This window comes from Rutidosis leptorrhynchoides, chromosome 11 (assembly GCF_046630445.1).
Source record: "Rutidosis leptorrhynchoides isolate AG116_Rl617_1_P2 chromosome 11, CSIRO_AGI_Rlap_v1, whole genome shotgun sequence".
NCBI lineage: Eukaryota > Viridiplantae > Streptophyta > Magnoliopsida > Asterales > Asteraceae > Rutidosis > Rutidosis leptorrhynchoides.
In genome coordinates, this window is record NC_092343.1 from 129,901,291 (window position 1) to 129,973,379 (window position 72,089).

Below are 72,089 nucleotides of genomic sequence, written 5' to 3' on the forward strand. Positions count from 1 at the left end.
GAAAATATTTTAACGGGTAGGTAATACCCGAGGAATATTTAAATTTCACATTAATAAGTTACATTGTACATTCTTCGAATCTGATTCAATAATCATTTACTATCCTATTTACATCTACCGATATACGAATCCGTTCACTACAGAATAACCATTTTCATTCAAATTCAATTTCATATTTGGATTTTGACTTACCATAATCCAACAAGTGGCATAATGAAGAAATAATGAACACAATAAAAATTGATTAGAAACAGACTAATTTAACAATATGAAATTTTGTTAAGAAACCACGCTAACAAGATCCTAGCTAACTGTTCCTAGCTAACTGTTACTATATGACTATTTCCTTAAAATATACTAGTTTAGGTGGAGCTATTGAACTATTGGACTATTAGACTACTTTTATGGACAATTAAAAATTGTTAAAAGAATAGAAAATATTAAATACAACACATTTCGACTTAAAAGATTGTAAATAAATTTCATCTTCTACAATTAAATAATTCCTCAAGTTGCCACTTGATTTCATCTTAAACCTCATTTGTATCTTGACGATTTCAATCTGCGTTCAAACCTTTCATGATTCTTGAAAACACCTCAATCGATAGAATGAATCAACCGCACTTTATCTACGGAAGGAAAGATTTATGCATATAGTTATGCACCTGAGAAACTCTCGACAATTGAGTACAAGTTTAACACGTAGCCGCATCAGATCCTTTGGCATTTATTAGCAAAAATAACTTTGCGATCCCTTTTCAAAGTAGCCAATTTTGTCACAGCTCCAGCAAGTCAGCTTCGACCTTTCATTCGAAGTAGCCTTACTATAATCCTGATATATACGATTACCCTTTTGATACCGGAGAATTCTTTTATATTCCACTATATTACCAGCAAATGTACCAGCAACCTCGTTGCTCCTTGGCTCAAATCTCTATGACAAATCATTATATTTATTCATTGAAACCCTATCATATACTCATCCGCATCTTGTAACGAGAACTGCCATAACAATTACCGGGAATCAGCAATCAGTACTTTGAAAACTCACAGCATATCTACATCAATAGTTATATGTATGACATTTATCTCTTAGAATTATGATCTCTCATTCTAAAATTCTGAAAAGCACTCAGTCACAAATCAATACTCTGAATGTTGAAAAAGCTAAATGAAGCAGCAGAAACCATAGACAACCATAAATGACCTTAATCATCGGAAGTTTGATGATAAAGAATAATATGTTGGAAAAGCTCAGAAATGTTGGAACTGGAAAATGGATAGAGTTAACCATGAAGGAGACCAAGGACAAATGCAAGGACCATACCCTATATTCAAAGAATCCAGATAATTTTGGATCCGTTGAAATCTTTAACGAATATCTTGCTCCGAAGTCATGTTAAAATCTTGCGGAAAAATTTTTCTCCATCAACCATCGAACTTAGAAATTTCAAAATATCATCATCAATATCTTCGATATTTCTGAGGATATTTTTTTTCTCGTCCGAAATTATATACCTCTTCGTGCTTCCTGTGTATCGTTATATTGGAAACATTCAATAGAAAATTTAGTACCGAAAAGCAGATTATGCGAAACTATGAAGAAAGCTGTGGACAAATCACAAAGAATAAGTTTGACTTCAAAGAATCCAAATAATTCCATGTCTGCTAAAGTCTTTAGTGAATACCTTGCTCCTTACTCTAAACCTTTGCAGACAATAGTTTCTAGCATCCTCTGATCTTAGATATCACGAGATATTATCGTATCTTTCATTATAAATATCCTCCATATTTCTGGAGATATTTTTATAACTATTCTTAAAAAAAATCATTAATCTCTTCGTGCTATCAGTATTACATCATATAGAAACTGTTAGTTTCTATATTCTGTAAAATTTCGAGCTTAAAATATGAAAGTTATTGAAGTAATGTTGGGAACTGATGCATGAATTAGTATAATATAATGACACTTGATCAACGTGATTATATTACAGTAAGTCATGCTGAGTTCTAATGGGACATAATGATTCACAGATCATAACGTCATCATGTGCCATGTTACATAACTCTTTCATTCTGCTTAACTTCTGAACATACCAAGAAAGTATATTCTTGATAGTTCTATTCTCAGTGAATCTGGTAATTTGACAAATCAAATCGTGCTATTACATTTCTTCTTATTTAGACATTAATAATGTTCATTCTGAAACTTATAGCTGCGAATTCTGGACCATTACAAGAGATGCCAAATCGCCAGAAGAAGAAACGAAGGGACAAAGCTCTGAAATAGAAATTGGAGTATAAATCGCAGCAAATGGGAGGGAGTATTAACTGCGGATGACAATGATTATAGAAAATAGAAAGGGGGACACTGAAATATAAGGAGAGATATAAAGCCCGCTAACAACGCATAAATTACAAACCGTGTATATCGATGTTTATCGCAACATAAAGACACGGGAAAATTAAAATCACTATAACCCCAAGAACAAAGAAGAAGTAAGCAGATTCCTCGGGTGGAAGTTGGAAAAGGAGAATGATTGTTACGATATTAAGGATAAGGACAAGGATTAGAACTGGATTAAGCATTTTCATAATCTTTTGGATGTATGAACTAAGAAAGAAAGTATAGAAATGGTGAGAATAATGGAACGGAAGAGTTTAATTTATAATGGAAATATCAGACAGAGTAATCGAAGCAGATCACCGTATTTAATTAGAGAGATCTTAATTTCCTTATTCGCCGAAGAATCAGATCTTATAGATTTCCAAGATTTTCTTTTAAATCCCTTGAATTCTGGAATTTAACCAAGGCAACGTCAAAAGTTAAAACGAAACCTCATTTATTCATTTAACTCTTTTGTGATAGCTTCATTCGTGCTCTTCGAATAATCGAATTATTTTATCTGTATTATTCAATAATGATAAAACTCTATTTATCAGCTCATATTCGTCAGAAAAACATATTTATTGTTAGCCATGACGACCTCACTCAAATTTCGGGACGAAATTTCTTTAACGGGTAGGTACTGTGATGACCCGGGAATTTCCGACCAAATTTAAACTTGATCTTTATATGTTTTCGACACGATAAGCAAAGTCTGTAATGTTGAGTCTTCAAAAATCTTGAACTGTTTACGTACATTCATTTGACCTTTGATTATGCTCGACGATTCACGAACCTTTTAATGGTAAACAGTGAAACATATATATATATATATATATATATATATATATATATATATATATATATATATATATATATATATATATATATATATATATATATAATTATACAAAATAAACTATATATATTAATGAACTATAATGTGATTTAGTTATTTTAAAAATAATTGAAACTCATTATTTGGAATATATAGGGTATATTGAATATAAAGGATTTCAAAAACAATTGGTGAACGATAACAAAATAATAAATGAATAATGTTATACTTTGAGTTTAATTGTTTCAATTATTCAAATAATAAAATTTATTAGTTAAAACATAATTATATATAATAGTTGAATATATATATACATAAACATGAGTTCTATACATAATTCTTATTATATGGATATTGTTAAAAAGTACAAAGGTTAAAATATATATAGAATATATATATATATATATATACATTTAACATTAGATAATTAATAATATATAGTATTAGTATATGTAATTACAAATTAAAATATAATTATATTAATATTGTTATTCCTAATATTATCATTATTATAATTATGAGTCTTAAATTATTAACATTATTATTATTATTATTAATATCATTTTGATATTTTTATTTTTAATATCCTTATTATTAATACTATTAATATTATTGTTATTAACTTATTTACAATAAGATAATTAATAAATATTTAGTAACTACTAATATCAAGTTTAATATATGCAAAATTAGAATACAGAATTGGAAATTAGTTTAACATCCCCTCCAACTTTATTAAAGTTTGTTTTATGTCTCCATGTTGTTAAAAAAAAATATCAGTACTTGTTTATATATATACTTGTACCCGATTGAATTCCTTGCCCAAATTTTGTTACATGTTCCTATCAACTTTACTCAATTCTTGGTTGCATCTCAAAATTTTTACTTGTCAATTGCTTTCGACATCTCAATCTTTAATCGATTCAATTATGTTTTGGGAGTATATAAAACTGTTACATATCACCATCATCTACACCAATTATTTTTTTTTAAATGGATCTTTTACTCAAGATATCCCTGTCGACAATTAAATCACTTTCTGCTTTTTTTTTTTTTGTCTTCTTCTCTTTGTCTGGGTGAAAACGCTGTCAAACACACAACTAGTACACAAATTGATTAGTTTCAATGTTAATTCACTTATTCAACTTTCCATCACAATTATCAATTGTGACAATCATTATCGTGGGATTTAAACAGAAATTGAGAGAAACCCACACACCTTCCTCTATTCACGACATAAATCATCGAAAGCTCAAAACCCCACCTGTAGCCACCATCTTTAATCATCAATCCGTTAAACCGATAATTTTTCTGCTGTACCTGCAGTCTACACACACACATGCATGTACAAAGAAGAAGGATTATTGCTCATTCCTATTCTTTTTGTTGTATCGGATATCCGACACCCAAAAACCCCACCATAACTATCACCAACACATAATAACATACAACCCATACACGATTGTTCCGTACATCGATCACCACTTTGTGTTTATGTCCCTTTATTTCCTACTACCGTCCGAGACCCACCCAAGAAAATCACAAAACCCATTTAGATGTGGTTGATATTCGAAAAACCACCAACATTACTAAGTTTTCTGTTTCTTTCTCCTTGATTGAAGATCCATACCATAAACCACACGCGAACACTACAAGCACCACTTCAAACACCATATTTAAAAATGGTTACGGCTGCTGCTGCATACAAACCATCTTCCTGATTCTTGTTTCAATCGACAACCATCAACCACCACTTCACACTCTTATTAAACCTGCTAGTACATCTGTTGCAACCACTTTTGCTATATATATATATATATATATATATATATATATATATATATATATATATATATATATATATATATATATATATTCACAGATGGAGAACAACTAATACAGCCTTTATCGAAAGCCCCATTTGATATGAGAATTGAGAAGGTGGGACACTTATATATAAAGATATCCAGCCTTGAATAAAAACACACACACACACACGTAAGTTATATGTTTTTAAAAATCACTCTGGCCAACAAACTTCAATCGGGAAAACCCATTTGATATATTAGTTTTATCCGTGGTGGGAGCATCGCATGGCCTACCATTCGTTTACTTTTAATCACCAATGAAGTGCTTGTCAAATTATTGGGTTTTATATCATAAAAATATTATGATCTGTGTTTTCAAAACATATAATGGAGAGGTGGAGGAGTCACAATAAAGACTTTATCTTTGGATCCTAAATCCCATTGACATGATAAGTGGAGTAATTAAAGGAAAAGAAAATAAAAAGAAATCGATGGATACAGATGTCGAGCACCAATCCTATTTTTTTTTTTCTTCTTTTATTTTCTTTTGAGACGTGGAGTTACATATTTTTGGCCGAGATTTTCTTTTACTTCTTGGACTACCATGGTTTGCGGATTTGGAACGTGGGCCAAGTATTGTTGATTGGGCCGTGGAATTTGAATTAGATATTGGGCCAGATTAATCATATAGTGGACGGGTTAAATATGGTTGGATTTGAAGATATAACAGAGAATCTAAGATGGAGGAATGGTGTTGGGAGTTTGTGTGTGAGAGCGGGAGGTCGAGGGTTCGAGTCCTAGCGGTGGCATTCTTTTTATTGAGCCTTTCTTCAAAGGTTGTAACTTTTATTTTTATTTTTATTATTATTATTATTATTATTATTATTATTATTATTATTATTATTATTATTATTATCGTTATTATTATTATCATTGAGTGACAGATGTATTATTATTATCAATTATTTTTATCATAAGTATTAGTATTATTATAGATAGGGTTATTATTATCATTATAGTTATTAATATAAATATTAGTATCATTGTTATTAGTAAAATCATTTTGTTTTTTTTTTTAATTATTATTATTAGTATCCATTATTATTAAAAGTATCATTTTCATAAAAATTATCATTTTTATTATTATAACTATTATTAATATTATAGGATGAAACAACTTTTTATGATCAATATTATTTTATCAAATAACTATTAATTATATAAAACCACATTTACTATATATAACATAACTATATTAATATTTTTGTAATAAATATTAATAAATGTAATTAATTAAGTTATTAATGAGGTACATAATTAATATAACAATTAATTCACTAATAATACATAAATTTATTCGATTACGATTATGTGTGTTAATATATATACAAATGATATAGGTTCGTGAATCCGAGGCCAACCCTATTTTTGTTCAATGCCGTCGTATGTATTTTTACTACAAAATACAATAGGTGAGTTTCATTTGCCCTTTTACTCTTTACGTTTTTGGGCTGAGAATACATGCAAATACTTTATTAACTGTTTTACAATATTTATATGCGTGAGTTTCATTAATCCCTTTTTAAATGCTTTTGCAATATATATTTTTGGGACTGAGAATACATGCGCTGCTTTTATAAATGCTTTACGAAATAGACACAAGTAATCGAAACTACATTCTATGGTTGGATTATCTAATCGAATATGCCCTTTTTATTAAGTCTGGTAATCTAAGAATTAGGGAACAGAAACCCTAATTGACGCGAACTCTAAAGATAGATCTATCGGGCCCAACAAGCCCCATCCAAAGTACGGGATACTTTAGTACTTCAAAATTTATATCATGTCCGAAGGAGGATCCCGGAATGATGGGGATATTCTTATATACATATTGTGAATGTCGGTTACCAGGTGTTCAATCCATATGAATGATATTTTTGTCTCTATGCATGGGATGTTTATTTATGAGAATTTGGAATATGAAATCTTGTGGTCTATTAAAATATTGAAATGATTATTTATGTTGAACTAATGAACTCACCAACCTTTTGGTTGACACTTTAAAGCATGTTTATTTTCAGGTTCGAGTCCTAGCGGTGGCATTCTTTTTATTGAGCCTTTCTTCAAAGGTTGTAACTTTTATTTTTATTTTTATTATTATTATTATTATTATTATTATTATTATTATTATTATTATTATTATTATTATTATCATTGAGTGACAGATGTATTATTATTATCAATTATTTTTATCATAAGTATTAGTATTATTATAGATAGGGTTATTATTATCATTATAGTTATTAATATAAATATTAGTATCATTGTTATTAGTAAAATCATTTTGTTTTTTTTTTAATTATTATTATTAGTATCCATTATTATTAAAAGTATCATTTTCATAAAAATTATCATTTTTATTATTATAACTATTATTAATATTATAGGATGAAACAACTTTTTATGATCAATATTATTTTATCAAATAACTATTAATTATATAAAACCACATTTACTACATATAACATAACTATATTAATATTTTTGTAATAAATATTAATAAATGTAATTAATTAAGTTATTAATGAGGCACATAATTAATATAACAATTAATTCACTAATAATACATAAATTTATTCGATTACGATTATGTGTGTTAATATATATACAAATGATATAGGTTCGTGAATCCGAGGCCAACCCTATTTTTGTTCAATGCCGTCGTATGTATTTTTACTACAAAATACAATAGGTGAGTTTCATTTGCCCTTTTACTCTTTACGTTTTTGGGCTGAGAATACATGCAAATACTTTATTAACTGTTTTACAATATTTATATGCGTGAGTTTCATTAATCCCTTTTTAAATGCTTTTGCAATATATATTTTTGGGACTGAGAATACATGCGCTGCTTTTATAAATGCTTTACGAAATAGACACAAGTAATCGAAACTACATTCTATGGTTGGATTATCTAATCGAATATGCCCTTTTTATTAAGTCTGGTAATCTAAGAATTAGGGAACAGAAACCCTAATTGACGTGAACTCTAAAGATAGATCTATCGGGCCCAACAAGCCCCATCCAAAGTACGGGATGCTTTAGTACTTCGAAATTTATATCATGTCCGAAGGAGGATCCCGGAATGATGGGGATATTCTTATATACATATTGTGAATGTCGGTTACCAGGTGTTCAATCCATATGAATGATATTTTTGTCTCTATGCATGGGATGTTTATTTATGAGAATTTGGAATATGAAATCTTGTGGTCTATTAAAATATTGAAATGATTATTTATGTTGAACTAATGAACTCACCAACCTTTTGGTTGACACTTTAAAGCATGTTTATTTTCAGGTACGAAAGAAATCTTCCGCTGTGCATTTGCTTATCTTAGAATTATTACTTGGAGTCATTCATGACATATTTTAAAAGACGTTGCATTCGAGTCGTTGAGTTTATCAAGATCATTATTAAGTCAATTATAGTTGGATATATTATGAAATGGTATGCATGTCTGTCAACTTCAGATGTAATGAAAGATTGTCTTTTCAAAACGAATGCAATGTTTATAAAATGTATCATATAGAGGTCAAGTACCTCGCGATGTAATTAACTGTTGGGAATCGTTTATAATCGATGTGGACTTCGTCCGGATGGATTAGGACGGGTCCTTTCATTAACTAACACCGGGGTGGTAAACCTCCCCTCCCTTTGAACTAAGGGAACCATTACCTTGACCACATTCATTCATTATCAACATCAACCAATCATTCGTGGCTTTTGTCTCTTTGACTAACTCCTCAAGCTTGCATTTCTCATGTTTTGACAAGTTTGACACTAACCGTTTTCTCAAGTGCTCACCCTTTTGGGATGAGGCATGATGAATTCTACCATATAACTTTCTCATCGACTTATCAATAATATCATTTTTATGGTTAAGCTTACTTGGGGTCCTTTGGGTCAAACCACCATCACCTCTAGTTGGTGAGCCAACTTGTTTTGTACTTGTGGTGCATTGCACACTAGCAACAACTGGTGGTGTGGTTAAAGGCGTTGGTGGTAATTTAACACTTTTGCTTCTAATGCTTACGCATTTTTCTTTATCCCTAAGGGTCAACTTCCCGGTTCTAAAGTCAAAAAAAGAGCCCGCGGTTGCCAAGAATGGCCTTTCCAAAACAAGGGGTACAACCGGATCTTCCTTTATATCAACAATCACAAAATCGGTTGGGAATTCCATGTCCCCTACTTTAAGAATTAGGTCTTCAGCGATCCCCACACTAGGGTAAATAGATTGGTAAAAAATTTCACCCCCATTTTGGTGGGTAAAAGGTCACCTAGGCCTAGCCTTTTATAAATGGACAACGGCATGAAGTTTATGCTAGATGCTGAGTCGGATAATGATGTGAATAGACCCGTTCACATTGCATGGTATGTGAAAAGGTCCGAGATCGCCCATTTTTGTTGGTAAGTTACATTTTCTCAAAATTCCATCACACTCCTTGATTAAGAAATCGGTGGATGCTTGTTCAACCTCTCCCTTCTTGGCCATAAGTGCTTTCAAGAATTTCCCATAGTTGGGCATGTTTTCAAGCACCTCCTCCAAGGGGAGTTTAACATAAACATTGTCGTTTTTTATTTGGGTCAACTTACAATCCACATCCTTTGGATGTGTAGGAGGCAATGGTTGGAGTTGTGAGACCGGTGTCTCCTTGTTTTCCTCGATTGATGTTGCAAATACCTCAACCCCGTCGCTTTGCTCTTTTGTATCCAAGATATTTTCTCCCTTTGCTTCTTTTTCCAAATTTCCCAATTCGACTTTCTTCAAATCAACCTCTAAATTCTTGCATTTCAACTCGGTAGCTTCCATTGTCATAACACTTTTTACTTGATGTGGAATTAATTCCGCCACCTCCGAATCATCCGAGAACTTGAACACCCCAAGATCCATTGTATCCATCCCCAAAGCTTCATCCAAATTAAGCTCTCCTTCGTCACATTGAATGCAAAAACATGAGGAGATTTGGTTTGATCCTCCTCTTCGATTGAAGCAATCGAATTCACTTGAGCATAGTTATTGTTAGGATTTGATGAACTTGCTTGGTTGGTATTTTGATTGGTAGTGTTGTTCTCGATAGGAATAACTCTCGTGTTGTTGTGATGTTGGTTTTGTTGGTGTTGTTGGTTTTGTTGGTTGCTCCGGTTGTTACTGTAGTTGTTGTTTGGGTTAACTTGGGTGTTGGATGGCAAGGTGCTTTGAGGTCTTTCGGCAACTTGGTTTGAAAGTCTCCCAACGGTGCTCTCAAGGTTTTGGAATGAGGCTTGTTGGTGTCGTATTTGTTGCTTCAAGAACTCGTTTTTCTTTGTTAATAACGCTTCGGTTGATTCCACCTTCTTGAAATAAGTTTGCATCATCTCCTAGACTAGGCTTTTAGAAGGTTGGGAAGATTGGTTGTTTGGTTGATTTTGTTGGTTTTGTTGAATGTAACCTTGGTTATTTTATGGTTGACTATAACCTTGGTTTTGATAACTTTGATTTCCTTGGTAATTTGGGTTGGATTGGTTATTGTAGGATTGATTGTTGTAAGTTTGTTGGTTTTGGGATTGAAAGTTGTTTCCTCGGTTTTGGTTGTAATTTGAGTTATATCCTTGGTTGCGGTTTTGGTTGGTGAATTCGGGTGGTGCATTGGTTTGATTGTTGAATGACACTTGTTTTTGGTTAGGGTTGTAATAGCTTTGGTTCGATTGATAAGAATCGTTGCCTTGGTTTGAAGTTCCTCCATTTGAAAGTTTTGATTACTCACATAATTCACGTGAGCATCCGAATTCATAGGAATGTCGTCCAAGTCAATGTGGTTGCATTGTTTGATTTGGGGACAATTCTTGGTGAGGTGTGGTCCTTCACACCTTTGACAACCGACTTGCATTGCGACTATCGATTGTTATAGCTATTTCAACTCTTTCCCATACATTTGAAATTGATTGTTCAAGCTTGTTAAGGTAATTTGCCCATCGTCACTCTCCACTTGAGCCACACTATTCTTTTTCAAGTCTCTCGGTGAAGGTGCCTATTCATATGTATTAACCAAGATGTCTTCTAACAAAATTTTGGCCGCATTAGGTGATTTGTACATAAACACTCCACCCGAAGAAGAATCAAGATATTGCTTAGTCAAAGCATTAGTACCCCGGTAGAGCGTGTTGATGTACTCTTTCTTAGTCAAACCATGTGGTGGGCAAGCTCTTAGTAACTTCTTGAATCGTACCCACGCATCATACAAAGACTCATACTCTCGTTGGGTGAACCCATTGATTTTCATTCTTAAACGTTCCACCTTTGAAGGTGAAAAAAGTGATTGATAAACGCATCGGTTAAATCTTGAAAAGACCTAATAGAATCGGATGGAAAATTCCTTAACCAAGCTTTTGCTTCTCCTTGAAGTGTAAAGGGGAATGCCCTCAATTTAAAAGCGTCATCAGAGACGTTTTTGGTTTTGTAGATGTCACAAATATCGTTAAAGTGTTGAATGTGTTCGAAAGGATTCTCATCTATCAACCCATGAAAGAACATATCCTTGATCATTGTGAAAAAGTTACCCTCGATCTTCCAATTATCCGCTTCAATTGGTGGTTTTGTAATAGCCGGAGGTACAACCGTTTGTGCCACCAACCTAACATTCCACATTGGAGTTTCATTTGGATCGTTTGCTATTTCATCATTCACCGGAAAACCATTAACAACCAGATTACCCTCTTCTTCTCCGTCCATTTCTATCAAACAAAATGGCAAAACCTCAAAATTCTTTCTTAAATCTCGTTCTTCTCTACGCTTATAAACCCCGTGCACGTGTTTTTCCATGTCGAAAAATGGATGTGTGAACTCTTGATCCTTTTGGGATCTCATTCTCATACACCAAAAGACCTAACCTTCAATAACAACACAAACACAAACGGTTTTCCAATACAAATAATATATAAAAACAATAAAAGTAACTTTTGTAAGGACGAATCCTTACAAAATGATCGGATAACTAAAAGCTTAAACCAAATACCCAACTTAACTTAGCTCACCGCTCCCCGGCAGCGGCGCCAAGAAAGTGTGATGCGTTGGAACAATACAGCTTTTACCCTCAAAATTTATACAAGATTCAAATATTATAAATAAGCACGCAAAACTATCGAGCACTTAAAACCCGGTTATTATAGCACTTAATATAAGTATTCTTATCAAGTTCGTCCCAAGAGAGCGGTGTAAGTTGAATAATTGAAACTAATAGTTATCCTAGGGGTTTGTTTGATTGGGGGTTTAGCGATTGATTTTAACTAACAACTAAACTTTTTCAAGTAAACAAACTTAAACTTAACTAGCAACAAGTAACAAGTAACTAAGAAATGAGATTTAATCAATTAGACAAAGAGTGTTCACTTATCTAATCCTCTCTATGCTTGGATTGCCTATTTTTCTCAATTTGATATCGCATTAGTTGTTTGAACTAGTAGATGTTTAGTATTACTACCAAACCTTAATCAAATTATACTTTTGCAAATTCACATAAGTATGGTATCCTAAGATCAAGTTAAGTATGAGTTGGTTATTGAGATTATGCTCGGGTTGAAATCACTTAAAATCCTTCAACTATTAAAATCACTTAAGATAGTCAAACACCACTATGTTGAACAAAGGTCAACTGAAAACCAACTTAGACTAGAAACACAATCGCTTGAAATCCATATTCTAGTTGTCTAGATCACCTAAGGTGTTGAAGCACAAATTGATTCACTTCTCAAATCACTAAGAGAGCTACTCAATCTATGTAACCAAAGTAAAACCAATATCAAATCATAGCAATAGACCTCATAGCTAACACAATAACACTAGCTCATGTATTTTCATTCAAAACAACTTTATTCAATAGATTAAGGGCTAATCCTATGCATTAGAGATTCATAGATAAGCAAACACAAACAATTTAACCAAGCATGGCTAAGATTACACTAGTAATAAGCATAGAAACATCAATAAACATCATCTTGAGTGATTACAAGTAATTAATTCAAAGCTAGATGAAGAAAAGTAGAGATTACAACTAATAAATGCAAAATGAGTAAAGTAAAGTGGAAATTACAACCCAAAATGATAAAGAGAGAAAGATCTAGAGCTAATGATGATGAAACTTGAGCTTGCTTCCTTCAAATCACCTTAAAACTCTAATGGATGATGAAATTAGGGTTTTGTGTGTGAAATTCGGAGTAAAAACTGCAGTTCTCTTGAAAAATGACCTATCTCTTTCCTTTTATAGTGCTGAAAATTCGGGGCTGAATCACTGAAAAGAGCGCCGCTTTTCCACCAGGAGCGGCGCTTTTGGCTAAAATTAGGAGCGGCGCTTTTGCTTGTCAAGAGCTGCGCTTTAGTCAATTAGGAACGCCGCTTCTGGTCACTGGTGAAAAATGGAGCCAAAACGTGCATGAGAACGCCGCTTTTCCTTCAGGAGCGGCGCTTTGGATCATCAAGAGCGACGCTCTTTGTCAAGGAGCGGCGCTTTTGGAGCTGTTTCCTGCACTTGTCATTTTCTTTGCAATTTTTGATTAGGATTTGGTCAATTTTACACCAAATCAGGCTTTTAGCCTTTAACCGAGACTTTGGTGCAGAAAAACAACTTTTGGGCCCAACGATCATCAAAACCGAATGAAATGAGGGAGATATTGCGGAATAAAACATATATACTTGGAGCAATATCAGTGACTATCTCAAAGTTAAGGTTTGTGAATTTTAGATAGTGGTTGTATGTCATTCTTATTTATAAGTTGTTCATCTGAAGAAAATAAAAAGTGGACCACTGTTCTTGGAGATATGTACACAGGTGCAGCAAAGCATTTGTCTCATTCTATTGGTTCTTTTGCCGTAAAAGTAGCTTCTATTGCTCAGGTTCGTTCTTTAGTTACTTATCGCATTATTATACATCTGTTCTTTTTATTATGGATTATTTTCATTACTTAGCATAGCCTTAATGCTGAATGGTTACATTTTTTTAAAGGTATCAACTTTAACCCATTTGTATACAAACGGCTTAATTCGGGCTGATATTTTTACCACTTATGGGTTAATGACTCACAATTGGGATTAAGTACATGCTTTTCTTTCTGTATTTATTTTAACGATTATAGTATCTTTTTTACAATAACACAGCGATTATAGTATCTTTTTTACAATAACACAGTAATGTATACTCATATATGATATGTTGACTATTTGTAAAATTTAAGAAGAGAGGAAAATTTGTTACTATTGTTATTAGTTGTTCAGCCATGTAAGTTTTGTTATTTATATATGCATACGGTTTGAGTAGTATTTACGCCCTGTGATTACCCAAATATCTATATTTGAGGAATGTCGCCTACAGGAGAAAGCTTTTACTGAGGTATGTAGAACAGTAGAAGAGAGTTAAAAATTTTAAGTCAATCTTAAACTTCCTTTGACATGAAACACTATGTTTGTTTACTAACACATTATCATTTTGATTATAATAATGGGTTGATAATTTATCATATAAGGAGGAAGAAATTTCTACTCTAAACTATATGTGTGCCTTTTGAAGGTCCAGCCATGTTACGGTGACCATTGGTTGTTGCTGGAGTCGTGATAGGCTCAATGGGCTCTATCATCTTCCTCGGTTTATATGCAGCTGCGTTTGTTTATGAGATCATCATTGAGGAATTCTATGTTTTTGTTTATGAGATCATGTATCGTTTTTCATATAATTAATTATTTACTTTTTTACACTTCTGTGCGTTGCACGGGCTCATAAAACCATATGCTTATTAATGTTGTATGCTGTTATATTTTTCTAACCGGAAAAATAAGGTTCAAAATGTTGGTTCAGTGTGCACGTCATAACACAAATCTATACTACCGATTATGTACAGGCCTAAAGGGTCTAACACACTTGACTCTTCTTGAGTATATCAGATACGCAAACACAAAAGAAAAGGAATTGATTTATTTTGCTTTTCAAAGTTAAAACATAAAAATAATATTGGATATTATTTTCGGGTTATATACGGACTAGTATCTGGTTGGTGTTGTTCGAGGTGCTGTGTGGATCAACCATAGAGATATTCATACACTTTGAATATATGTTTCAACCTAGGCGTTGACAGTTGATTCTACCATTCTTGCATCGCTCGTTGAAGGTATATCTAAACTCCACTTTGTGAATTATTTATTTTACAATTATTAGTGGTGTAATTGGATCTTGTTAGGATCGTTAATCGTGTGAATGTTTTACTTGAAAGTTTATAATAAAATAAATGATGTTTATTTTAAAGTTAATAAAAGATGTTTATTTTTCATGTTCCGCTGCGTTTATAAAATTTAAATGTACACACGATTTTCCATCAGTGGTATCCGAGCCGCTTTTACACCATCTTAATTGTCGCGTGATTTTCTTTAGATTTAGCTTTGTGGTGTATTGGTGAAAGTCAAAACCTTTTTGGTTTTTAAAGTCAACTCGGTTGATCTAGACTTAACCTCATGAAACACAAATATGATTGAAAGAATATCACTACTTTAAATTGTAGATTTAATTGTTATGGCTTGAATAATTGTTATAATTGTTGATTGTTGTATTCCATGGTTATACACATGCATTGTAACCATGGGCAAGCATATATAGATTTTTTATAATGTAGTTATTAAAATTGTGATAGCATACATAGCCCATAATGCCCCGACCTATGTATGATTGTTGTGATTGTTGATTACCGCAATATTAAATCATGTTGATTATTTATTATAAAGGTCATTTTGAAGCCAAAGTTGTATTTTATTTATTTTCAATTTCATAGTATTGTATTTAAGTTTATTTTAAATTGTAAAAGTATTAGATTAGTTGTATTTTTCATTTTTAAATAAATGTAATAAGATGAAGATTAAAGATAAAGATGCAACGTGGAGTTTGACTTAGAAGATGGCGAACAGGTCAAGTTGACAACGATGGCGTTTGTAAAGTTTTTACTTGATTCTTGAATTAAGTGAGAGCTACTATATTACCCTTAGTTTGACCTCTTGATCCCATGTTGGCTCATGGGATCAAGCATAGGATTTTTGAGCTAGGCTATGTGTGTGTGATGCATGATTGTGTTTTATTTTATGCATTTATATTTAATTGTTGATTATAATATAATATACGCTAAATGTTTTTGATGAAAACATCAAATAAAACCGGTAACGAGTTTCAAGCTTAAAATTGATGATTTTAAAAAGTTAAACTCTAACGAGTTTAAAGTTAAATGTTTATTGAAACTCAAATAATATATATGGGCGACATCTTTTAAAACTGTTTTAAAACGATATACAGTGTGTATTTGTTATTTTTATATATAAAATAAAATAACAAACTAGACGCATAAACACGATTGACATATATATAATTGGTTAAAATGTTTTTTAACTAATAGTGTAGCGAATCTTGTGTGCATGCATTATTCATTAACACAAACATTTTTCAAATACCCGTAAAAATTAGGTCTGCCATCCAATGAGCTTGCAAACACTCCTCGTTATTTTTCTGATCTAGTGAGACTAGGCTGAATTATAGCCACGAGGTGGTTTTTTCGATCTAGTGAGACTAGCGTAAATTTTCACTGTTTCCAAATTGGACGACTTAATCGTATTCACGGTGAGACCTGAGTTCGAGGCAGGGATGGGATAAACATGCCATTAGATAATAGTGGTTTGTTGGACTACATATATCTCTAGGTCCCATAAAGATCTAAGAGTTGCATTTGTAATGCAATTGGTACCCGCTACCTACCAATAGACTCCATAACTGCTAGCTGATCAACAGATGTGGTTATGGAACCTCTATGTGGATCTTAGGCTTTCATAAATTAATTGTTTTTTAAAAATATTATAAAAACTTGGGTAGTTAATTTATTAAAGCTCAATATCGAAAATACTAAATTGAATCTTATATCTGTTGTAGATGTCAAATAATCAAAACGTAAACCAAAAAACACTTCCTTCTTTGTTGGAGAAGGATAAACTCAATGTTCAAACTTCCTAGACTGGCAATGCAAACTGAGAACTGTTTCTCAATCATAAATGGAAGTTGAACAAAATTTAGAACCCTTTATCCGTTCTTCCTGCTGTGGCAGTTGCTGCTACTCAACAAAATGCTTATCGGATGTTGTTCGATGATCAGGAAGAAATAGGAGGGAAGGGTGAAAAAGAATAAGTCGAATACTTTGTGGAAGGGATATGGTAAATCATTTGCCAGAAAATTATTCCACCTTCCAAGAAGTAAATCCCAACAAAAGACGCTAAATGTTTCCATTGTGGAAATGTTGGCAATTGAAGAGGGAAGTTGTCCTATCTACCAATCTGAGCTAAGAAAAGGCAATGCTGGTAAGGCTAGAAATCTCAAGTATATTTCATATACAGTTATATACTTCTTCTAGTGATTCTTAGATCATTGTTAACCGGTTGTGGTCTTCACACCTGTAACAATATAAATGGAATGAGAAGAAATAATAGACTGACGAAAGGCACACTGGATTTGTGAGTGGGCAATGGGAATCAATCTTCGATTGAAGCCGTTGGTCACTATGAGCTTACTCTTTCAAGTGGTCTTATTGTTTTGTTGAAACAATGTTATTATGCTCCTAGTATTAGGAGCAATATGATTTTAATGATACTGGTTTTAAACTTGCATTTACGCACTTTGGTATTTCAGTTTCTAAGGATAATATTTTTTATCTTAATGCCTATCTAAGTGATGGTATTTTTGAAATTGATATGCATGGTTTGATTTCAAATGAGAATTCTATGTATACCTGTAACGCCAAGTGATTCAAGCAACGCTTGAATAAGACCTATCTATGACATTGTCGTCTTGGTCATATAAACAACGCATTTCAAAACTCCATTCTTATGGACTTTTGGAATCAAATGGCTTTGATTCATTTGATGTATGTGAGTAATGTTTATGTGAAAGGATGACAAAGGCTCTTTTCTCTGATTTAGGTGAAAGAGCTACATATCTTTTAGGACTAATACATATTGATGTATGTGGCCCTTTAGAACAATGTCTAGAGATGATAAATCTTACTTCGTTAAACAAACTATGGTTATAGTAGCTACGGTTATGTTTTAATTGCTGAAACATAAACATGAAGTTTTTGAAATGTTCAAAAGTCTTTCAAAATAAAGTAAAGAGTCATATTGGAAATATAATTAAATCACTTCATTCTGATGGATGAAATGAGTATATGAGTCAAGAGTTTTTGGACCACCTATAGAATTGTGAGATTGTCTTACAATTCACTTCACCTCACACACCATTACTCAATGGTGAATCTGAATGGAGGAATCGAACTTTACTTGATATAGTTTGATCTATGATGAGTCTGACTACTTTACCACCGTCTTTTTGGGGTTATGCATTAGAGTCTGCTGCAGGCATACTCAATATGGTTCCAACCAAGAAGGTAGAAAAGACACCATATGAAGTATGGCATGGGAAGATTCCCAAGTTGTCTTATTTGAAATTCTGGGGTTGTGAAGTGTATGTGAAGCATGAAACTTCAAACAAATTAAAACTCCGAAGTATTAAATTTCACTTTATGGGATACCTAAAGGAAACAATGGGTTACTACTTCTACTACGAAGCTGAAAACAAAGTGTTTTCTACTCGGTCTATTGAATTCTTAAAAAGGAGATCTTCTCTTATAAGAATTTAGTGGGAGTAAAGTAGATCTTGAAGAAATTCAAGAACCACAAAGTAACATACCTTCTATAAGCACTAGCTATCCACACGTTGAATCTGAGCGCATTGTTGGTGAGTCAGAACGCGTTGCACCTGAACTTCATAGGCCTGGTAGAACTCCTCATCGGAATAAGAGGTTTGATTATCTGATTAATTCAGATGAACCTCACCTAGAGGATTATGAACCCTCTAGCTACCGTAAGGCCATATAAGATCACGAATCTTAAAAATGGCGAGATACTATGAATGCAAATATGCAGTCCATGAAAGATAATCAAGTATGTGACTTGATTGATCTTCCACCCAATTGTAAGACAATGGGGTGTAAATGAGTCTTCAAAGAGAAGACTAGCATGGACGGTAATGTAAACACTTTTAAAGCTCGATTCATGGCAAAAGGTTATGATGAAACTTTTCCACTGATCACGAGCTTTATAAATTAGGATACTTATTGCCATAGCTACTTTTCATGATTATGAAGTATGGTAAATGGATATCATAATCGTTTTTCTAAATGGCGACCTAAGCGAGGACGTATATATGGTTCAGCAGAAAGGATCTATATATCCTAAGCATCCTATTAAAGTATGAAAGCTTCTAAAATCCATTTATGGATTAAAGCAAGCATTCAGGAGCTAGAATCTTAAGTTTGATGAGAATATCAAAGAGTTTGGTTTTTCTCAAAACCAAGATTAGCTATGTGTTTACATTAAATCTAGTGGGAGCCAAGTAGTCTTCTCGATCATGTATGTTGATGACATTCTATTTATTGGAAATAACATTTCAACTTGCAAGATGTCAAGTCTTGGCTTGAAAATGTGTTTTCTATAAAGGGTCTTGGAGAAGCTACTTATATACTAGGAATCATGATCTATAGAAATAGATTCAAATGGCTTATTGGTTTGAATTAATGTACATATCTTATCTTGCATAGATTTAGCATGCATTACTCCAACCTTGGAGCATTGCATCTTCAAAAGGACATATCCCTGAGCAAGTCTCAAAGTCTTATCACACATGATGAGATAAGACGAATGAAATGTATCCCATATGCTTCGGCTATAGGATCCATTATGTATGCCATGTTATGTACTAAAATAATGTCTCATTATTTTTGAGTTTGACGGGTCATTATCAACAAAATCTAGGTTAAGAACATTTGATTGTTGTTAAGAATATTCTTAAGTATTTGAAGAGTACTAAAGATATGTTCTTGGTTTACGATGGTTTAGAAAAGGAGTTAAGTATTAACCATAATACATATACTAGTTTTCAAACTGATCGAGATGATTCTCGATCCCAGTCAGGTTGTGTCTTTGTCATGATGGACGAGACAATTAATTGGAAGAGCTCAAAGTAGAGCATTGTTGCACATTCTACAACAAAAGCAGAATACATTGTTACCTGAGATGTTGCTCAGAAAGTTGTCTGGATAAGGAAGTTTGTTGTTGAACTCAGAGTAGTACACAACAATAAATCTTCTATAAAGATAATTGTGATAGTTCGGTTGTTATAACACTTCCGAAAGAATCACATGTATAAAATTATCTGACACATTCTTCTAAAGTTTGACTACATTCGTGAAGTCATTGTGGGGAATGAAATTAGTATTCTTAAGGTTCATACAGATGTTATCGTGGCTGACCCGTTCACGAAGCCCTTGATGCACAGCCAGCATGATGATCATGCTAGTAATATTGGACTTCATTAAGCTACTAATCTTTTTCATTTGTAATTTAGTATTTGGATATTTTTGGAACGATAAGCAGTTTTATCTTAATGAACTGAGATACTTGGTATGATCGTTTTCATTTATATCACTGTGTTCTATATTAGCATGTTTAGTCCATGAATAATTGTTGATTATTCTAAAATCTCCATAATCGGTCATGTTATGGGAGTAACATGAATTAAGATTATTATGAAATTTGGTTTTATTCACTGATGATGAATAGTTAACTATCTGAGGCCAAAATTCATATGTATTCATTGATGATGAATATTGGAATGACCCAATCATGAGATGTCACTACATGGATCGTCGTCAATAGTGAATCTCATAATGGTTATGTCTTTGTGTCCTTAGACCTGAGATGTATATGTTGGTTTTTGATTGTATGACATAATATACTTTGATATGGTTAAACGCTATCCTGAACAAGGTAGTTATAAAGGCCATCATTGAGTATGATATGAAGTACATGATGAACGCATATAATCAAAATGAGATTTATTCCTCTACGTGAGAGTATGATACCGCTGGGCCCCTCGATGAAAATGAATGGATATCTACACGGCCGTATCTAAGCTATACTGATTGTTGATCAATTCTAACTTGGTGATCGCATTCAAATTTTTTAGATCGAGAAACATAATTGGTTGACAAATGAGAATGACTAGATCCATGTCTCATGTTAACTAGGTATCGGTAATAAAGGGATGATAGACACTCAATCATTACATCATTTTTAAAAATAATAATAATGATAGTTCTTTTAGCTGAAACAAACACTTGTATATTCTCGGGGGCATTGACGTGTTGCTAGACGCCAATATATGTTGGTATAGTTTTCTAGATGTTATGTCATGCACAAGTGGGAGTTTGTTGGTTCAGTGTGCACGTCATAACACAAATCTATACTACCAATTATGTACAGGCCTAAAGGGTCTAACACACTTGACTCTTCTTGAGTATACCAGATACGCAAACACAAAAGAAAAGGAATTGATTTATTTTGCTTTTCAAAGTTAAAACATAAAAATAATATTGCATATTATTTTCGGGTTATATACGGACTAGCATCTGGTTGGTGTTGTTCGAGGTGCTGTGTGGATCAACCATAGAGATATTCATACACTTTGAATATATGTTTCAACCTAGACGTGGACAGTTGATTCTACCATTCTTGCATCGCTCGTTGAAGGTATATCTAAACTCCACTTTGTGAATTATTTATTTTACAATTATTAGTGGTGTAATTGGATCTTGTTGGGATCGTTAATCGTGTGAATGTTTTACTTGAAAGTTTATAATAAAATAAATGATGTTTATTTTAAAATTAATAAAAGATGTTTATTTTTCATGTTCCGCTGCGTTTATAAAATTTAAATGTACACACGATTTTCCATCACAAAATCTAATCAACGATAGACATGATTAATGTCTTAATTTGAAGGTTTTGTTGTTTATTTTTTGTTTCACATTGGAAACTAGATACTGTTTTTTATGATTAAGAGTTGTCGTGCAACGCACGGGCTCTTACAGGCTAGTAGTATATATATGATTAAGAGTTGTCGTGCAACGCACGGGCTCTTACAGGCTAGTAGTATATATTTCGAGCTGTGAATTATGTCTTTGTAATAGGTCTCTTTTCAATTATGAATGATAAATATGAATAAAGCAGTAATATTTAACTATTGATAGTTTGATACTCTTTATTTTTAATTTCACTATACATATAATACACATACACAATGAATATTATTTGTTCAACAATCCAACATGAGTAAACTCTACTGTATATGTTACTAAATTTTTTTCTTTTGTGTATATTCAGATCATCAGCTCCAATTCATAAGGAGATTTCATCGTTTCGTATTTGACTTTTAAGCTCCGAAATACCATAATGCCTTCAAATACGCACAAAACTGAGGGAAAATCGTTTGATATTGCAATAAAATATATGTCTGATTTGAGCGATATCAATGATACGTGTCTCCAATTAATCCGGAGACCCCAGGTGCCAATAAATAGGGCACATGGGCCATCACATTTTAGGCACTTGGTCTTGTGGTAGAGAACACACTTTTCCTCTCACACAGTACTTTCTCTCTCTAAAACTCAAAGACTTAGCAACACAACGATAGATAGACTAACTCACAGTTTGGCTCCACAAATTGACTTAAACCACCTCACGGTTCCTACACCATGATCCGTGTCTACATACAGACACTGTTCGGAATGCAAACAGTCAATTGGCAATCCACCCCGCTAAGGAGTTTTAGACCTTGTACTTGTACATGTAGCCGCTAGCCGGACTTACGTAGAAACAATCGCATATGTGTTTTTTTGGTTTGCTTATGAGTTAGTTATATGTAACTGGTGGATTACTTATTCATAAATGTGTTCAGCTTACGGCAATCTTAATTATCAAATGAGTCCAAGGTAGGATAAAGTCATTCACTCATACCAACTACTGTATATACATATTGTCAGTGCTTGCATCATTCTAAGTTGTTTTAATATCATAAGTTATCATGATCATATACGGAGTAATAGGTTATGCTAACCTCAAGGTGTTGGTTCATTGGTGATAGTCAGTGGTTCGATCTTCATGAGCTGCTATTTCACTTGAGGTTATTCGTCCATTTCATGGGTCTCGAAGGTTGTGAACGTCTTGCATTCGAGCCTCACCCGAGGGAGTTTTATCACGCACGATGCTCGTATGGATTCGTAGTGGGGATTTTCTCCTGGTGGCGGTAGGACTGCAATGTTCGTCTCACGAAATGATCGGGTGAATGAGTTCCGACATCGCGTACGGACCTCTATCTCTCACTCATAACCGTCGTCAAAAAAATAGAATAAGTTATTCTATCATATGTTCTATTTTTACTTGTTTTAACACATGTTAAAACAAACTCCTTAATCTACTTATCTTGCCACATCTACTCTAGACCTCTCATTTACGACCACTAATTCTTTGGATCGACGTTATTTCAAATTTTGAAAATATTCATGTGATCAATTTACCCTTTTTTATAATGCATAAGCTTCCTTTAAACCGTTTTCTGTTCTATATACGACTATACGAGTATTTGTTAGGTACTTGATGCCTTCTTACCACTAGGTTTTTCAGAGTTATGGTTGTTTAATGATGTTATTGAGTGAGGAGGGTGTGATGGAACAAAGGCTGATTGATGGCATTGACAGAATGATGAATCAAATCGCAAGTTATAAATCGAGAAATATGGTTCAGAAACTAGTGAATCGAGCAACAAGTGGTTGTTCTGCAGCATACACGTTCAGCTCAAGAAAATGCTGATCTGGGCTCTGATTTTGGGCTGCGTTTTGGGCCATTTTACTGACTAATGTGCTTGCATTATGGCTTCTTATTTTGGGCTACATCTTGGGCCAGATACTGATTTGTTGGATTCCCTTATTGGCAGTCCAAATGCAAACCTTTTTTTTTTTTTTTTTTTTTTTTTGAAACACTAATTTTTGTTAAACACCAAAACCCTTTTGTTAAATTTTATGGTTTATAAATTTAATTATCACGATAGGTATTTGAAATGTATAAAATTTTAGATGTGGATGTTCATATCAAAAAATTAAAATAAAAATGAACGAATATAAGAAGTTCATATCAATTTGTTTATCACTAATTCATTTACTCGACCTAAAGAAAGATTAAATTTGACTAAAGATTAGTTATTAGGTCGAATAGCCTTGAACAATCTTTTCTTTCTTTGCTTCTTCGATTTAGTTGAAGGAGGAGGGTTCAATGAAATGATGAGAATAGCCTCCACTTTGTAACCCTCGAGTCCTTTCATGACTTCATCAAAGCGAAAAAAATAGGAAAGTCAACGAACGGCATACATCCTTGGGATCCGCACTCGAAACAATAGAATTCCTGCCATACTCCTAACCAACTTGTTATTTGAGTATTTATTTAATCTATATAGTCTAATAAACCTCTAAAATGATGATGTCATCATTTAGCTAATTACATTTTAATAATATAAATGATGATGTCATTAATATTTTATATATTAATTCTATTAAATCCTACTTAATTAATTAAATATTTAAAAACACGATAATGCCATAAAAAACATACAAAATATTATGGAAAGAAAATAAAACACCTCCATGACTGTATGCACAATATTTGAAACATTATTTACAATCTTATGGTAAAACATCCCATGACCATATGTACAATATTTGAAACATTATGTACAACCTTATGATAAAACACTCACATGACTATATTTACAAACTTTAAAACAAATTGTACAATCTTCTACAGAACACCCAATGAACACATTTAAAAATTTTAAATCATATTGTACAACTTTGTATAATAATTGTATTTTAATTTTCTAAAAAAAATTCAAAAAACATTTCTTATTACTAATAATTATTATTAAAAATATAATTACTCAATTTAGAACAAACTTTATTATTATTAATATTTTTATTATAATAATTATAAGTATAATTATCATATTATCAATATTCAAATATGAATTCTATTTACGAAATTAACAACGTTACATACGTATGCGAAAATACATGTCTCTATATATTTGTAAAAACAACGACAAGTTTCTTAGTCAAATTCATGGTTCCACGAGTTATTAAAATAAATGACTTTAGCATTTACATTCACTTAATACCTAAAACATGTCATTAAATTGTTTCGTTTAAACAAACCTGTGATTTTTACGGGTCATTTCACTAGTTTAGATCTAAAAGGGGTTAGGCGCAATGATAGACCAAAACCCGTTTGTTAAATTTTATGGTTTATAAATTTAATTATCACGATAGGTATTTGAAATGTATAAAATTTTAGATGTGAATGTTCATAATTATCAAAAATTAAAATAAAAATGGACGAACATAAGAAGTTCATATTAATTTAATTATCACTAATTCATTTACTCCACCTAAAGAAAGATTAAATTTGAAGATCAGTTATTAGGTCGAATAGCCATGAACAATCTCTTCTATCTTTGCTTCTTCGATTTAGTTGAAGGAGGAGGGTTCAAGGAAATGATGAGAATAGCCTCCACTTTGTAACCCTCGACACCTTGTAACTCTCGAGTCCTTTTATGACTTCATCAAAGCGACAAAATAGGAAAGTCAACGAACGGCATACATCCTCGGGATCCTCACTCGAAACAATAGAATTCCTGCCATACTCCTAACCAACTTGTTATTCGAGTATTTATTTAATTTAGATCTAAAAGGTGTTGGTCGGTACAATGATAGTTATGTACAGAGTCAATTATAAAAGCAGAGAGAGTGGCAGAATAATCTTCCATGTTTCCCCAATAACGTTGTCGCCTACACTCCCAGCCCTCGTCGACAGGCACATCATCATCCTCGTTGCCAACCACAGTCGGTCACTCGACCCCATTTCTTCATGTGGCGCGCTCATTTAAACATACTTCTAGAGAAAATGTAGCCTTTTGGAGAGGGGTGTCTCTAATGTTAATTTGTTGTACACATAATGTTGGTTGCACGTTGAAGACCTTTCACATATATTCTTTGAATGCACGATCTTTGTACATTTTTGGGCATACATTGCTTCCTGGTTAGACATTATCACTCCAGTTTGGCAAACGGTTCAAAGATCTTCGGAGTTGGATTATGTCATACATTCAGTCGCCTACGAAGACAATAATTTTGGAAGCGGTTTGCTACGCTACTCTTTGGACCTTATGGTGTTTAAGAAACGAAAGTATTTTTGACCCGAATAAGTTCAAAAAATGTCACATTATAGATTCAATTGTATTATCATCTTTCAATTGACTTTCATCGAGGTATAAGGAAGCTAATCTTAATTGGAATACTTGGTCACTTAATCTTCTTACTTGTTATGGCTTTTTGTTACTTTTTAATAAAAAGTTCATGTTGTTCTAAAAAAAACCCAAGTTAAAGGCTTAAGATGCTCTCGTAAAAGCTTTATTTAATTTTTATTTACAATCTTTTTAGTAGATAAAGTATGAAACCAAAATAGATACTAAGATAATATTTGGGTTTTCGTTTTGTAAATTGATTATGCGCTACATAGTTAAATTCAGATAATTAGTTGTACCAAGACGTGTTATAAATTAATAGTATTTGGATTTGTTTATATGGAGTACTTGACAACATAATCAAATAGTTACTCTCTCTAGTGTTTGGTAAATCTATTCATTTGTTAAAATATCAAGTAAAATGCAATAATTTAATAATAACGTTTTACTGCAATAAAAGGCAATATCTTTTTTTTCATTTTCATGTTTTGAATCTCTTAAATCGCAAATAATTGTTATATTTATTAACTTGTCAAACTATAGAATATGATTACTTTTGAATTGAAAACATGATAATTAAATAATCAAGTTATAAACGCAAATGCAAACACTATTATACCTAAATTTTATATTAGAACATTTTTAGGTTATGTTAAGCCCATTGTGTGCTTAGAGTCCATTAAAGTTTTAGGGTTTTTTACTGTACCAAGTATAAGTAGTCATCTAAAAATCTGTGATTACGGCGGTTCTATATTCTAAAAAATTTGTCTGAAAATGGAAGCTGCTAGAGTTTTCTCACCCAAACAATCTCTGCTAATCAAATTCAGCTCACCGTAGGTTCCTTTTCTTTTGATAATTTCATTTCATTTTTCATTATAATAATCATGTTTATGTTTATCTCAGGTTACCGTCGCTTATATCGAGACGTGTTAAAATTCCGGTACCTAGGTTACCGTCTCTGAAATCGGATTTGAAATCACAATGTGCTTACTCTCCTCTGTCACGTGCTCCGTTTCCGGCGAGGTAAGTTTTATCTTAAAATATTGATGTTTTTGGGATGTATACTCCGTTTTCATTGTGTTATCAATTTCAATTAATTTTCGAGTTATTATAAGTTGCAATTTGTTAGTAATAGCTTCACACCGTTTTCCGATGAACAGGTCCACTAATGAGAATCAATCTGTGAATGTGAATGATGATGAGGAGTAAGTTTCTTACTGTTTATAATGTTTTGATGCTTAATTGTTAGTTATGTTATGACAAAAACTTATATTTGATTTTTGTTAGATTATATGATGAGTGAGTTTATTACTGTTTATAATGTTTTGATGCTTAACTGTTAGTTATATTTTATGACAATATTATATTATATTTAACTTTTGTTAGATCATATGATGAGTGAGTTTATTACTGTTTATAATGTTCTGTTGCATAACTGTTACTTACAGTATATTATAATAAACTTATAGTGTATTTGATTTTTGTTACATCATTCATATAGGGAATCAAGAAAGAGCTTTCTTATGCATTTACGGGATGTGATTTCGGAAGCATTTGTGGAATCGGTAAACGAAGAGCTCGTGAAAGTAATGATCTCTGTGTTGGATGTTTTCTTTCTTTTTCAAATTGCAAGAAGTTTTCCGGGAATTAACAAAGTCCTTACGGCGTTTGGTTCTTCACCATGGGTGCCTGTGGTGTGGTGCGCCTTCAGATTCATAGGGTTTTTTCTTACCTTTGTGAGTTTTAAGAAAAATAAATAGAGATTTGAAATGTTGTTGTAAAGACTTTTAGGGTGGTAACACGATGATTTCAGGACTTGTTTTAGTTTCAAAAGAGAATTGATTTGATGATCATCTGTGTGTACACGTCTTAGTTATTCTATATCTTGTGTTAATTTTGTTGGTTTTGTTGGTTTTAAGCTGCCTATATCTGATTACTGCTATTATGAATCTCAATTTTGAGCTGTGTGTACATGTCATAGTTCTATATCTTTTGATAATTTTGTTTCTTTTAAGCTGCCTATATCTGATAACTGATCTAATGAATCTCAATGTTGAGGTGTGTGTACATGTCATAGTTATTCTATATCTTTTGTTAATTTTGTTGGTTTTAAGCTACATTTATCTGACCACTGATATTATGAATCTCAATGTTGAGGTGTGTGTACATGTCATAGTTGTTCTATATCTTTTGATAATTTTGTTGGTTTTAAGCTGCCTATATCTGATAACTGATAAATTGAATCTCAATTTTGAGTTTTGTGCACATGTCAAAGTTCTATATCTTTTGGTACTTTTGTTGGTTTTACCTTTTAAGTTGCCTATATCTGACTGATATTATGAATCTCAATTTTGAGCTGTGTGTACATGTGGTAGTTAGTTCTATATCTTCTGATACTTTTGTTGGTTTTAAGCAGATTAGATATCATTGTTGTTAAAGTAAGCCCACCGATGCGTCGGTTTAGGGATTACCTCGTATTGAGTCACTCAAAACGCTTAAAAAGTCAGGTCAAAGTAGTCCTGAGTCAGTCAAAGTTTAGTTAGGTCATGAATTTTAAATCACTTGTATGAAATTGGTTCTCTATATTTTTAGGTATTATTACCTTCTTTTCATTACTAGATAAAAATAAATAAATGTTCTTATTTGTTCTCTTTTGATGTGTAATCAATCCATTGTCTCTAGCTTCATGCGTAAATCAATGCTTTTTAGACCTACAGTTATAACTGCGTCATAATTCCTACATTGCTTGAGTGTTAATTAGTGTACTTTATAAGCTACTGAATCCATGAATTTATATATTGTACAATTTATGAAAAGTCATTTGCCTGAATACTATTATTGTGCCAATTCCTTCCATTATAAAGTATATTTGATATTTATATCTTGAGTGCAAGGTTGTTGATATTTGTTATATTTACATTTTATGATCCCTGGGTGATCCACCTTATATCTTGAGTGCAAGCTTATTAGTTATTCCTGAAACTAAAACATCGGTTCGATGGCATGATTTAGTTCAAGTTTTTTGGCATGATTTAGTTCAAGTTTTTTAAACTCCAAATTTAAGTAATGTCTTGCAACTATATGTGTACTGGTACCGTAAGAAAATATCTCATCTGGGTAACAAATACCTCCTTTCTTATGAAGTTATATAAGACACTGGTCATATTTCAATTATTTACAGAATCTTTTCTATATCATCAAGTAGAGATATTTTCTGTTAATGTTATAGACTTTTAGGTGATTAACTTTGAACCTTCATATGTTTAAGGTAATCTCCAAATTGGGTGACAGTCGCCAAAGTTTGTGATAATATCATAAAACAACCTGAACCTCGTAAGTGTTACTGTGGCATGATCAGTGGGTTGTATAATGGGCGAATAAGGTTTTATCTGTTTTGACATAGACCTACCTGTTTTCAGTTTTTTTTTCCCTTCATTGTGGGAGTTTTTTATGTTCACTTTACAATTGAAAGGTTTTTGGAATTGACATGTTATGTATCAATGGGTCATGTAAAACAGCCCATATAGTCATAATGGGTCATGGGTCAAAATGTACACATTTAACCTGTGGATCACAAGTCTGCAAAACAACCCATTGATGGGTCACATAATTATAATGGGTCATGACTCTTGAGTTTCTTATATTGATAGTTTACAATGTCAATGTTGATTATCCTCGTATGTTGGGACTGTTGAATTGTGAAGAAATTTGTGTGGTGCAAGCTGCAGGGTTCACTTGATTGATGACCAAAATGTGAGTAGAACTTTCAGTATACCTGTTTTATTTTCAAAAGAGAAATGATTGATTTGATCATCATCTGTGTGTACATGTCATAGTTATTCTATATCTTTTGTTATTTTTGTTGGTGTTAAGCTGCCTATAATTGATAACTGATATTATAAATCTCAAATTTAAGTTGTGTGTACATGTCATAGTTCAATATCATTTGATAATTCTGTTGGTTTTTGGTAGCCTAAATATCATTGTTGTTAAAGTCGGCTGAGTCGGCCCACGTGTCGGTTTGAGGACTAGCTTGTCCCAAAGTCGCTCAAAAACGCCTAAAAAGTTGGATCAAAGTCAGCATGTGTCGTGTAGGTCAAGAATTTAAGATCACTTTTATGAAATGGGTTCTCTATATTTTATAGGTATTTCACCTTCGTTTTATGACTAAATAAAATGTTCATATTGGTACTCTTTTGATTTGCAATTAAATCGATTTATTTTTTAGTTTTGGCAAAAATAAGGAAAATTTTATAGCGAAAGCTCTTTCACTAGAAAATGAAAGAACTGAACAAGATACAAACAACCGAATCATGCGGACTTAGGACTAGAAAACAAACTCTAAAACCTAACGAGCGACAAGGTATCTACAACCAAGCCCTTTCGAGAGAGAAACAATCACGCCACCGAAACAAACTAAAGCAACCATACAAGAACATAAATCAAATTCATCACCCCCCCCCCCCCCCCCCCCCCCCCCCCCCCCCCCCCTCTCGAAACCTTCCTGAGATGCAACAATTTTTGCCGATCGTTACATGCGCTTGCGCTTGAAGGGGCAAGGTTACAAATACCGCCATTCATGTCCGAACAATGTTTCACTTCCGCCTTCAACAGTTACACTGTCAATGTTCATATAACTTAATACTTTGATCCAAAGCTTCGTCGTTCACTTTAACAGTTACACCAAGACCATCATCTTCCACACCAACAACCGTGACCTCGATGAACGATTCAACTTCTTCATCCTTGTCTTCCATATTATGTACAACATCTACTTCTTCTTTCTCCATTTCTGCATGTAGAGCTTTTTGAACCACTTCCACATGTCTCGTGTAAATCTCCACAAGTTAACCCTTTAGATGATTTATATGTTCCATGTTTCGTAACCATTATCGAGTTTCTTATACTGACACTTTACAATTTACAATGTCAAGGTCAATATTGATACTTTAGACTGTCAATGTTGATGATCCTGGTAATTAACAAAAGGATATGCTAAAACATATTTGAAAGGTCTGTGGCAATTGCCTGAATTATGGTTTTAATTTTCTGAAATATATATAGCTAGTACGGAGTACTATTTTTTCACCATATAGATGTATTCTATCCTCATATTTATTCTCAGTTTTTTTAATGAAAAGATAGACGAATCTATAAATAATACAGTATTCATTATTAAATTTAATTTAACAACAACATTACGCACATGCGACATCTACCCTAGAAATATTTAATTTAATTTAAGTGAAAAGAAAAAAAATTGTATTAAAATAAAAAATACATACTTTTTTGTTAAAACACTTTTCAGAGCATATTGAAATGGAAAAATTTAAAGGAAGGATAGACGAATTTATAAATAATAGTCATTAATTAATTTAATTTAACTGAAAAGGAAAAAAAAAATTAATAAAAAATACAAAGTTTTTGTTAAAACACTTTTCAGAGCATATTGAATTGGAAAAATACGTATTCATCATACTCGTATAAGAATATTATTATTAATCATCCTATTATACTATAACCAAGCTGTTATTTATTGTTAGCAACAATCTACAACAAAATATTTACTCAGGGGGTGTTTGGCTTAGCGATTTGAGGGTAATTTTTTAATTATTGCAATTGCAAGACGTGAATAATTTTTTTTCAGTGTTTGGGAAGAAAAAATTAAACTTGCTTTTCTGCGTTTTAATTGCCTCAAATCGCTGTTTTGAAACAGTGACATAGGCCTTACTGCAACCAAAACGCATTATCTATTTCTTGTCAATTTACTTAAGTACCCTCAAAGGCTCATGCCTTATGCTACGTGGCAATTTTACCCACTACATATTGCCACACCAAAAGCTTACTGCACCCATTAATTAATTTATTTTTTGTTTTATATTCTCTTTTAATAGTAAAATGTACATACACGTTTTTACTAATATATGTATGCCGTATGCTACTTAAATTACAAAATGTTTTATTACATATCGATATGTATATGTATATTTATTATTTAAAAGGAATACCCCTTTTAGTAATTTTACATGATAAGTTATCAAATAATCTGATATTCCAAACACTTAAAAAATCAATTATTTAATTATTGCGATATCAAACAACCTAATCAAATCCAAACACCATTAAACTAAATTACGTTTTGATACAGCTGATTATTTGATTATAATTATTTAAAACGCATAATCATTTTTCAAAGCGCTAAGCCAAACACCCCCTCAATCTTCTTGATCTCCTTCTTATGCGACACATACATACACATATGTATACTTTCTTACTTCATCGTAAATTATTACTCTTTTTTATATAATTTAGATCATAATTCTCTTATCATTGAAATTAAATTATTACTACGTACCAAGTAATATCACATATAATAAATAACAAACAATCTTCATTTCGTTTTCAAATACTAATAACAAAAATATTACTAAAAACTCGTTTTGACCTCTTTTCCGGCCAATTCAGTCGTAGTTACTTAAGCGTTTAATACTTGATATGAACAAATTTATGAATTCTACAACAAATGGTTTAAAAAAGTTGTGAGGTGTCACGTGTTCCAGCATCTTATTGTGGTATTGATTTGAGACGGTTTATGTAGGTGTATTGTTTAATTACCATAAGTTGAATAGTGGGATTCTCAATATTCAACTTGTTTAATAATTCGTTGAAGAGACTTCCGTTGATGGCCTTTGTGAGGATATCTGCTAGTTGGTCTTTTGATCCAACAAATGGAAGTGAGACGACTTCGGCTTCCAGTTTTTCCTTGATGAAGTGTCTATCGATTTTAACATGTTTTGTTCGATCATGTTGAACTGGGTTCTCTGAGATGGCGATTGCTGCTTCATTGTCACTCATGATCATGGTTGAGTCTTCTGGTGTCCGATCTCTATTAGTAACTTTCGGATCCATAATGCTTCTTGCACTCCTCGTGCTATCCATCTAACCTCTGCTTCGGCACTTGAAAGTGCCACAACTTTTTGCTTCTTGCTTCTCCAAGTAACTAGGTTTCCTCCGACTAATGTGAAATAGCCCGATGTGGATTTTCGATCTCCTTTTTCACCTCCCCAACCCGCATCTGAGTATATTTGGTTGTTTAGGTGACCTTTGTTTTTGAATATAAAGCCATGTCCGACTGTGCCTTTAAGAGTTTAAGGTATTTGATGATTCTCCGGACTGCTTCCATGTGATGTAATTGAGGTTGATGCATGAACTCGCTAACGACACCTACTGCATATGTCAGAGCGAGTATGAGAAAGATAAATAAGCTTTCCAATGATCTTTTGATATTGTCTTTTGATATTGTCCTCGATCTGCTAGTTTAGCTAACAAACCCATACTTTAGATAATTTTTCCCACAAAAACTTCAGATAATTTTTCTTCAAGCTCCAAAGGTTCCCCAGCAAAACTAACAAACCCAAACTTCTTACCAAGTTGCGATCTTTTCTGTGCAATGAAGATATCCACAACCTTCCCAAACTTACTGAACAATTGTTTGAGGAGTTCATGGCCCCATTTTTCTGGAAAGTTGGTAAAATAAAAATTAGTCACCGGCACACCGCTTGGAACCCTAAGTCTGAATTGATGATTCACCTTTGTTGTAGGTTGAGTTTTGTTTCTCCTCCTTGTGACCTTAACCCATTCGCCATAGCCATCGTCGCCTTCTTGATGTTTTGTGTGTCCTTCAGTAGAGAGAAAAGGACCATCCATCGCCGCCTTCCTACTTTTTTTTCCTTCCATATTCGTTGTTCATTATTCATTTTTAAAATGTCTCAAACTAATTGTTTACTTTTAAAATAGATAAGAATAAAGAGATAAAATCTATTTATACCCGTATTGTATGTATGTAAGATAAAAATATTGATAAAAAAATAAAGGTAAAACTGTAAAGTATAAAAAAGTATAATATAATAATGATAATAATTTTTATACTATATATGTCGAGTAAATTTGGATTATGATGAGATTCCATACCTTTTGACCCAAGAAAGAACTCAGGAACCATAAGCGCACATAAGACTGGTTGAAAAGGTACTTTATTTGAAAAATGATAATTTTTGTAAGTTTCCTAACAACTTCCTCATGAAAAGGACACAACGTGTTAAATCAAGTGACATTATTACTTTTGTAAGTTTCCAAGCAAATTCCTCATGTGGGTTCGGGTTCGGAACGTTCGTTGATGAAAGGGTTTTTTTCGAGGAGTTTAGAAAGTACTGTTTCAATTCTCCTCTGTCGGGTTCTATCACCGATGATGGAACCACTTTCTCCTTCAAGGCTTGTGCGGACAATGACGTTGACATAAACATCACCGGCCAAGGGGTTTGACTTGGTTTGTTAGTTTAATTGGATGTTTCCATTGTTAGATTTTTCTCTTTCTGGTTTACTGTCATCTTTGTAGTTTGTCAGGCGTACTATTTGTTGGCGCTCGGCTGGTCTCGGGTTTAGTTAATTGTTGTTCGGGGTATAATGAATGGTTTAGTTTACTGTTTTCGAGCCTTGTATCGTGTTTTTTTTTTCTCTTTCTGAGAAAAAGATTTGTTATGTAATATTCATTTTTTTTTAAAAAAAAAAAAAAAAGTTCCTCGTGGAAAGGTATTCCTTTTTTTTGGGAGAATCTAATACAAACCATATCTACTTGTTTACTCATCGGGTTTATTTATTTGGACCAGCACTGTTTGCTAATCGGACACCGTGCATTCTATTTTTTTTTTTTCTACAATAAAAATAAAAATACATTATTACCCTTATGTACTAAATCTCATGAGAGATTTGGTCGTTTTGGCCAAATTCCGAAAACCAACGACAACGCCAAAAAAAAAAAAAAAAAAAATCCCCCCAAACTTTGAACAATATGCAATTTCAAACCCCGAAAGAGGGGTGTGAACCGTCAAATCGCCAATTTAATTGATAAATTCCACCCAAATTTTTAACGGACATATCTCCTCGCTCGACGCGCGTTAAAATTTTCCGACGCCACCATTCAACTCGAAATAATCTTACGAACCTAACGCAACTAACTATACGCGAAACGGTCGTTTTTCAAAAAAACAGACCATTATGTATACTAGGTACTAACCTCGTGTATCTAAACACAACCGTAGCAAAACGATTTTTATGTCAGCTATGATATGCGACCCGAAAGACCCCGCGACATCGCGCGGGTCACTTTTACTAGTTGTCATCATTTTATAATTATCTAAAATTTAGTCACCACCCTCTTTCTTTATTATCACTCCAACCCAATACAGGAATCTTCAATTTCCTTTTGTCATTCATCACATTTTATAACTTCATCTGCCATTATTTTGAATCTCTTTCAACCACCACCACCGCCGCACTCCGTCGACCACTACCACCGCACCCCGGCTACGACCTCCATCACCACCTCCTCCACACCTCTGTCACCACCTACGCCACGCCTCCGTCACCACCTCCATCACAACTTCAGTCACCACCTCCGTCACCATATACAACCCTTTAAGCACTATGTACAAGTGTTTATGCAGAGTTAAGTTTCAAGTACTATATACAACTCTTAAGCATAACGTACAAGTACAAGTTTTAAGGACTATATACAACCCTTTAAGCACTATGTACAAGTGTTTATGCACACTGTACAATTTTTAAGAATAATGAAGGGGGAAATGGTGGAGGAGGAGAGAGGGGTCAGGTTTTTACACAGATGATGTGAGATGTTGATGAATAATAAGAAAAATGTCCAAATAGTAGGACTCTTAGTCATCTCATAAATCACTAATACCTTTTACATTTCACTAATGGTTATCCTCACTGAAATTTCGGAATCATCTTCATCTGGTAATCAAAAGTATGATGTTTTTCTAAGTTTTCGAGGTGCTGATACCCGTAATAACTTCACTGATCACCTCCAGAATGCCCTTGTGGGTGCTAATCTCAAAACCTTTTTGGACAACGAAGAGATTCATACCGGGTTATATTTGAAACCGGAATTAGAGGATGCTATCAAAGCATCCCGGGCTTCTGTTATCGTGTTGTCTAAGAATTATGCTTCGTCAACGTGGTGTCTAGATGAACTCGTATTGATCCTTGAGCAACATAAGACCTGCGGCCAGATTGTTATCCCGATCTTCTATCATGTGGAGCCCACTGATTTAAGGAAGCAACAAAATAGCTTCAAAGTTGCAATGGATGAGCATAAAAAGAAGATGGAAGCAGAGTCAGATTTGGGGAAAAAAAGTGTGTTAGCTAAAAAGATAGAAAAGTGGAAGGAAGCACTAACAAAAGTTGCTGATTTAAAAGGGCTTGATGCAAAGGACAGGTAACAACTTTTTTGAATTTTGAAGTTGTTAGTTCTCTAATCGATATTTACAACTAAATTTTTGGTTATCGTGTGTATATATATATATATATATATATATATATATATATATATATATATATATATATATATATATTGTGGAAGTATCAAATGACAACTTTTTTTGGGTGAAAATCATGGGACCCCGTTGTCGAGCAAAAATGGGCACGGTCGAGCAAAAATGGGCATGTTCGAGCATTTAAGTGTTCTACAAGTTTTTGTAGAACATCATGTAGAACAAGCTAGAACATGATGTTCTACATCAATTTTCTTCAAATTAGCTTTAGGGTTAGAATTTAGGGTTTAGGGTTTAGATTTATGGTGTAGATTGAGTTTTTAACACGAACGATTTAGAGTTTAAGGTTTAGAGTTTAGGATTTAGGGTTTTGTCTCTGAACCCACAACCCTAAACAATAAACTTTAAATCGAGCTAAATTTGAAAGAAAAAAAAAATTTTGAATTCAAACATACGCTCGAATAACACGATAATTGTTATATATTACTTCTTCGAGCGTTTTCCCCGCCAAAATAAAAACATTTATCACAAAGTGTCTTTATTAAATGTTCATATTTTCATCCAATCTATAATCTTCGTGCACAAAGTTTTTTCAAAAAAAGAAAAAAAAAATTGCTTCCCCCGATTAGTTACTTCCCCCTTCATGCTACCACTATATATATATATATATATATATATATATATATATATATATATATATATATATTAAAAGGATCCCTAGAGAACTAGAGTATGTAGAGAACCCATAGAACTCATAGATTGAACTTCAATCTATGTGGAGATTGAGCTTCAATCTATGAAAAAAACAAAAGTCGATCTGAAAAAAAAAAAAAAAAAAAAAAAAAAATCTGCAAAAAAAAAACAGTCAATCTGCACAGGGAAAAAAAAAGTCTGACTCAATCTGCACAAAAAAAAATCAATCTGCCCAGAAAAAAAAAGTCGATCTGAAAAAAAAAAAAATTGCAAAAAAAAAAAAACGCAGATTGACTCAATCTGCACAAAAAAAAAGTCAATCTGCACAGAAAAACAGTCAATCTGCAAAAAAAAAAAAAAGGCAAAAAAACGTCAATCTTCACAAAAAAAAAGTCAATCTGCATAGAAAAAAAAGTCAATCTGCAAAAAAAAGTCAATCTGCATAGAAAAAAAAAGTCAATCTGCACACAAAAAAAAAGTCAATCTGCACAGAAAAAAAAGTCAATCTGCAAAAAAAAAAAAAAAAAAAAAAAAAAAAAAAAAAAAAAATTCTGCAGCTGATTGACTCAATCTGCACGAGTTCCATGGGTTCTCTACTACCTTTGGTTCTCCATGGATCCTCACCCTATATATATATATATATATATATATATATATATATATATATAAGAGATAACTTCTAACTATACAACGCAATGATATAGGAGATAATACAATAACTATCCAAGATACACGGATGATCTTGTTTCCCTAATAGTTGCCTCTTTTACTATTTACTACTTTTTTCAGGCCAGAAGTGAAGTTTATAAAAGAAATCATCGAGGACATCTACCGCAAATTAGATGGAACTATAAGTAGTTCTCTGCCACTACTTGTTGGGATGGATGATTCCATTGATTTCTTAACTTCATGGTTGAAAGATGTTTCCTCACATAGGGTTGACATTCTTACTATTTCCGGCATGAGTGGGATCGGAAAGACATCTGTAGCAAATCACGTCTACAAGTTACATCGTCATAAATTTGACGCAAGTTGCTTTCTTGAAAAAATCAGTTTGAGTTGTGCTCAATTTAATGGAATGCTTGGTTTACAGAAACAGCTTCTTGGCAGCGTTCTTAAAACAAGTCCAGTTCATGTTGATCGTGTTTCTGATTACACCTCACATATTGAAAGTGCATTATCCCGTAAAAAGGTATTTCTAGTTCTTGATGATATTGATAATGTCAATCAGTTAAATGAGTTACTAGGAAACAAAGATCATCATCCAGGAAGCAAAATCATAATAACAGCCAAGAACGCCTCGTTCACAGAGCGTTATGCACTATTTAACCTGCAAGTTAAGCCTAAGACAATAGAGCACAAGCCTATAGAGCACAGACTTGAAAGGTTAGATGAAGATGCATCGCAAAAACTTCTATTTCTTCATGCATTCAAGTGTGAAGAACCCAAAGTTGGCTATATGGAGGTTTCAAAAGATGTTGTGAAGTATTGTGGAGGACATCCGATGGCTCTTAAATTATTGGGAAACTATCTGCATCAAAAAAGTGTTGCTTACTGGGAAGCATGCATTAATGGGCTAAAAAAAGGGGAAGAAGAAGCTCTTTTTGATATAAAGGATATCTTGAAAAAGATCTTCGACAAGTTGCACAAAAATGACAAGGAATTATTTAAGTATATTGCTTGTTTTTTTGTTGGAATGAAGAGAGATATTACTGAAACAATATTAAATGCATGTGATTTAAACGCCACAATTGGGATAAGTCATCTCATTGACAGATGTCTTCTTGATATTGGAAGGAATGCCGAGTTAACGATGCATTCATTAATTCATGAGATGGGAATACATGTCGTAGATGATGAATCTGAGAATCCCGAGGAGCGTAGTAGATTATGGCGTCATACAGATTCATACAAAGTGTTGAAAAACAAGACGGTACGTAAAAGGCCATACATGCTTTTATATATAAATACTAGTATTGAAAATTATTTTGATTTTTTTATCATGTACGTATGTAACACTTATATTAATTATATACATTTTTTTTGTTCCATTATTCTTAGGGTACGGAAAATATCAAAGGCCTCAGCCTTGACATTAATATAATTCAAAAAGGAAAGTTACACAAATCATTATTTAAGCTGGAAACAGATGCATTAAGTAGGATGGATAAGCTAATGCTACTACAACTTAACAATGTGCAACTTGAAGGGTCTTATGAAAAATTTCCTAAGAAATTAAGATGGTTGTGCATGCAATGGTTCCCTTTAGAGTCTCTACCTTCAGGCTTTCCAATGAAGAAACTAGTTGCTCTTGACTTGTCTTATAGCAGTATCACATCTTTCAACATGTGTTCTATTAATCCACAGCCACCTGTAAGAAGTTAGAGTGATACACAATTTTAATTTAAAAGTTTTCTCATGTTGAATCACTCTAGTAGTTTTACTTATTATTTATACACATTCTTGCAGTTGCTTGGATCATTAAAGATCCTTGATGTGAGTTTCTGCAAACAGCTTCGTAGTTTGGGTGATTTTTCCAAATTTTATAAACTCGAGAGGTTAACGGCTACATATTGCATAAGTTTGATTGAGATTTGTGAATCAATTGAGCTATGTTCTGAGCTTGTCTTCCTTGATCTAAGTTACTGCACCAAGCTTGAAAAGCTTCTGTTAAAAAAGTTGGAGAAGGTTAAAACACTAGTGCTAGATGGTTGTATTTTTGGTGAGTCTCAAATTGAGAGTAGGGATATGGATTCACTAGAGATGCTCAACCTTAATAACATTAGTGTAAACTCACAAACATCTTCGTCTTCCATTGTGCTGGCTACACGACGAAACTTGAACTTCTTTGAAGTTTCTTTTCCATATTCATTAGTAACGTTGTCACTGAAAAATAACAATTTAACTAATGAATCATTTCCCGTAGACTTGAGTAGCCTATCTATGTTGAAGGAATTACATTTAGACATGAATCCAATTGTTTCAATGCCGAGTTGTGTGAGTACCCTTCCTAGGCTTAAAATACTTGGTATGATTGCGTGTTTCAAGCTGACATCAGTCAAACATCCTCCACCTACCTTAACAGGTCTTAGGACTGAAGCTTGTCAAGTGTTGAAAAAAGTTGTGTTTAATCCAGAAATGACCCCAATGTTGTTTAGTATGACTAGTTGTTATCCTTCAAGTTCTTTGCCCATGGTAATTGAAGGTGCACTAAAAGTCCAGCCAATGGAGGATGTTGAAAAAAGAGTATTATGTGCTTTGAGGTGGAGTAATTTAGATTACACTATATACAAGTGCACGATGTACTACGAATTTGGGATATTCAGCACAATATATGAAGGTAAAGAGATGCCGAATTGGATTAGTGATATAAGGGAGAATGGGCCATCAATATCATTTACCATCCCTTCATCTCCTAACAAAAACCTAACAGGATTGAACATGTGTTGTGTTCTGTTTACCGATCCAGATATAAAGTTAAAGATGCCAATGATCAAAATTAGTAATATAACAAGGAACTGCACTTGGATGTACATTCATTATATGGGTCCACATACCTTTCTACCTGGGGAGTATTCAATATATATAAGCCACTGGATGTTTACAAAGAATGACATGGAACCTGGTGACCACGTCACTATTAACATGTTAACATGGAGAGTTGATGGGGAAGATCCTACACTGGAGTGTGGGATAAGTTTTGTGTATGATGATGGAAGTATTAAGGAAGAAGAAGAAGAACATGATGATGATGATGATGATGATGATGATGATGGTGCGTTGGGTTATTACAAATCATGGAATCATATAATTGGCGGTGATCTCTCCCATTTTCAGTTAACCACCGGAGAGTATGTGCTATATTCTAACCGTTTTCACTACAATTCCCAACAGATACCTGCAACTCTTCATCCTGATATTCGTCATTTATTTGCAAGCAACGCCAAATATATAGGTATATTTCATTTTTATTAAATTAATATCTATTTATTGTCTTGTATTTAAAAAGTAAAAAAGAAGAAGAAAGATATGATTCATCTCATTATTTTACTTGTGTCCTGAGCCAACAGCTAATGATGAATCTATTTTTGTATATACTATTTTTTTACATTAGATCAAGAAGTGTTGTTTAAGGCTTTCTCCCCCAAGAAGTCCAACTTACATGATCCAGCGATTGAGGTACGATTTCTAACATCCAAACACTTCAATTCTCTCTAAATAATATCTCAAAGGATTGCATAGACAAACAAAACCGAAATATGTTTAAATCAAATTTTATAAATTGCAAAGCGGGTCGAATACTCAAGTTAATCCAAAAAAAGTTTTTACTTTGCAAATGATGTTACGGAATAAAAGGAGTTAGCAACTTCAAAAGCATTGCATTGTTGGAGAGTAGAGTTATGTTGCAATAGGTAATTTCATGTAATTTTTTTTTTTTTTTTTTTTTGAATTTGGGGTCATCATCCAATTCATAGCTAATTGTTTGTGTAGTTGAAAGATTAGTTAATTTTGAAGTCAATTTTCACTTTGAAGCAAATTCTTTGTTACCTTATAACATGCAGATTAAGTGCTCGATGAAATGTGTTACTGAACCTTTGTATGATGAAATTCTTCGAATATTTTATAAATTGTGAACATATTATTCCAGAAAATACGCAGTTTTAGCATAATATTTTGTATTGCTTACTAAAATTCTATTTGCTCCAAAACTTATTGCAACTTTTTTAGCAGTCTTTATACACGAGAATGAATGAATTGATTGATGGAGTGGTACTTGATGATATTTTCAGGTGACAGAAAATGAAATAAAAGAGAGTGGGACGAGCACAAGTGAAGGTGTACAAAGAACAAACAAACCAGATGCTCGGCATACAGAGGAATCGTCCACAACAAACATGATATTTGAAACATCTACTCACCATCCATGTCATTTTTTTGGGCTTGCAAAACAAGCATTTCTTAAATGCTTAGGAATAGATTAATCAACCCCAAGACACCACAAAAAAAGAAGATTCAAAATTTATCCCATCTCCTTATGAAATTGTATAGACCGTTTCCATCGTTTGTTGATCCCTTTTGATCAGGCCATTTGATTTTGATTCTAGATGTCACATGGTGACAATCACTTTGAACTTGATTGTGGTTGCATTTGATTATTAGATGGTTAGAATTACTAGGTCACGTTGACTATTTATGTTGTGAAAGTTGTTAGAACATACTCTAGTAAATTGAAATGTATGATTCAAGGGACAAGGTCTGATATGATCAATCAGTAAAAACAATTTTCGGGCATATTAAATTGTTTGAAAGGCAGTTTTTGTGACCATATTTTTGATCGATCGATGTGTCTTACTGTTCAACTACTATAATGTTTTTCAGGCTCTTATATGCAATAATCCAAACATTTAAGGTATGATTTAAATATCAAAGTTGGTCCCTAAAGTTTTGAAGTTTTATATCTTTAATTCTCAACTTTTGTAAATTTTTCACCCAATGTCCTTAATGTTTATTATTCAATATTTTCACTTGAAACTTTTCCGAAGTCTTTCTATCATTTTATTCACTGAAGTATTGATATATAAAGTTTAGTAGATGACTTCCTTTGTCCATTAGACTTATTTAGTGAGTACGGAAACACTCGTTTTGAGAAGTATTTGTGGGGTAGTCAGGAACATATAACTATTATGGGCCAACGACGTTATATTTTATCTTCCACATTTTTGTTGATAACGCTTTGTGGAGTGAATTTGTTTTGGATTATTGTTACCATAGATGCACAAATCGGATAAAAAACCGGATTCGGACAAACAAAAAACCGGATTTTTTTGTCCGGATTTTTCGGAACCGGTTCCGGATCCGGTTCCGGTTCTCGGCGTCGGATTTTTTTCGGATTTTTTTCCGGAACCGGTTCTTTTTCGGATCTCGATCGGATTTTTTCGGATTTTTCTTGGACTAGGATTCGATTTTGCGAATTATATTTTTACCGGTTCTATTTTTTTTTTAACGTTTGACAACAATAATATAATCGGTATAAAGAAAAGTTATAACGCTCAAGTGCTCAACACAATAGATAATATAAATAACAATATTCGAACAATACAATTATATAAATAACACTTTTATTCGAACGATATAATTCGACCACTCAAAGAAAAGGCCGATTCGGAAGCTACGGTTGAAGCTTGAACGGTAAATAAGTCACGAGCCATAATGCTTAATATTGGATATGTGTCTTGTTTTGTTTCCCACCATTTTAAAATGTCAAGGTTGTTAAATTGTTCTTCACTCATGTTTAGTGCAAAAGCCTAACCAAGTGCCATGACAATCTTTAACAAAAGCCTTATAGTTATGATGTCGTGCGTTGCTCGTACGATAAATCGTTACTAATAATCTTCTAAATTTTTCTTTTAATGAAGAACAAAAAGTTAAACAATCTTGAACTCCCAAGTTTGTAAAAACTTTATCGATTAAATTATATTCTTCTAAAGTGTCTTGTAACGCTTTTTTTATATTATTACCGTTATGTGGATAACCAAATATTCAAAAATCGAACCATCGGCCCGCATTGTTTGTTGTCTCGGGTCTTGCCTTGCACTACAACTTTTGTCAAGATGTTTTCTTAACGTTGTATTACCCGAAACACCCATGAACTTCATACATTGTGTACAACGAGCTTTTTCCGCACCATCCTTCATTACACACAACTCGAATTCGGACCAAACGTCCCCTTTTCGCTTTGTTTCTTTTTTGTAATCAATATCGGCCGTAGTGTAGCCTTGTGAAGATGTTCCAACGGAAGCGGAACCGGAAACGGAAGCTTGTGAATTATCCATTATGGGATAATTAGACTAGAGATTAGAGAATATTTAGTGATTTAGAAATAAATATGAGAATGTTTGTTGGTGCATTTTCAACCAAGGCATTACCATGTATTTATAATGGACTTTGTGGGGTTAAAATGGTAAAAAAAAAAACTCAAAAAACTGCAAAAAAAAAAAAAAAAAAAATTTGAAAAACCGGATCGGATCCGGATCCGGATCCAAACCGGATCGGATAAAATCCGGTTTATATCCGGAAAAAATCCGGTTTTCTTGAAAAACTGGATCCGGGTGGAACCGGATCGGATCTCGGATCCGGATCCGGTTTTTGCTGTGTCCGGTTTTGCTTGGATCCGGTTCCGGATCGGGTCACTGGATCGGATCTGGATCCGGTTTTTTTGCCCATCTATAATTGTTACGCAATCACAGGATTCTACATTTGTCATTCTTGGTGACTAATTGAAGTACTTATTGATATGTGTGGGATCGTTAGTTGTGGGATGGAAGTCTCTATTATATGTCTATAATGTTTGAGTCTGTTAAAATGTTAATGTTTTTCTAGACTAATCTAGAATTATCTAGTGAGGTTAGATATTAATTAGTAGATATTTACCAAGTATGAACTAAAAGTTTGTAGAATGCTTAGCTAGTTAAAAATATCAGAAAATGCTAGAAGCATCAACCTACATCATGAGGCCTATAAATAGGCAAATGGCTCTTGCAAATGTGATGTACACAAACACAAACACAATTCAATAGCAATAAAGAATTTCTTTCTAAAAACTAGTCTTCACCATTTCTTCTATAAAATTCCCCTCATAACATTTAAATTAACATCCATCACTATTATAAAACATTTAAATTAAAACTAATCAATTAATCTAAATACACTACAATTCTAACAAGTGGTATCAGAGCCGTGTTGGGCGTTATTCGAGTAAACCATGACTACCGTTGGTGCATACAATATTCCCGTCCCCATTTTTTATGGCGACAACTATGATTTTTGGAGTATCCGAATGAAGACATATTTCCAAGCACAAAGCTTGTGGGATATTGTCGAAGTCAGGTTTGCAACTCCAAAAGACGTCGAAACTCTGTCCGCGGAAGAACAAGAAAAATACAACAAAAATGTTGTAAGAAATGCTGCTGCTCTAGGCTATATTCAACAAGCCTTGGCACCGTCTATCTTTCCACGAATCATGGGAGCTACGACAGCCAAAGAGGCGTGGAAAATCCTTCAAGAAGAATTTCAAGGAAATGCCAAGGTGAGATCAGTCAAACTACTAACTCTAAGACGTGATTTTGAAAACTTAAACATGAAAGACACTGAGACCGTAAAAGATTACTATTCTAGAATTAAAGAAATAGTAAATCAAATGAGAGCCTACGGAGATAACATAACTGATAAGAGGATCGTAGAAAAAATACTTATCAGTATGACAGAAAAATATGATAATGTCATTACTGCTATCGAAGAGTCGAAAGACATCGAGACTCTGTCGGTACCAGAATTAATTGGCTCTCTTAAAGCATACGAGGCTAGACTGAGTCGGCGCAGTGAAAACTCACTTGAAAGTGCGTTTCAGTCTAAACTCAAAATAAGGTCTCAGAAATCTAATAATGGGGGGAAAAGAATTCTTGAAGAAAATTCGAGAGGAGGAGCAAAACCCAGAACAGGGTTCGATCAGAGAAGAAAAAGCTACCCTCCATGTGGTATTTGCAAAAGAACAAACCACTTGGAGAAAGATTGTTTTCACAAAGGGAAACCACAATGCAATAACTGCAAAAGATTTGGGCATCTAGAAAAAGATTGTCGTTTAAAACAAAATCATCGAGCTAACTTCACGGAAGAAAGTGAAGATATACAGGAGAACAAAAATCAGCTATTCTATGCCTGTCATGTCACAAATAAACAGAGGGATGATACTTGGTTGATCGACAGTGGGTGCAGCAACCACATGACTGGAGATGAAAAGTTATTTGATAGTATCAACACCTCCGTAAAGTCCCGCGTCAAGTTAGGGAATGGAGCGCTTGTTGACACTAAAGGCAAAGGTACGATAACTGTTCAAACTAATAACGTCACTCGATCTGTTAATGACGTTCTTTTAGTACCAAGCTTAGCGAGTAACTTGCTAAGTGTTGGACAAATGATGGAGCATGGCTACTCTTTACTCTTCGAAGATAAATCATGTGTTATTCGTGACAAGAAAAACAACTATAAATTAATAGCCGAAGTTCCAATGGAGAATCGCAATTTTCCGCTTCGCTGGCAGTATATCAGAGACACATCCATGAAAGTTCAAGTTGAAGAATCATGGCTATGGCATCGAAGATTTGGCCACTTTAATTTTCACGCACTAAAAATCCTCCAACAGAAGAATATGATGAGAGACTTGCCAAACATAGAAGAGATCACTGACACATGTGAAAGATGTGTGATGGGGCAAGCAATATCGAAAACCTTTCCCTCGTGACAAAGCCTGGAGAGCGAAAGGTATACTAGAGCTGGTGCACACTGACGTATGTGGACCAATGAGGACCCCGTCTCTTAACCAAAACAGGTACTTTATTCTCTTCATCGATGACTATTCTAGAATGACGTGGGTTTATTTCATGCGTGAAAAATCAGAAGTCTTCACGATATTCAAGAAATTCAAGAATTACGTAGAAAAAACTAGTGGCCATTATATAAAAACACTAAGGAGTGATAGAGGAAAAGAATACACCTCTACACAATTCAATAAATTTTGCGAAGATGAAGGTGTTAAACGCCAACTCACTGTTGGTTACGCTCTTGAGCAAAATGGCGTCTCTGAACGCAAGAATAGAACTGTAATGGAAATGGCCAAAACGATGATACATGAAAAAGGCCTTCCAAACAGTTTCTGGGCTGAAGCTGTATACACAGCTGTATATATACTAAATCGATGTCCCACGAAACCCGTAGAAAACAAGACTCCGATAGAGGCATGGAGTGGAAGGAAACCGTCGGCGAAACATCTGCGAGTATTTGGGAGTATTTGCTACATCCACGTTCCTAAGGAGAAACGTCACAAGCTCCAAGAAAAATCAGAAAAAGGAATATTCTTGGGCTATAGCACACAATCAAAAGGCTACCGAGTCTATAATCTGAAGACCAATAACATAGTAATCAGCCGAGACGTGGAGTTTGATGAAGATGCTTCTTGGAACTGGGAGAAGGACAAAGTTGAAAAACAAACATATCTGCCAAAGATATCTATAGAAACTCCAGCTCAACAACCACTACAAATGGAGCAGTCTGAACAAGATGAAAGTACCGGAGAAACGAGCCCTACTATGCCAACTTCTCCGTCGGTAACAATACCTATAGCGCAAGATGAATCAAGTCCAGAGTCAACACCTGGAAGAGTTAAAAAGTTAGCAGAGGTGTACGAGACTTGCAACTTCACAACTATAGAACCTGAAAGCTATGAAGTTGCATCCAAAGATGAAAAGTGGGTGGCTACTATGAACGAAGAAATAAGAATGATCGAGAAAAACAATACGTGGGTGTTAGTTGATCCTCCAGAAAATAAAGAAATCATTGGAGTAAAGTGGGTTTACAAAACAAAGCTCAACCCTGATGGATCTATACAAAAACACAAAGCAAGGCTAGTAGCTAAAGGCTACTCACAACAACCAGGAGTCGACTACAATGAAACATTCGCACCCGTAGCTCGACTGGATACTATAAGAGCACTTGTGGCATTAGCAGCTCAACGAAGGTGGAAGATTCACCAACTAGATGTGAAATCAGCCTTTCTTAACGGGTTTCTCGAAGAAGAAATATACGTGGAGCAACCACAAGGGTTCGTTCAAAAAGGAAAAGAAGATCAAGTTCTAAAGCTAAAGAAAGCTTTATATGGACTAAAACAAGCGCCACGCGCATGGTATAGCCGCATTGACAGCTATTTCACAAGTTCAGGATTCAGGAGGAGTCAAAGTGAGCCCACACTCTACATCAAAACCCAAGGTAACTCTGACACTCTCATTATTTCCTTGTATGTAGATGATCTTATATATACGGGAAACAATGAGAGAATGATACAAGAGTTTAAACAAGATATGATGAAAACGTTTGAGATGAGCGACCTTGGTTTGATGCGCTATTTTCTTGGCATCGAAATCAGTCAAGAAAATGAAGGCATCTTTATATGCCAAAAGAAATATGCGGAAAATCTCCTGAAAAAGTTTAAACTATACGGTTGTAAAATCGTCGCCACACCACTAGTTGCCAATGAGAAGATGAGAAAAGAAGATGGATCGGAGAAAGCAGACGCTTCAAGATTCAGAAGTCTCATTGGAAGCCTACTATATCCATGGCAGAACAAAACATATTGACATCAAGTATCACTTTCTACGAGAAGTCTCAGCCAAGAAAGATATTGAATTAAAATACTGCAAGACTGAAGAGCAGATTGCAGATATTTTCACCAAAGCATTGCCAAGACCAAAGTTCGAGTTCCTACGCAACATGCTCGGAGTAACATCGAAAAACATTAAGGAGGAGTGTTAAAATGTTAATGTTTTTCTAGACTAATCTAGAATTATCTAGTGAGGTTAGATATTAATTAGTAGATATTTACCAAGTATGAACTAGAAGTTTGTAGAATGCTTAGCTAGTTAAAAATATCAGAAAATGCTAGAAGCATCAACCTACATCATGAGGCCTATAAATAGGCAAATGGCTCTTGCAAATGTGATGTACACAAACACAAACACAAACACAATTCAATAGCAATAAAGAATTTCTTTCTAAAAATTAGTCTTCACCATTTCTTCTATAAAATTCCCCTCATAACATTTAAATTAACATCCATCACTATTATAAAACATTTAAATTAAAACTAATCAATTAATCTAAATACACTACAATTCTAACAGAGTCATAAAGACGATACGTGCTTTATAAAGTTTATTAGGATGCAATTATTAGAGAAGGGGAAGTTCTACAGTTGACGATACTGAGCTTATTGGTTTGTATGAAGACTAGAACATCTGAAATTTGATCGAGTTCAGTCACAGTGGGAATCTTGTTGTATTAGTACTATGGTTAACACGTACGAGTGAAGTTTGAAGAAACTACATGATGACGATTAATATTTCGACTTCAATGCCAGGAATCATTGATGTTCGAAGTTTGGGTTTTCATGTATTCTGAAAGACTTTTAATTTGGAGCTTGTGATTCATAAGATTATGGTACCACTACAGAGATTGATTGAAGATTACAATAGATGTTTACAACAATTCTCCAGCAACGTCCAAGAGGGAATTCGTTGATGCATAATTGTGTGGTCGTCGCTGGGCGAATAATTTATTAATGTTTATCATTACGGTGTACACATCAAAAGTATTTCACGCATAAAACTGGCCAGTTGCACGGTTTATGTATTCATTAGGGTAACGAGAAAAACCCTAGGTGGGAGAGCCATCTGGCGATTCCATTGCTTAGGGGAGATCATGCTCGATCTCCCCTGGCCAGCCACTGTTTCTTTGTTTAAATCATTGTAATCGATATTGTAACGTTAATCATCAATGACTACATTTGATTTATGAGTTTCTAGTGTGTTTTATGCTTCCTTCTTCACTACCTTTATTCTTGAATGTAAATCGATGCTTTGTTAATGATCCAAAGATCTGGATAGGTGATTCAAGGGACCAACATGTGACCGAACAATTTTATCCCTGCCATGAAGTTCCACTCATGGCACCTTTCCCACATCGCGTTGGGTGTGACAACCCGGAAATTTCCAACCAAATTTAAACTTTAATCTTTATATGTTTCCGACACGATAAGCAATATTTGTTAAGTTAAATTTCAAGAATTTTAAACTATGTTCATACATTCATTCAACCTCGACCAAGTTCCAACGATTCACGAACCATTAAACGAATATGATTATATATGTATATGTGTATATATATTATAACTTGAAATGTAAACAAAATATTAGATTAAATACTTTATATGATTGTATCTGTTTCAAAATGTTTATCAATGGAATTAGAAGATAAGATCAAATGATTGAATTATCAGATACATTGAATTATGATTACAAGTCTCTGTTGAAAGGCCCACGTTGATTTGAGAAATCTTTCCATTTTAACAATATTCGGAAAATGGTAAAGTGATTTATAAATAAGAACAAATTGTCAATCATTTAGAACTAGACAAAGGATAGTGGAAGATTGAATCTCATAAAGACTCGATTGATCTATTTAGTTTTAAACGTACAAAAACATTTTCAGTTTAAAAAGAACTTTATTATTAAAACGTATATAACTTTTATAAATATCTAGAACCACTTTTGACAACTCATTACTTAACTAGTATGATAAAGATAACGATATTTATATTTTATTTTATATACATAACGATTTAAATTAATATTATATATATTTATACGCGTATTATACGTACATAGTTTTATACTTTTACTATACTTAAACTTTACCTTTACTTTATTTTTACTTTACTTTAACTTTAATAATTCATACTTTAAATTCACTTTAATAATTCATACTTTAATAATTCACTTTAATAATTCATACTTTAATAATTCACTTTAATAATTCATACTTTAATAATTCACTTTAATAATTCAAAAATCTATTATAAATAGAATTCAATAGGTTTCATTATTTCATAGAAACTTGAAAATATTTTTCTCTAAACTCTCTTAATCGATTTACATATATATATTTACTCCGTATTATTTCAAGATATTATTAGTATACATAAAATATTACGACGAAGTGCTGTCCGAGTGATTTCGAAATTGTTTTTCGAGTGGGATAGGAATAAGGAAATTATGGGTTATAGCTATGGAGGTGATTGAGTATGGTTCATGGGTATGCTCGTGAGGTCAATATAGTGTTTATCATTTCCGTTGCGTCTACGTACCTTTCCTGCAATATTGAATCTCAATATTGATACGTGAGTACTCATAATTTAACTTTTACATACTAATAGTGTATCCCTGACTAGTGCTCGAGTATTTAGGATTATGCATGCTTGTACTTTTAATATTGCCCTTAGACAGGTTAGGTTGAATGTTGAATTAGTTACACTTGCGGTTGAGATAAGGTATAAGATATGCATGTCCTTGGAAAGCTAGCGAAAAATTAAGAACTTTTCCTTTAGATATCGAATGGTTTCGATGAACTGATTAGAAGTTATAATCAATTGATTTTTTGATATTTTTATTAAAAATGATTATTATTATCGTCATTTTTATCGTCGTTCTAGTTTTATCTTATTATTATGATTATTATTATCTTTATCAATAAAAGGGATTTATCATTAAAAATTGTTATTTTTTATTATTATTACTATCGTTATTATCGTTAAAGTTATAATTAGTATTATTATTATTATCCAATTATTATTATTATTAGTATTATTATTATTATTATTATTATCGTTATTAATATATATATCATTATTTAAAAATGGTTATTGTTATTGTTATTATTATTATTACTATATTATCATTAAGATAATTATTAGTATTATCGTTAATAATGTTATAGTAACTATCATTATTAATATTAGTGTATTTAAAACAAATATTTGTAACACCTAATTATTTTGATTACTATTATTATCATTATTATGAACACGATATAAAAGACGATTAAAAGCTATTAAACGAAACGATTAGGAAATAATGAGTAAGAGTATCATGATGAAATTAAAATATTATAAGATATTGATTTAGATAAAATTATCGTTCTTATTATTTTTATCATTACTATTATTATTAAAAGTATCGTTAGTATTAAAACTATCATTTTAACAAAAATTATCATTTTAATAGAAATGTCATTGTTACTATAAAATATCATTATTATTATTATTTTAAATAGAATTATTATTTTAAAGATAATATTAAAAATTATCGTAAATATTAAAGTTATCATAATTAGAATCATCGTTTTATCATAATGTCATCTTAGTAATTATAAATATTGATATTTTTATGATAATAATTATTATTACAAAATAATACAACTTTTACTTACTATCATTATAGATATTATTTTATCAAATAAATATGTGATACAAACATATTTTACTACGTGTAATAACTTACTTTAATAATACCTATCATATTATCTTTATGATATTAAATGAACCCTATAAATTTTATTACTTAATATATATAAAAGTATATTTTATTATATAAATTTAATATAAAATTTTATTTATTAATAAATAAATTATATTATTTACTCTAATAAATCTTTTAAAAATATTTAAAAATATAAAACGACGATATTTAAACTAAATATTAATCATGTATAGATTTTTAGAAATTATTTTGAGTCAAATTTACTTTGTTGACTTTTGCATATTAGTCTCGAGCATTAGGATTGTGTTACACTATGACTTGACCTAATTTGTTAGACAAATATTGACCAACACATAAATATATATAATTAATTTAGGTTCGTGAATCTGAGGCCAACCTTGCACTTGTTCAATGACGTTATATGTATTTTTACTACAAAATACAGTATGGTGAGTTTCATTTACCTTTTTACCCTTTATATTTGATAGTGCTCCAAATGAACATATATTTAGTATCAATATCCCTCCGATATGTAAAGATTTCAGTTGCAATTGTTCCATTTTCATGTAATATTCATTTATATTAAATAAGTGCGAAGACAAAAGGCGAAAACAACGAATTGAAGACGCAAAGGTCCAAAAAGCTCAAAAGTACAAGATACAATTAAAAAGGTTCAATTTATTGATAAGGAACGTCTAAAAATGACAAGAGTACAAGTTACGAAACGCAAAGTACAAAATATCTCAGCGTACGCAAGGACGTTCGAAAATCCGGAACCGGTACATGAACCAACTCTCAACGCTCGACGCAACGGAAAAAAAATTACAAGTTAACTATATATATAAATATAATATAATATATAATTAATTATATTAATTATATATATATTATATATATATATATTTAAAACCGTCGGCAGCAGGAAACTCCAAGGGTGTAAACTGTAAATACCTCTCCGCGACTCGCGGAGTTTTAAGGGAATTTGGCCGCGAGTCGCGGAGCCCCAAATTTCAAGTCTGGCTATAAATCAACCCGAATTCTGATCAAAATAATCATCATCTTTTTTTCTCTTCCTCTTCATACGTAAATATATTTATATTTATAATTTATATTTTAATTTTAATTATAATTCTAATAATAAGGGTATGTTAGCGAATGTTGTAAGGGTGTAAGTCGAAATTCTGTCCGTGTAACGCTACGCTATTTTTAATCATTGTAAGTTATGTTCAACCTTTTTATATTAATGTCTCGTAGCTAAGTTATTATTATGCTTATTTAAAACGAAGTAATCATGATGTTGGGCTAATTACTAAAATTGGGTAATTGGGCTTTGTACCATAATTGGGGTTTGGACAAAAGAACGACACTTGTGAAAACTAGACTATGGGCTATTAATGGGCTTTATATTTGTTTAACTAAATGAAAGTTTGTTAATGTTAATATAAAGATTTACAATTGGGCGTCCCTATAAATTACCATATACACTCGATCGGACACGATGGGCGGGGTATTTATATGTACGAATAATCGTTCATTTAACCGGACACGGGAATGGATTAATAGCCACTAGAATAATTAAAACAGGGGTGAAATTACATTCAAGGGTAATTGGTGTAATTGTTAACAAAGTAGTAAAACCTTGGTTTACACGCAGTCGATAACCTGGTGTATTCATTAAACAAAGTATTAAAACCTTGTTACAATTCGAATCCCCAATTAGTTGGAATATTTATCTTCGGGTATAATAATAATTTGACAAGGACACTTGCAATTTATATTTATGACTGATGGACTGTTATGGACAAAAACCAGACGGACATATTAAATAATCCAGGACAAAGGACAATTAACCCATGGGCATAAAACTAAAATCAACACGTCAAACATCATGATTACGGAAGTTTAAATAAGCATAATTCTTTTATTTCATATTTAATTTCCTTTATTTTATATTTAATTGCACTTCTAATTATCGCACTTTTATTTATTGTTATTTTATTTTATCGCACTTTTAATTATCGTACTTTTTAATTATCGCAATTTAATTTTATCGCATTTTTATTATTCGCAATTTCATTATCGTTATTTACTTTACGCTTTAATTTAAAGTCTTGTATTTATTTAATATTTTACATTAGGTTTTAACTGCGACTAAAGTTTTAAAATCGACAAACCGGTCATTAAACGGTAAAAACCCCCCCTTTATAATAATAATATTACCTATATATACATTTGTATTTTTATAAAAGTAAACTAATATAGCGTTGAGCTTTGTTTAAAGATTTCCCTGTGGAACGAACCGGACTTACTAAAAACTACACTACTGTACGATTAGGTACACTGCCTATAAGTGTTGTAGCAAGGTTTAAGTATATCCATTCTATAAATAAATAAATATCTTGTGTAAAATTGTATCGTATTTAATAGTATTTTCCTCTAAAATTTAATAGTATTTTATACCCCTCTGCTTTGACATCAAGTATTTTTGGCGCCGCTGCCGGGGAACACTCTTAAAAACCGGAAGCGCAACGCTAATATAAAAAAAAAAAAAGATTTTTAGTTACTTTTATTAAAAATTCGTTTTTGTAAAAATACGTTTTAAATATTCGAAAAATATAAAAAGAAAAACAAAAATATAAGTATTTTTAAGATTTTGTTAAATATTTAAGTTTTATAAGTTTCTTTATTTTTATTTTAGTTTATAAAAATATAAGTTTTAATTTTAATATCTTTTATTTAATTAAAAAACAGAAAATAAAAAAAAAAAATAAAGAAAAACGCGTAAAAACAAAAGCTGTCAATTGAATTCCTGAACCCCGCGACTCGCGGGGTTTTCTTCTTTATTTGCCGCGACTCGCGGAGGCCTTCTGACACACGGACAAAACCCTAATCAAGCATTGATTACGGGATATTTTTAATTATTATTATTATTAAAACCTAATTTGTATTATTATTATTATTATTATTAGTTTTAATTTTAATTTTACTTTTTATTTAATTTAATGTATTTAGTATAAATAAGTTTATTAAAATTGTAAAATTTGTAGTTTTATTAAATAAATAATATAAAAATAATATTTTTATAAAAATTGTACTTTTTACAACTTTTTGTATATTTTTATATTTTGTACCTTTTTAATCGTTGTAGCGTAATATTTGTATTTTTTAGCTCATAATTAATTTTAAACTTAGTTTTAGCTATAGTTATTTTTACTCCTAGATTTTTAGGCTTTGACGTAGAATTCCTTAAGTGCTTTTTCTTTAGACTAAGATTTAGGTGCTCTAGAATTTTGCGACGCCGTTTTTTTTGCTTTAGTTTTAAATAGATTTTAGTGCCTTTAAGTAATTGCCGTTTTCTGAATAAAATTGCATTTACCTTTAGACCTTTAGGCGCAACTTTTTAGATATAATTTTTAGACTTTTAAGTTACGATGCGCTATTTTCTTATTTTTATTTTTCGACGTTTTTCGACGCGCATTCTTTTTCTTTATTATTTCTCGACGCTTTAGTTTTTAGGACTTAGAATTTTCTCTATTTCTTATCTAATATCTCAAACGGAAAGAAAAATTATTTAAGCGGTTAAATTAATGGACGTTGACATTTTTCTGCTTCGTAGTAATAGTTGGATTTGTTAGTGGCTGAGTTGTGGCTTTTCCGATTTAAAGGTGCCTGACTCCCTGCTACATCTTTTGGCTATTCGAAACGTGGGCAAAAGCAGAAAAGTCTATTAATTGGACAACTTATATAAGTTTTTCTATTTTTATAACTAATAGGATAATTAGTAAATGCACCACATTGTAGCTAAAAATTTGGCCATCGCAATAAAATGGAAAATTTTGAAAACAGGGCCTTGGAAACTCTTTTTGAACTCCAAAATTAATTAAATCAATACCCTCAAACGAGTGTTGATAACAATTCATTCGGTCAATCTTGGATCGCGAACGACGAAACAATAACTGGTTGTGAAATCTGTGGAGATTATCACTCAACATGGGAATGTTACTATTACGTTCCTATGGAAATTTACGCACCCACGGAACCTGAATGGAACGATTACGAAGAACACAATTCAAATTGGGATTATTCCCAAGAATATATCCAAAGTCAACAACCAGAAGACGAGGAAAATTACGTGTCCGAAAATTCCTTAAACATTATAAAAATCAAACTCGAAGAACTCGATGCTCAAAATGAACAAATGAGAGAGTTTGTAAACCGGCAAGCTGAAACTCTATCAAATTACACACCTGTTGATCTGAGGAGACATGTTCAAAAAAATCCCATATCATCGAATTTTGATGAATTCGAGAGCTCCGAAATCACCAACTACCCCGATGATACTTTTTATTCAGTCTTACCAAATTCACAACATATCGACACATTAGCCTCTACCGACAAAATCATCAATCCATCAATGAATGATGAAGAAGAAATAAGGGTGACAAATTGGTACTCTTGGGAAAACGATAACGTTGAAAATTTTAACCCCGAGACCAAACCGAACTTCACCATTCCACAACCTTCAAACCCAATATTCTCTATAGAAGAGTCATCTACCGAAGATGAACTACGAGCTGTAATAGATAATGACACCTCAGATTTCACCCAATTGGGTAATAAAGGTGAAAACTTTGATCCCGAGAATAACCGGAAGGAAATATTAGGAATTGTCCACCCTATAGAAATATGTATGTCGGTATATATCGATCCATTTGACAAAGAACCAGAAAAGAGACATATCCATTTACTAAAAGCTACACTTAAAAAAGAATTAAGTAGTGACGATCGGGTGAGTCTAAACTTTAAACCCATTGATATATTATACACCACCCGAGATATAAATAATTGGCTCACTATTCTAATTCGTGGAACTTATTCTACCGACTTCACATGTCGTCAGCTAAGTGTGGGGAAGTCTAACCCCACTTAGCTTTAAATTAGGGGTTCGGGTTAGTGCATAACTCGTTAACAAAAATACATGATAAGTTAGGGTAAAAGACGCATTTTCAAAATTAGCAAACAGTTCAGAAGAGCAACCGTTTTTGAAGAAAAATATGTGTGATAAAACAACATTAAGGAATGAACGATGAGACGCGCCATCTATCATTCGAAGAGCTTTGTAAGTACAAACTAGGTTTCTTAATCACTTTTCTACACTAATAACCCTCATGAATTTATAATTATAGTCTGATTTCATGCAAATGAGGGCATTGCATGATCTCAAGTGTGGGGAAGGGTTATAAATTCTCTCGGGTTTGCACTTGGTTTATTTGCCAAATTTTGTGAAAATTTGAAAAATTTTCAATTAAATGAAGTCAAAATTATGTTTATACATATTTATGAACGATGAAAACTAGGTGTTAATACCGAAATTATCGTTACCTCGGAAAGGACATAAATTGAGAAACACCCTAAAACGATTGAATTCATTTAAAATGGAATAAAGGAGAATAAAAAGGCAAAGAAAGAAACTAAGTGTGGGGAGAATGTGCCAAGTTATTCAATTAAAAACTATATATCACATGTTTCTGTAAAGTTATTGCAGGTGCTTTTATTTTGGACTAAATTAACTGTTTTACCCGATTTACTGTAATATATTTGAAAGAAAAGATGGATCTACACGATGAATCAATTCCATCATTTAAAGGAAGTAAAGTCTTCCGAAAAAGACACGCGCTTCTTGATTTAGGTCAGGAAGTTGTCGTCCAGACCAGCTGTAGGTTGACGAAAAATCTAGAAAAGTCATCTCTAAAATCAGCAGGAAATCCACGGACCTCAGCATCAAACAGGGTCGCCATGTGGTCAGATTTATCCTAACCATGAGAAGGATTTATCTCGTAAAATGGGGAGGGCGCCGTGCAAATTAGCTTGATAAGACTAATGAATCAGACCCCCAGAAAGGATAATCTCCTCAAAGATTAAAAATCAGCTTTTAAGACTGATATTACTCAATCCTTGAGATTGACCTTAAAGATTGAGAATTACAAACTCATGGAATTCAATGATATCTAAACTCGAGCTTGAACGAGAAAATATTTTGATCAAAATTACAAACCGATTTGTTTTCTAAAAACCCTATTTTCAATGCGTTCATTACCATTGAACGTAAAATCCTAGGAATTCACCTGGAATTCATTAGGTCACCTGAACTAAATCGGGTGTCAACCGTAAGAACGGTGGTTGCATAGCATGGTCAAAGACAGGACCTTGTGCCAGACCGAAAAATTATAAGGGTGAGCTTTTACTATTGCTCCTACCAAGGATAGTAATTGCGTCCGACACGTTATAGACCATAATCAAAAGCATGTCACGGGACATTGCCTTAACAGTTGCTTGTTCAACGCTTTCCTTTACAACCGGACGGTAGTTTACCGAAAGGTAATATACGGAACAAGTAAACTGGACGTGTTGCTTTCCAAATACAAGGTTAGCAAGTGGGTGACACAAAACCGCAAGTTTTGAGCTAAAATTTTCAAATCTGAAACCCACCAAACCCACAAAAATATTTTGCAAACACCGGTAAAGGGTTATTCCGGAAAACCTGTCTAGGGTAAAATCTAGCATGAATTTTCAAAAGATCAAATGTTTTTATAAAGATCCAATTTCCTAACGGATCTAAATTTTCATAGTTATGTGGGACTGTAAACCACAAATGCTACTATCATTGTTTATACCGCCGTATCAAAATCACTGATGTACAAAGTGTGAAGAATAAAGAAGTGATTCTAGTGTGTTTTATTTCAAGACTGTATTGCTTGAGGACAAGCAACGTTCAAGTGTGGGGATATTTGATAGTGCTCCAAATGAACATATATTTAGTATCAATATCCCTCCGATATGTAAAGATTTCAGTTGCAATTGTTCCATTTTCATGTAATATTCATTTATATTAAATAAGTGCGAAGACAAAAGGCGAAAACAACGAATTGAAGACGCAAAGGTCCAAAAAGCTCAAAAGTACAAGATACAATTAAAAAGGTTCAATTTATTGATAAGGAACGTCTAAAAATGACAAGAGTACAAGTTACGAAACGCAAAGTACAAAATATCTCAGCGTACGCAAGGACGTTCGAAAATCCGGAACCGGTACATGAACCAACTCTCAACGCTCGACGCAACGGAAAAAAAATTACAAGTTAACTATATATATAAATATAATATAATATATAATTAATTATATTAATTATATATATATTATATATATATATATTTAAAACCGTCGGCAGCAGGAAACTCCAAGGGTGTAAACTGTAAATACCTCTCCGCGACTCGCGGAGTTTTAAGGGAATTTGGCCGCGAGTCGCGGAGCCCCAAATTTCAAGTCTGGCTATAAATCAACCCGAATTCTGATCAAAATAATCATCATCTTTTTTTCTCTTCCTCTTCATACGTAAATATATTTATATTTATAATTTATATTTTAATTTTAATTATAATTCTAATAATAAGGGTATGTTAGCGAATGTTGTAAGGGTGTAAGTCGAAATTCTGTCCGTGTAACGCTACGCTATTTTTAATCATTGTAAGTTATGTTCAACCTTTTTATATTAATGTCTCGTAGCTAAGTTATTATTATGCTTATTTAAAATGAAGTAATCATGATGTTGGGCTAATTACTAAAATTGGGTAATTGGGCTTTGTACCATAATTGGGGTTTGGACAAAAGAACGACACTTGTGAAAACTAGACTATGGGCTATTAATGGGCTTTATATTTGTTTAACTAAATGAAAGTTTGTTAATGTTAATATAAAGATTTACAATTGGGCGTCCCTATAAATTACCATATACACTCGATCGGACACGATGGGCGGGGTATTTATATGTACGAATAATCGTTCATTTAACCGGACACGGGAATGGATTAATAGCCACTAGAATAATTAAAACAGGGGTGAAATTACATTCAAGGGTAATTGGTGTAATTGTTAACAAAGTAGTAAAACCTTGGTTTACACGCAGTCGATAACCTGGTGTATTCATTAAACAAAGTATTAAAACCTTGTTACAATTCGAATCCCCAATTAGTTGGAATATTTATCTTCGGGTATAATAATAATTTGACAAGGACACTTGCAATTTATATTTATGACTGATGGACTGTTATGGACAAAAACCAGACGGACATATTAAATAATCCAGGACAAAGGACAATTAACCCATGGGCATAAAACTAAAATCAACACGTCAAACATCATGATTACGGAAGTTTAAATAAGCATAATTCTTTTATTTCATATTTAATTTCCTTTATTTTATATTTAATTGCACTTCTAATTATCGCACTTTTATTTATTGTTATTTTATTTTATCGCACTTTTAATTATCGTACTTTTTAATTATCGCAATTTAATTTTATCGCATTTTTATTATTCGCAATTTCATTATCGTTATTTACTTTACGCTTTAATTTAAAGTCTTGTATTTATTTAATATTTTACATTAGGTTTTAACTGCGACTAAAGTTTTAAAATCGACAAACCGGTCATTAAACGGTAAAAACCCCCCCTTTATAATAATAATATTACCTATATATACATTTGTATTTTTATAAAAGTAAACTAATATAGCGTTGAGCTTTGTTTAAAGATTTCCCTGTGGAACGAACCGGACTTACTAAAAACTACACTACTGTACGATTAGGTACACTGCCTATAAGTGTTGTAGCAAGGTTTAAGTATATCCATTCTATAAATAAATAAATATCTTGTGTAAAATTGTATCGTATTTAATAGTATTTTCCTTTAAAATTTAATAGTATTTTATACCCCTCTGCTTTGACATCAATATTTTTGGGACTGAGAATACATGCGTTTTTATAAATGTTTGACGAAATAGACACAAGTAATTGAAACTACATTCTATGGTTGAATTATCGAAATTGAATATGCCCCTTTTTATTAAAGTCTGGTAATCTAAGAATTAGGGAACAGACACCCTAATTGACGCGAATCCTAAAGATAGATCTATTGGGCCTAACAAACCCCATCCAAAGTACCGGATGCTTTAGTACTTCGAAATTTATATCATGTCCGAAGGAGGATCTCGGAATGATAGGGGATATTCTTATATGTATCTAGTTAATGTCGGTTACCAGGTGTTCACCATATGAATGATTATTTTTGTCTCTATGCATGGGACGTATATTTATGAGAACTGGAAATGAAATTCTTGTGGTCTATTAAAATGATGGAAATAAATGATTATGATAAACTAATGAACTCACCAACCTTTTGGTTGACACTTTAAAGCATGTTTATTCTCAGGTGTTAAAGAAATCTTCCGCTGTGCATTTGCTCATTTTAAAGATATTACTTGGAGTCTTTCATAGCATATTTCGAAGAACGTTGCATTCGAGTCATTGAGTTCATCAAAGATTATTATTAAATCAATTTATAGTTGGATAGTGGATATTATGAAATGGTATGCATGCCTGTCAATTTTTGATGTAAAGAAAGATTGTCTTTTAAAAACGAATGCAATGTTTGTAAAATGTATCATATAGAGGTCAAATACCTCGCAATGTAATCAACTATTGTGAATCATTTATAATGTATATGAACGGGTCCTTTCATTGGGGGGGTAAAGGAGAGGTGGTTTTACCGTCCATGCCCCGTATGGGATTGGTGCGGGTTTTTTCCTGGGCACACAGCTGGAGCGGGTATAACTGTGTAGGAGATGAACGCGTAGGTGATCCTAATAGCTGTAAAAAAAAAAAAAAAGGTAACCGAACAAAAATAGTGGTTTGTGGATCTAATACATATCCTACTAATATTAATAACATACTGGTATTTGCAAAATATGACAATGCGTAAAATCAAGTGGCATTATTTTTAATTTTTGTAATTTTTTAACTACTTCTGTATTTAAAAGTAGTTGTTTACTTGGTGGATAATTATGTTAAGGGGTAGGAATAGTTGACTTGGGTCATTTATAGTCTACATCTTGCATATTATTATTATTGTAAGGTTCCCGACTAATTGATGAGAATTGAAGCAGTTGACTTGGATTATTGATATGAAAAGAGATGGAATATAATAAATAAACAATGGTTTTATCACTTTATGTATCTAACTAGATCCGGATCAGCCCGCGCGATACAGCGGGACCTTCCGGGATTAATATTCATATCTAACGTAGCGTTTTGTATTTATAGAATTAAAAATGCGTTCTGATTGGGGTGTTTAGATACATGTGGTTAATACCTAGTATACCTAATGGCATGCGCGTTTTAACGCTAGAAAAATCGCTTAATTTTGGTTGTTTATTATACGTATATGTATATGTAAAAGATAGCCCGAAATATTTAACAGTTTTTAAAAAGTGTCTGTTTCGTGTATAGTTAGTTGCGCTGTGTTTGTAAAATTATTGAGTTGAACGGTGGTGTCGAAAAAATATAACATGTGGCGAGCTGGAAGATATGGACCGTTAAAAATTTAGGTGAAGTTTGTTTAATATTTTTTGATAAAATAATAATTTTACATTAGTGACCCCTGAGAAATTGACAAAGTTAACATTGTTTAAGGGCAGTTTTATAACTTTTGTTGTTATTGTCGTTTGGAAAATGTGAATTGACTAAAACGACATAAAATACCACGGCATTTAGTGTATATAGGATTAATAATACAATTTATATCAGCTACTTGTTTTCTCAAATTGCTCCAAAGAAGGGGCAGGGTGGGGCGCCCGTCTCCAGTGGATTTACAATTTTTAGTGCAAATTTTTTCGATTTTGCCTTCGGGGGAATTTTTTTTTTTTTGCCCAAAATCCTTCATATTTTCTGTGACGACCCGGAAATTTCCGATCAAATTTAAACATAATCTTTATATGATTTCGACACGATAAGCAAAGTCTGTAAAGTTGAGTCTCAAAATTTTTGAACTGTTTTAATATATTCATTTAACCTTTGACTATTCCCGACGATTCACGAACATCGATGTATAAATAGATATGTAATATATATATATATATATATATATATATATATATATATATATATATATATAATTAATAAATATTAAAGATTCAATAAATTATATAATTGATAGATATTATATAATAAATGGTAATATATCAAACTTAATTACAAGTTGAATATAAATATTATATTTATACTATTATCATTACTAGTATTATTATTATTAAGCAATATTATCAATAATATCATTAAATAGATTGTTATTATTATTATTATTATTATTATTAGTATATATATATATATATATATATATATTGTAATATATAAATATTAAATATTAATTGTGTGTTATTACATAACTAATAAATTGTAATATTAAATGTAATTACAAATTAAAACATAAATATTATATTAATAATGTTATTATTACTTTCATTATAACTATTAATATTAAACATTAATATTTGTATGAATAATACTATTATTTTGAATATAAAGTATATAAATATATATAAATATATGAAAGTTGATATGTACAAGTATTATTAATATTATTAATTTAATATATAATATATAAATATGAGATTTGATACAAACATATTTTACTACGTGTAATAACTTACTTTAATAATACCTATCATATTATCTTTATGATATTAAATGAACCCTATAAATTTTATTACTTAATATATATAAAAGTATATTTTATTATATAAATTTAATATAAAATTTTATTTATTAATAAATAAATTATATTATTTACTCTAATAAATCTTTTAAAAATATTTAAAAATATTTAAAAATATAAAACGACGATATTTAAACTATATATTAATCATGTATAGATTTTTGGAAATTATTTTGAGTCAAATTTACTTTGTTGACTTTTGCATATTAGTCTCGAGCATTAGGATTGTGTTACACTATGACTTGACCTAATTTGTTAGACAAATATTGACCAACACATAAATATATATAATTAATTTAGGTTCGTGAATCCGAGGCCAACCTTGCACTTGTTCAATGACGTTATATGTATTTTTACTACAAAATACAGTATGGTGAGTTTCATTTGCCTTTTTACCCTTTATATTTTTGGGACTGAGAATACATGCGTTTTTATAAATGTTTGACGAAATAGACACAAGTAATTGAAACTACATTCTATGGTTGAATTATCGAAATTGAATATGCCCCTTTTTATTAAAGTCTGGTAATCTAAGAATTAGGGAACAGACACCCTAATTGACGCGAATCCTAAAGATAGATCTATTGGGCCTAACAAACCCCATCCAAAGTACCGGATGCTTTAGTACTTCGAAATTTATATCATGTCCGAAGGAGGATCCCGGAATGATAGGGGATATTCTTATATGTATCTAGTTAATGTCGGTTACCAGGTGTTCACCATATGAATGATTATTTTTGTCTCTATGCATGGGACGTATATTTATGAGAACTGGAAATGAAATTCTTGTGGTCTATTAAAATGATGAAAATAAATGATTATGATAAACTAATGAACTCACCAACCTTTTGGTTGACACTTTAAAGCATGTTTATTCTCAGGTGTTAAAGAAATCTTCTGCTGTGCATTTGCTCATTTTAAAGATATTACTTGGAGTCTTTCATAGCATATTTCGAAGAACGTTGCATTCGAGTCATTGAGTTCATCAAAGATTATTATTAAATCAATTTATAGTTGGATAGTGGATATTATGAAATGGTATGCATGCCTGTCAATTTTTGATGTAAAGAAAGATTGTCTTTTAAAAACGAATGCAATGTTTGTAAAATGTATCATATAGAGGTCAAATACCTCGCAATGTAATCAACTATTGTGAATCGTTTATAATGTATATGAACGGGTCCTTTCAGTTAGTATCAGAGCGGTGGTCTTAGCGAACCAGGTCTGCATTAGTGTGTCTAACTGATAAGTCGATAGGATGCATTAGTGAGTCTGGACTTCGACCGTGTCTGCATGTCAAATGTTTTGCTTATCATTTTGTGTCGAAAATTAACTACTTATCATCCTCAGGAAATTACCTGCTTATCATTTTTAGTCTAAGACACGTCTTGCTGCATTGATTGTATGAATAGTGTATAGACAAAAATTCATATCTTAGCATATCTGCTAAATCATATCTTATCGTATCTGTTACTTTAAACTTTGCCTGACATATCCCGCAAAGTCCTCCGTAATCTACGAAATCTTTTGATCTATATATATATATATATCTATGTAATTAGAATACCATCCGTTAGCCAAAATCATTTCATATCAAAAATAAAAAATCCTTTATCCAATCGTGCGAAATGGAATTCGTCATCAGTTCAAGTCACTCAGATTCCGAAATGGAATCCCATTCAAGCTCCGAAAGCAGTGTGACCGGAATAGATCAACCAATCAGTCATCACCTATTCTGGATGAATTGGGGATGGGTTCGTAGCCTCCTCAATCATTGGAAACAAGAAGAAGGTGATCCCTTCCATCCACCACATTGCCCTCTTGACGAAGAACCTGAAGCACTTACCGGCGAACCTGTCCGAAACACCATTTTCTCGCTCATTTCCTGAGTAACTCGTCACGATTATATATTACATCAAATTTTAGATTTTATTTATCCGCTCGTCCGAACCAACAATCACCTAGGTGTAATAGAAGAAGTCAACGAGCTTCGCGCTCGGGTAGTGGCTTTGGAGAATATGGTGCAGAGATTACAAACACCAGCAGCAGCATCAGCAGCATAACCAGTACCACCATCATCAACGCCAACAGTACCATTACCACCTCCAACCACAACCGCGTCGTAAACCTCAACTTCACAATCTGTCACACGAGCATCAACGTCATACGCACCATAGATACCAAGGAGTACCAACAACAATAACTGACGAAGTATTAATTCATAACTTCATTGGAGAAACATTCTGCGGCGAATATGTAATCTCTAAAGTCTTAGAGATTATCTAATCTAGCCCTAACCATAAATCAATTAAGCGAACCAAAATGATAGAAGGAAGAGTAGAAACCCTGACAAAAATGGTGCGTGATTAACAAGCTAAACTTGCTTTACCAACAGCATCAACAGTACCGTCAGCGTTACCAGCATCGTCAGTACAGTCAACATCCGAATCAACAACACAGATAACATCACAAACTCCGTCAGTTCAAGAATCACTGTGGACATCATTACGAATCAATAACGTGTATATTGTATCAACGAGTTATGAAGAATTAACTCATTCCCTCTCAAGAAATTATATGTATATTATATATATATATATATATATATATATATATATATATATATATATATATATATATATATATATATATATATATATTGAAATAAATCTTTCCGTGCTAAACTATTGTGTGTGAATCTTAACTACTCGGTTAATTTATATTACAAATATGCAATAATGTACGTCCTTCGGCCGCAACTTAACCAACGTTAACTACAATCTCTGTCGCAATTCAACAAATTCCAATTCATAATAAATCAAGTATATATTTGATTTTACACTTTCATCATCGATGTACCCGAAACTTTTCAGATAACATCATTCGTACTTTGCGAAATTCACAAGAATTCCACGAACCGAACATCATACATCAACAAATAACGAAGTATTGATTCATAATTTCAATGTCATTAAAAAAATACTGCGTAAAAGTTATGTACTTTTTAAAGACTTTAGGGATTATTAAATTCTAGTTTCAACCGTAAATCAAATGAGTTTAATTTAACACTAACTCATTAAATCTATGTTACATCTGAAGAAAATATACATATATATATTTTCATAAAGACTGTAATAAAATTCCTTTGTACAAAATATTAATTGTGAAATTTTTTTTAACGGGTAGGTAATACCCAAGAGATATATAAATTCACAATTAATATGTTACATTCTTCGAATCTGATTCAGCAAATTATCCATTATACTCCCTACTTTCACAACAATATACATTCTTTTATAGAAATCAAAACAACCATACTCATTCAAAATTTAATTACATATTCTGATTTTGAAATCTCAAAATTTAACTCGAGATATGACCAAAATCATCACTCTTAGATCCTTACATCTTTCAAAAGCTATATTTTGACTTCAAAACTGTGTTAGAACATCAAATGTATGTTAACGATTACAATCTGTGTTCAAACCCTTCGAAAATTTCTGAAGACACTTCGAATGATGAGCAATCGAGATGATGATCCAACCACATGTTACCCACAGTTATGTACCCGAAAAACTCTTGAAACCAAAGTAAAAGTTTAAACAACGTATCCGCGTCAGATTCTTTGGCATTTATTAGCAAAAATAACTTTGCGACTCCTATTCAAAGTAGCCAGTTTTGTCACAGCTCCAGCAAGTCAACTTCGACTTTTCAGTCAGACTAACCTTATTATAACCTTGAGATATACACCATCGTTACCAGGGAACCTTTTACATTCCACCACATTATTAGCAGATGTACCAACAACTTCATTACCCTTTGACTTTAGCCTCTCCAAAAAGTCATTATAATTATTTATTGAAACCCCATCATTTACTCATTCGCATCTTGTAATGAGAATTGCCATACGAATCATTGGGAATTAGCAATCAGTATTTTGAAATCTCGCAGCATGTCTATGCCAACAGTTATATGTGTATATATAACGTCTATCTTCTGGACTTAATTTGAATGTGAAGTTTCTGAAAAACACTCCGAACTAAGAATTGGTTCTCCGAAAATGGAAAAAATGCTGATGAAGCAGCAGAAACTAAAAACGACTTTAAACGGTAAAAGCTGAATGATAATGATGAAGTGTGCTGGCAAAGCGCAGAAAAAGAGAAGTTTTGGAACTGGAAAACGGATTGAGCAAAGTAGGAAGGAGGCTTTGGACAAATTACAAAGACTGAACCTGACTTCAAAGGATCCAAATGATTCAGTACCTGCTGAAGTCATTAACGAATACCTTGCTCCTGACTCTAAACCCCTGCGGACAACATTCTTCATCATCCTCTGATATTAGAAATTCTAAAATATCATCATATCTTTCATTATAAATATCCTCCATATTTCTGAAGATATTTTCTTAATTTTTCTTATTTGAAATTATTTACCTCTTTGCGCTATCTGTATTACATCATAAAAGAAACTATTTTAGTTTCTAAATTCTGAAACATTCAAGTTTAAAATAGGAATATTTTGAAGTAGTGTTGGGAACTGAAGCATGAATTAGTATAATATAATGACACTTGATCAACGTGATTATATTACAGTAAGTCATGCTGAGTTTCTAAATGGAACGTGATGATTCACAGATCGTAATATCATCATGTGCCATGTTATACGACTCTTGTATTCTATTTAACCTCTAAAATATCAAGAAAATATTTCTTGATGATTCGGCCTTTTCCAAGGTATTCTAGTAATTTGACAAGTCAAGATCGTGCCATCACAATTTCCTTCCTAGAATATTAACAATGTTCATTCTGAAATTCATATCTGTGAATTCTGGACCATTACAAGCGGTGCTTAATCGCAAGAAGAAGAAACAAAAGGACAAAACTCCGAAATAAAAATTGGGGTATAAATTGCAGCAAATAAAAGAGAGCATTAAATGTTAATGATAATGATTATAGAAGACAGAAGCAGAGACTTTGAAATATAAGGGAACATATAAAGCCCAACGATAAACCAGAAATTATAAACCATATATATCGATGCATATAGCAATATAAAGACACGGGAGAACTAGAAACACTATAAACCCAAGAGTATAGTAGAAGTAAATAGATTCTTCTGGCGGTAGATGAAAAAGAAGAATGACCGATATGAAAGTTAGAAGTATATCGAGAATCAGAACTGGATGGAGCATATTTATGAATACTTTAAAATATGAGTTGAGGGGGGAAAGAATAGAAGGTGATGAAACATGACTAGGAACTTAGAAATCAACAGATTTAACTCACACAATGGCGGAATAAGTGAATCAAACCCTCTAGTGAATAGGTTAATTTTTTTTTTGATTAATTTAGTCAAATCACAACTAAATCAAGTGTGATTAGATCAACACCTAGAGCTATTATTCACCACCTGGGTGATTTGGACTGAGAGAAAATTGGAGGAGCTCACTAAATCTGAGTGTGTGTAACAAATGAGAGGCTTAACCTAAAATTGAAGAACATAAGACTTTATATACCCTTGTTGTTGACTCACCCATACGATTCATTCATCACACGTACGAGTTGGCTTCATCAGCCGTACGGGTGATCACTCACTCGTGTCTTCTCATTTAGGTTGTAATTGTGACTTAGCTCAGCATCAGCCATACGTATGAGCCTGTCAGCTGTACTAGTGAGGCTTCACTCGTACGTCTGACTAAGTCTAACATAGTCAAACATCTAAATCTCGTTCCTGCAGTTCCTGTAACCACATACAAACACGAATAGGATAATAACGAGCAATCATGGTGGCCTGTAAACTGTTATACCTGTAATGGACGTGGGTAGATGTCTAGGAACTTGCATAAAATGCATCAACAGAAGGTGTGAGTTGTAAGGAAACGAAGGAGGTGAATTTATAAGAAAATCTTCGACAGAACAATTAAAATGGACGACCGCATTTAAAGCGGATCCTAATTCCCTTGATTACCGGAGAGTCAAATCTTATTAAGAAGATTTTCTTCAAATCCCTTGAAATCTGGGAATCAATCATATCTACGTCAAATGATAAGATGAATCTACACTTACTCATTTCACTCTTCTATATTAGCTTCATTCGTACTCTTCATATAAATGGATTGTTTATCCAAATTATTCGCTGATGATAAAACTCTAATTTTCAGCCCGTATGCATCATAAAAACATACTTATTATCATTCACGACCTTTCCACTCAAATTTCGGGACGAAATTTCTTTAACGGGTAGGTACTGTGACAACCCGGAAATTTCCAACCAAATTTAAACTTTAATCTTTATATGTTTCCGACACGATAAGCAATATTTGTTAAGTTAAATTTCAAGAATTTTAAACTATGTTCATACATTCATTCAACCTCGACCAAGTTCCAACGATTCACGAACCATTAAACGAATATGATTATATATGTATATGTGTATATATATTATAACTTGAAACGTAAACAAAATATTAGATTAAATACTTTATATGATTGTATCTGTTTCAAAATGTTTATCAATGGAATTAGAAGATAAGATCAAATGATTGAATTATCAGATACATTGAATTATGATTACAAGTCTCTATTGAAAGGCCCACGTTGATTTGAGAAATCTTTCCATTTTAACAATATTCGGAAAATGGTAAAGTGAATTATAAATAAGAACAAATTGTCAATCATTTAGAACTAGACAAAGGATAGTGGAAGATTGAATCTCATTAAGACTCGATTGATCTATTTAGTTTTAAACGTACAAAAACGTTTTCAGTTTAAAAAGAACTTTATTATTAAAACGTATATAACTTTTATAAATATCTAGAGCCACTTTTGACAACTCATTACTTAACTAGTATGATAAAGATAACGATATTTATATTTTATTTTATATACATAACGATTTAAATTAATATTATATATATTTATACGCGTATTATACGTACATAGTTTTATACTTTTACTATACTTAAACTTTACCTTTACTTTATTTTTACTTTACTTTAACTTTAATAATTCATACTTTAAATTCACTTTAATAATTCATACTTTAATAATTCACTTTAATAATTCATACTTTAATAATTCACTTTAATAATTCATACTTTAATAATTCACTTTAATAATTCATACTTTAATAATTCACTTTAATAATTCAAAAATCTATTATAAATAGAATTCAATAGGTTTCATTATTTCATAGAAACTTGAAAATATTTTTCTCTAAACTCTCTTAATCGATTTACATATATATATTTACTCCGTATTATTTCAAGATATTATTAGTATACATAAAATATTACGACGAAGTGCTGTCCGAGTGATTTCGAAATTGTTTTTCGAGTGGGATAGGATTAAGGAAATTATGGGTTATAGCTATGGAGGTGATTGAGTATGGTTCATGGGTATGCTCGTGAGGTCAATATAGTGTTTATCATTTCCGTTGCGTCTACGTACCTTTCCTGCAATATTGAATCTCAATATTGATACGTGAGTACTCATAATTTAACTTTTACATACTAATAGTGTATCCCTGACTAGTGCTCGAGTATTTAGGATTATGCATGCTTGTACTTTTAATATTGCCCTTAGACAGGTTAGGTTGAATGTTGAATTAGTTACACTTGCGGTTGAGATAAGGTATAAGATATGCATGTCCTTGGAAAGCTAGCGAAAAATTAAGAACTTTTCTTTTAGATATCGAATGGTTTCGATGAACTGATTAGAAGTTATAATCAATTGAATTTTTGATATTTTTATTAAAAATGATTATTATTATCATCATTTTTATCGTCGTTCTAGTTTTATCTTATTATTATGATTATTACTATCTTTATCAATAAAAGGGATTTATCATTAAAAATTGTTATTTTTTTATTATTATTACTATCGTTATTATCGTTAAAGTTATAATTAGTATTATTATTATTATCCAATTATTATTATTATTAGTATTATTATTATTATTATCGTTATTAATATATATATCATTATTTAAAAATGGTTATTGTTATTGTTATTATTATTATTACTATATTATCATTAAGATAATTATTAGTATTATCGTTAATAATGTTATAGTAACTATCATTATTAATATTAGTGTATTTAAAACAAATATTTGTAACACCTAATTATTTTGATTACTATTATTATCATTATTATGAACACGATATAAAAGACGATTAAAAGCTATTAAACGAA

At 32.3% G+C, this 72,089-nt stretch overlaps 1 protein-coding gene across 1 annotated transcript; it reads left to right on the forward strand.

Moving 5' to 3' along the window:
• Window positions 1-36,098: 36,098 nt before the first annotated feature.
• On the forward strand, window positions 36,099-42,350 carry LOC139874943 (disease resistance protein RUN1-like). The gene is made up of 6 exons (XM_071862332.1): window positions 36,099-36,620; window positions 38,158-39,301; window positions 39,430-39,741; window positions 39,838-41,086; window positions 41,483-41,547; window positions 42,159-42,350. The coding sequence occupies exons 1-6, from the start codon at window positions 36,100-36,102 to the stop codon at window positions 42,348-42,350; spliced, it is 3,483 nt and encodes a 1,160-aa protein (XP_071718433.1). The 5' UTR covers window position 36,099.
• The last annotated feature ends 29,739 nt before the right edge of the window (window positions 42,351-72,089 follow it).

Coding starts and splice junctions, on each gene's coding strand:
- LOC139874943 (XM_071862332.1), top strand. CDS start 36,100: ATGGTTATCCTCACTGAAATTTCGGAATCATCTTCATCTGGTAATCAA. Junction 39,302..39,429: donor AAGTGTTGAAAAACAAGACG/GTACGTAAAAGG, acceptor CATTATTCTTAG/GGTACGGAAAATATCAAAGG. Junction 41,087..41,482: donor TTTTGTGTATGATGATGGAA/GTATTAAGGAAG, acceptor TTTTTACATTAG/ATCAAGAAGTGTTGTTTAAG.